The sequence below is a fragment of the Macrotis lagotis genome, chromosome 7 (genome assembly GCF_037893015.1).
Source record: "Macrotis lagotis isolate mMagLag1 chromosome 7, bilby.v1.9.chrom.fasta, whole genome shotgun sequence".
NCBI classification, from domain to species: Eukaryota; Metazoa; Chordata; class Mammalia; order Peramelemorphia; family Peramelidae; genus Macrotis; species Macrotis lagotis.
The window spans coordinates 197,410,644-197,482,732 of record NC_133664.1 but is presented as its reverse complement, the minus strand read 5'-3'; the positions used below and the strand labels follow the sequence as shown (position 1 = coordinate 197,482,732).

The 72,089-nt window shown below is 37.4% G+C and overlaps 3 protein-coding genes across 8 annotated transcripts in view; 2 read left to right on the top strand and 1 right to left on the bottom strand.

Moving 5' to 3' along the window:
* The window catches only part of FOXJ2 (forkhead box J2), a 287,675-nt gene extending 275,860 nt beyond the window's left edge, over positions 1-11,815 (top strand). For 3 of the 6 annotated variants that reach the window (XM_074194384.1, XM_074194382.1, XM_074194383.1), the window contains 3 exons: positions 1,296-1,505; positions 2,946-3,044; positions 3,922-11,814. In XM_074194384.1, the coding sequence (XP_074050485.1) occupies positions 1,296-1,505; positions 2,946-3,044; positions 3,922-4,010 (398 nt within the window). In that variant the 3' untranslated portion in view covers positions 4,011-11,814. Of the gene's footprint in view, positions 1-1,295; positions 1,506-2,945; positions 3,045-3,921 lie in introns of all 6 variants that reach the window. The other 3 variants (XM_074194385.1, XM_074194386.1, XM_074194387.1) reach the window with 2 other exon arrangements.
* C3AR1 (complement C3a receptor 1) lies at positions 8,307-28,350 on the bottom strand. Its single transcript, XM_074194392.1, has 2 exons — positions 28,266-28,350; positions 8,307-14,045 (listed from the first exon to the last, which is right to left on the bottom strand). Exon 2 carries the CDS (start codon positions 14,033-14,035, stop codon positions 12,536-12,538), a length of 1,500 nt encoding a protein of 499 aa, XP_074050493.1. The 5' UTR covers positions 14,036-14,045; positions 28,266-28,350; the 3' UTR covers positions 8,307-12,535.
* Positions 28,351-54,619: 26,269 nt separating this feature from the next.
* Positions 54,620-68,861, top strand: NECAP1 (NECAP endocytosis associated 1). The gene is made up of 8 exons (XM_074194381.1): positions 54,620-54,764; positions 61,377-61,477; positions 61,801-61,905; positions 62,994-63,075; positions 63,420-63,528; positions 63,613-63,796; positions 64,726-64,843; positions 65,248-68,861. Exons 1-8 carry the CDS (start codon positions 54,670-54,672, stop codon positions 65,294-65,296), a joined length of 843 nt encoding a protein of 280 aa, XP_074050482.1. The 5' UTR covers positions 54,620-54,669; the 3' UTR covers positions 65,297-68,861.
* The last annotated feature ends 3,228 nt before the right edge of the window (positions 68,862-72,089 follow it).

The window sequence follows — 72,089 nt, the reverse complement described above, 5'->3', positions numbered from 1 at the left end:
CATTTTGCTATTTTCTCTTTCCTCTGCTTGCTAATTCTTTCCCCTCCCGCCCTCCAAAAAACAAAATCCCAAAATCCTTGTATCATTTTATCAATTCTGTGGACATTCAAGCTACTGCAGTTTCAGTGGTCTTCTAATCCAATCTTCTCATTTTACTGTTAAGCTAAGTAAAGCCCAGAGAAGCAAGAGTCCCAGATCTAGATAGTAGAATGTGTAATCATCCTGGAAAGAGAGGCTGGCACTAGTTTATGAAAGGTTTTAAAAAGGTAAACAAACCTGCAATGGAGAATGCCATCTGTATACAAAGAAAGAATTGTGTAGTTTAAACAAAGACGAAAGACTATTATCTTTAACTTTAAAAAATATCTTATGTATTATGTAATTTTACTATCTCTTATATTTTATTTTTTCCTTAAGGATAGGATTTTTCTCTCAACACATTTAATTTTGATCAATATATAGCATGGAAACAATATAAAGACTGCCTTCGGCAAGGGAGGGTGGGGGAAGGAAGGGAGATTGGGAAAAATTGTAAAATTCAAAAAAATTTAAGAAAAACTGAAAAAAAAAATAAACAAAGGAGTTGTTATTTTATCCTAGGAATAGGGAGCCACTAGAGCTTTTGAAGCCAAGGGAGTACCATAGTATAATTCACATAATAGACTCTTAATGTCTGCTGATTGATTGTAGTTATTATAACATTAAAGAAATTTATCATTATCCCTGGTATTTGGTATAACAGAAATGGTCAGACTCTTTCTGACCAGAAATCAGAGGATCTGGGTCCTAGTTTTGGATTCATCTTTGACTAAATGGATTGTCGATCATGGACAAGTATCTTAACTATTTCAGGTTTATGTTTTCTGATCTATAAAAGGTGAGAGTTGGACAAAGTAACTTCCAGGGTCTCCTCTAGTTCTGGAGTTATGATTCTCTGTTCTTTTGACTCTCTGGACCTCATTTTCTTACCCTGGTAATTACAATAATAGTAGGTATCTTGTCTCACCTCACAGTATTGTTGTGAGGCTTGAGTGAGATCATGAATATGAATGCAATGCAATATGTCATTATTACTGTTTACTTTGTAGTGATGATGAGCATTAATATTGTACATTCATTTAGTGTTTTACCTGTGGTGTAAAGAGAAAAAACAATGAGAGGAAATCATTATAGAAATGTACCTGGGGTTGAAGAAAGGCTATGTCAGGTACTAGGGGGTCTGTAAAACAGAAATCATAGGTAGGGCAGGGGTTATCTTTGAGAGTCAGAGATCATACTCTTGCCTTGTTTTGCAGAACTAATGGAGAGCCTCCGGCAGGCAGAAAGAAAAAACTGGAGCTTGGACCAGCACCACATTGCCAATCTCTGTGACTCTCTCAACCAATTCCTTACCCAGACTGGTCAGCTGCCCCACCCAGGAGGCCCCCACCAGCCACCTCCCCCCACTAGAATTGCTGACACCTGTGCCCTGACCAGTGGCAAGCAGGAGTCCACAATAAACCAAGGTAATGGGCAGAACCAGAACCCCAGGGACAGGTGGAGGCTGGGTAGCTGAGCAAGGTGGGGATTGGGGAGGTAGACATCTGGGTCGGAGTAGTGAAAAAGGAGAGAAGGGCTCCTTGACCTCTTGGTGCCCAGACACTTGAGCCTGGAGATGCCTTTGGGGAAGATAAACAGAGAATTCCCACTTGTCTGGTAGAAAGGCTGGATTTGGAATCACCACCTTTGTACTTAGAGTCTGGAACTGTTTCTTTCTACTTGTGTAACCTTGGAAAATCATTTCTTCTCCCCAGGCTTCATTTCCTTTGTATGATGAGGGTACTGAATCCATGACCTCTGAGATCCCTTCCATCTATAAATCTATAAACCTCTGCTCTAAAAGGCCTCCTAATTTGCAGAACAAAAATATTGGGAACAGAAAAGGAGATGGCTCAAGGCTCACTCCCATTTTTTTTTCACTTTTCAGTCTTCACAACCTGGTTTTTTGTTTCCTTTTCCTCAAAGGGATTCAAATGGCTTGGCAGCCCCAAGTAATTCATGATTCTTAACTGAAGGAAACAAGGCAATGAATCTTCATAGTATTCTTATGTGTAGCTTTCTCTTAATGTCTTCAATGCTTCATAATCCTGTTTTAAGTCTCCTTTTAGGGCTGCCAGCTTTTGCAGAAACTGCCTGCGCCAGTCTCTGCAGAGGCTTGTGTACTTCACCCAGGTTGTTTATCTGCCTTGCTGCTGTATGGTCATGTCCCACCCCCTTTACCCCCTTTTTTCCTTTTTTATCATTTTTTTTTATCATTGTTTCTGCAAAGAATCTTTCATTTGGTTCCTCCACAGCTCTGTTGTTCACCCAGAAACTCCTTGGTCAAAACACCTTTTCCCTAGTCTTAATTTCCTTTAGAATTATTTTTTTTATTATGTTATGTTATGCTAGTTATCAGTATTCTCTTTTTTGTAAGTTTTTGAGAATCACATTTTTCTATCACCTTTATCTTCCCCCTCCCCATGGCAGTGAGTAATCTGATATAGATTGTATGTGTTCAGTTTTATTTAACATATTTCTACATTAGTTATGAAAGAAGAATTAGAACTAAAGTGGGGAGGGGCAGCTAGGTGGCGCAGTGGATAAAGCATTGGCCCTGGAGTCAGGAGTACCTGGGTTCAAATCTGGTCTCAAACACTTAATGTGTGTGGCCTTGGGCAAGCTACTTTAACCCCAGTTGCCTTGCAAAAACCTAAAAAAGAAAGAAAAAAAAAGAATGTAAGCTCCTTTAGGGTAGGGACTGGTCACTCTTTTGTACTTGTAGCTAGAGTCCAGTATACAGTAAGTGCTTAATAAGTGTTTTTTTTTTCATTTATTCAAAAAAGAGAATTATTTTGGGAGGTTATCATGGCAGCATCTGAGCTGTGGGGTCAGGTCTCAATATGATGTTATTTTTTCTCTTTCAGTGAACTCTTATGGACACCCTCAAGCACCCCACCTCTACTCTGGCCCATCACCCATGTACCCAATCCCCACCCAGGACTCTCCAGGATATAGCCGTCCAGGTAAGTTGCTGTTAGCCCAAGGGGAATCTCATTCTTTGGCTGGTGTCTTCCTTTACTTCTCTATGCTCCCCCCCCTCCCCCCCCGTGACTTTTTCTAATAGTCTTCAGAGGGTCTTTCAGCACTACCTGCTATGGGATAGGAGAGGTTTGTAATATTGTTGTAGAGAAACAAGAATGCTATCCAGGCATTTTTAGGAGGAGATACCACTGCCTATCAAAGAAAGAAATGTATGCTGGGGATGGGTTTTTTTGTTTGTTTTTGTTTTTTTAAAGGACAGATTTCATTTAGAGTTGGTTCTCTTTTTAACAAATGAATAGGGAACAAAGAATGAATAATATGGAAGTCATGGGGAATCTAAAACAATTTATGTTAGGCTTTAGAATGTGTTCAGAGAATGGTCAGAAACAAACTCTGGTCTCCATTGACAGAGCCTTTTTGCCCAGTCTGGTCTCTTCTCCCCGTTCCTTGTTTTCTTTCCCTCCTGCTCAAGTCAGCAATGTTTTTAGCAACTTCAAAACCAGTTAATTAGTAGAGGAGAGAAGGCCCCATGTTACAATAATATATACAGCAATTAATCCACATGTGGATAACCAAGTTGACTGACATAATAATATTATAATTTAATATTATTCAATTATGATATGCTTAATAATCACTGAGAATCATGATCATAGTAATTAGTCCTCTTGAAGTTATATGCTGTCCCACATCTGACATAATAATAATAATAATAATAATAATAATGAATAATGACTAGAATGTGCAATAGTGTGTACTAGTTACAAGGCCTTCTCTGCAGTGGTGTTTATTATACTAGCTAGAAGGGAGTAATGATTTTGTAGTCCCTTTAACACCTCTCCCTTTCCTTCCTGACAGCACATCATCTGGTCCCCCGGCCACCTGTCCCACCTCCTGGTTCCAATGATGAGATCCCTGATGATTTCGACTGGGATTTGATCACTTAATGTATCACAGACTGAAGAAACCCAGGACCGGTGGTGGTGAACCCTGGGAGAGGATCTAGAAATAGCCCCAGTTCAGTGCCCCTGCCCCCAACTGTACATAGATATATAGATATATAGATATATATCTATTTCCTCTTTTTCTTTTTTTTCTCTTTGCCAGAGAAGCCACTGCAAGATGCTGCCGAAGATAACCCTGCCTTCCCTGTCTTTTTCCCTGTACTTTTATTATTATTGTTATTATTGTATTATTGTTATTACTAATAATATTATTGATTACTTTGCTGGCCCCTAACCTCTGGCCCCGGATGCCATGGACCATTGCCATCCCCAGGTTGGGCGGCAGGGCTGTAACAACCAGGGAGCAGCAGGGACTCAAATTTTCACATCTTGGAGATTAGTGCTAATCCTATCTAGTAGCCCTGAATTGATTACTATCCTATCAAACCTCAGTTCAAGGCTAGAGAGTTCAGTGGTTGGGCCTAAAGGGCTATGCTGGCATCATTGATCTCAAAGGAGTCTATGAGGTGGTGCTATTTGCTTCTCCATCCTGAAATAGTTCTTGTCCCGAACCAAAGCTCAGTAAGGTCAGGACTTAAAATCCCAGTGAATAATCAACAGGGCAAGTAAAAGGGGAGGCAGGGTGGTATTGGTGACTGAAATAAGGAAGGAGGGAAGGGATCTCAAGAGAGAAGCATATCATTGATTGGGTAAGGAAAATCCGGAGTGTTGTGAGACTCTTATAGATTGGTGGTGATTGATGAATATATCAGAATTGAACTGCACTGCCATTGAAGTCAACCACTGTTGTGGCCTCTAGCCCATGACACCAAGAATTGGGATTGGTCTTAACTAATGAACTCAACACTTGCTCTTGTGGGGAATGAATATAATCAACCCTATTTCAATTTCATTTTTTTTTTAGATTTTTTTTTTCAAGGCTATGGGTTTAAGTGGCTTGCCCAAGGCCACACAGCTAGGTAATTATTAACTTTCTGAGGTTGGATTTGAACCCAGGTACTCCTGACTCCAAGGCCGGTGCTCTATTCACTGTGCCACCTAGCCGCCCCTCACTCCGCCACCTAGCTGCCCCAACCCTTTTTCAATTTCTAAGAGGATTTCAGTTTTACATTTTTTTCCATTTTAAATCATTATCTCATTTATATGTACAGATTGTCATCTTTCTATGTCCACCTCCCACCTTATATGTCCACCTCCCACCTGACAAATTTCATATTTTTGTCCAATGGTCAGTTTTTTCATACTGATCTTCCCTTTGGTCTGGTCATCCGTTTGACCTTCCCAGAAGGAGGTATCAGGATTTGTGTTGAGTTGAGAAATCATTGGAAGTACAAGTGGGTACATTTTAGTTGTAGAGGCCAATGTTCATCTTGAAGAGCAAGGAGTCTTAAGAGAGGAATACAACAAAGACGGCAAAAGAGAACAGGGTTTGGTGATAACTTGTCTCCCTTAGTTATCAGAAGTCACCATATTCTGACTATCGCAATGCTTTTTACACTCAATGAACAGTCTGAATATTTAATTCTGGGCTTTAGAGGGAGGAACAAATTTACTTATACCTCCACCCCATATATTTTTACTTTTAAGAAGTAGGAAATAGGGTAGGGCCCTTTTCTATTTCCTGAAACTCCCATGTGGGGCCTTCCATTCCCAGTCCCTGTTCTTGGGATTTCTAAGACATCTGTTTCTTCTCTCTGCTTTTCCCCTCCTTCCTTAGAAAGGACTGGTTGGGTGTACATTGTAGCCCAATAGAAATAAAATGTGATTGTATAGGGACACTTTGGGAAGAAGCATTTGTCAGCTGGAAATGGGGTGGTGGTATGGCAGTAACATTAAGGTGCAACTGGCATAATGTTTTTCATTCTGGAGGGAGAAGCTCTCCTACAAGTGGGGCATAGTGTCTGTCTTTTAACTCCATTTTAAGGATCCCAGGAAGGGGGGAACCTCCTCTTTTTTGTACTCAGTATCTCCTCCACAGATGTCAGCAAGGTATCCCTAGTGCTGACCACAGCCTCTCTTCCTGTAAATCCCATTCCCTTTTAGATAAATGCAGCATTTTTATGAGTGGATTTATTTGCACAAGCAAATGTACAACCTGATAGTAGATCATCTTCAAGAACTAGACATACTTCAGGACTCTGAGCAATCAGAGGGAGTGGGACCTAGTGATCACGACAGGAATTTGGGGTCAAGTCTCCCGGGTTCCCAGCTCCCCCTCTGCCCATTTCAGCCCTATTCTGTTGCATAGGACAAGTCTCTTTCTGTACCTCAGCCTCCCCCCACCACCTTCCCCAGTGAAATGGAGAAAATACAACTCCTTTGTTGGTTCAAAACTCCAGTGTGTGCTGAAGAGGACTGTTTGCTGAATGTGAAATGTAGTTGTCATTGTATTGAGTGATGTGTGATAGCAGGAGCTCACAGGTGGCAGAAAAATATATGGAAGAGGGGACTGGAAAGTGGTGAGGAGGGAGCGGGGGAGCAAGTAATTGGTGTAGATCCACCCTTCCTTGCCTATCTCCCTTTAACCCCTACCTATCTGGTTAGTTGATTCCCTCATGATACTCAAGATGCTTTGCATCAATGTGAGTTGGAAAGGGGTGGGGGAGGAGTTTGGCTTCACAATTTTTTTTTGCATGCTTTCTTAATAAAACAAAAAAACAAAGAAGAATGTTGACCCTTCTTGTGCTGGTGTCAAACTTTTGTTTGGTGAAATGTATTTGAGTTCATCTTTAATACTTAGGGAGAGTATTAGGGAAGATAAGAGGAAGGGATGGAGATCAATTGAAGCTGAAGTTTCATGCAGGCTTGATGGTCTACCAAAGTGTCAGAACTAAAAACTGCACCCCCTCTATTTTTCATTGTTTCATTAGCCACAATGAAATTTTGCTTAGGTAATCAGTCATCTCTTGGTGTGTGGAATGGGGAATACCTGACTTGTATTCTGGGTTACCTAGAAGCTTGAAACAGGACTGCAGCAGTTGGATTCTGGAATAATAGAGAATTTCAAAGGTACTTTTGACAGAGTACTCCCTCAGAGGTTTCTTTCAAAAGAATTTCTTCCTAAGACAATCAGATTTTAAAAGGACCTCGCCAAATTCCCTTCTGCATCATCTTCTGGGCCCCTGAGTCTTATATTCTACAAAAGTCTCCCTAAATCTATCCCAAAGAATTGCTGAAGTTGGGGGCTGAGGTTTTTCTGAACATCACCCACTTGCAGCAATCTGTGAGTCATTTTCAGACTTACAAGAAACAAAATTGTTTATTCAAACCAATGTTCATATAAGACACCAAAAATAGCATTGCAGATGTTTGTCATCTAAGAAACTCCCAACTGAGAGCTGCTATTGAAATTCTACAGCTTCTCTATACTAAAGTCAAACATGAGCCATTGACAGAATTGTCCATGTCCCTTCACCTTCACTATCCAAATGATAGTGTGTCATGGGGCTTCATAACATAATATTCTGTATTTTTCTTTCAGAAGAATGTAAACTCTTAGAAGGCAAGGACTTTTTTTTTTGTCTTTATTCCCTATTCCTGGCAAATAATAGGCATTCACTTAATGCTTGTTGAATTCAAATGAATTCTTAATATCATTTCTCATTCATCTTTGCACTGTGGATATCTTCTGTATGGTAGGTACTCAAACAGTTTTTTCCAGTTATGAAATAATTGACTTAGAAACATGAAATAGTTATGAAAAAATGACTAGAAGGAAATAGAAAGTTGAAGGGTTCAATCATGGTGGAATGTAATTGGTAGAAAGGGAGTATAGATTTTTGGATAGGAAAGTTTTGTACTTGGTTTGAAATGGATTTCCTGAGTGACGTAGAATGTTGCTATTGTTATTGAACTGTTTTAATTTTGTCTGACTGACTTCATTTGGGGTTTTTTTTTTGGGGGGGGGAAGGAAGAGTAGTTTGCATTTCCTTCTTCAACTTATTTTACAGATGAACTAAAGCAAACAGGCTTAAGAGACTTGCCTAGGGTCACAGCTAATATGTGTTTTGAGTCTGGATTTGAACTCAGGTCTTCCTGACTCCAGAACTGGTTCTTTATACCCTGAACCACCCAGCTACCACACATAGCCTACTGGGACTTAATTCACTAATAATTTCTTATTAACAAAATTGATTTGTTAGGCTCTGTATAAAACTTAAAAATTATGGTCATTTATATTAATTTTGACTATAAATATATATACACATGCATATATGTATATGTGTGTATATATATAATGCAAATTTTCAGAATCCAAACACTTAAAACATGCACATTATTAAATTTTTTTTAAGGTTATCAATTGTATATCATTTTAAAAAAGTTTAATAGTATGCCTAAGTGTATTGATGATTTAATTTTGAAATGAATGACAATTTTTGCTATTTCTCCCATTTTCTCTATTTTGGATGAGTTATTTTGGGAAAATTGAGTATGGGTAGGTATGCCATGGGAAAATGTGAAATTTAAAGCAATTTTAGACATATGACTCAATATGAAAGTTTAGATGTAGGGGACAAAGGATCTGGAGGATATCAACAGGAATATACTCATTTGTAAACAAGTAGTAAGATAAACAGAAGGTGGATTATCCAAACCACGATTTATTTTTACCATTCATCTGATCCTGTTCATCAATAAGGTTTGGCACAGGGGAGGTCTACACTTCTGGAGGTTTTGGACATGACCATTGGGTTCAAGCACCCTTCTATCCCTTAGTGCAGCTTCTCTGGGTTACTTAATATATTGTTGAGTTGAGTCTGACTCTTTGTGACCCTGTGGACAGGACCCTACTGTCTCCCAAAGTGTCTAAGCTCATCTTTAGACATTTTGATACCTGAGGGTGTAATTTTCCAATGTTATATCTTTTAGCATTTTGATCCTGTCTATGGTTTTCTTTTTTCTCTTTTTTTCTAGGTTTTTGCAAGGCAAATGGGGTTAAGTGGCTTGCCCAAGGCCACACAGCTAAGTAATTACTAAGTGTCTGAGGCCTGATTTGAACTCAGGTACTCTTGACTCCAGGACTGGTGCTCTATCCACTGCCCCACCTAGCCGTCCCTTATGGTTGTTTTCTTGACAAAGATACTGAAATGGTTTGCCATTTCCTTCTCCACTTAGGTCATGCTTTGTCAGAAATACCCCCCTCTGACCAGTCCATTTTGGGTAACCCTACATAGATCATAATTTTAAGCCCATTTTTTTATGACCAGTTTGATCTGGGGAGTAGGTAAATTAGTATTTTATCCAATCAGAAGTAAGCTTTCCTCCTTACATATAGAATGATAGCTATTTCCTAGAATTACATGTATTTCAGGGAGTCTTGGTCATATGACTTTAGCATAAAGGAATCGACTCCTCACAGACTCACACACATGCTCAACTGCATAAAGTACTTTTACTCTAGAGAATTGACAAATGAATTATACAAAAAAACAATAAAACATTTTCCCAGTGCTTTCACATCTACAATTTTTTTCTCAGCCATACCCAGGGAGGACCCAGAATAAATGCAACTCTAAGAAATTCACTATTTGAATTTGTTCAGTTTCATCGCTGCAAAGGAGTTTTCATAAGAATTGCAAAAACATGCTTAAGATCACTAATAATAGTCTATCAGAGGGACTATGAGAAGAAAGGCATCAATATGGAACTATGCTAGACAAGTAAAAACAAGCACACACCAAAATAAAAAAACAAAAACCCTGGAAACTACCTAAGCTAAATTGGAGGATTGGAAAAAAACTAATATTTGAATCTGATGGGCAAAATCTATTTCCTTTGTGTCTTTGTACCCAGGACTGTACTAGTACACCATGGACACAATAAATTCTTGTTGATTAAGTGATTAAAAAAATAGATATGTACCAGGTTCCCCTAAAGTCCTAGTATAGTTTTGGTTTTAGTAGCTTAATAGTCTATATAGTTTGTAAAAGTTTATAAAACTGTAACAGTTTATATAGGATATCCTCCAAGTCATTTTAGTATAGTTAAGAAACTGTAATGGCCACACATAGGTAAAACTGTCTTGGCAGGTGGAAAATAATTGACAGGTCTCAAATCCATCAAGACGTTAGGGGAATACTTCTCTCAAGCATGTGAAGACTTCCCTGGAAGAATGGGCAACTGAGAACAGTTGTTCTAGTGGCCACAACAGTGACTGAAGCAGGTCCTGTGGAACACTTACAGCTTGATCAAACATCAAAGACAATAAGATCACTGACTGCATCCTTGGTCATCCTGTTATCTGGACTTTTGTCCTGTCATTGGATTTTTTTGTTTTTGTTTTTTTTAGATTTTTGCAAGGCAAATGGGGTTAAGTGGCTTGCCCAAGGCCACACAGCTCGGTAATTATTAAGTGTCTGAGACCGGATTTGAACCCAGGTACTCCTGACTCCAAGGCCGGTGCTTTATCCACTACACCACCTAGCCACCCCCTGTCATTGGATTTTAATGACTCTGCAAAGAGAGAGACTGATGACTGCCTCACTTCAATCCAATTCACTCACAAGTCAATCACCCCATGATGTCGTTGGTTCTCAAAAAAAAAAGGTTAAATAACAAAAATACTTGAGCTTTAGTAGCTTAAAACTACACTAAGACTTTTTTTTAAAGGACATCCTGTTTAAATTAATGTCGATCAAAATAAGCAGAACCAATAAAAGGAAGCTGAATTTCAAGCAGTTGAAAACTCAGTGAAAGTTCCGGAGAGCTGATAAACATAACCCCTCTACCTGACCCTTTGAAATAGAAAGGCAGGGACTATGGAACTGAATGTTGTCAGATAAACTCACTTTCTCAATTGTTTTTCTTTGACATAAAGCAATATTCAGTTATGGGTTTGGGAAACTGAAATGACTTAAGCATAAAGGCAAAAAAATCCAATAAAAGATTTTTAATTTAATAAAATAATTTTTAAAGAATACTATTTAGAGATTGGCTAAACTCTGGACAGTCCCTGATAGTATGTACGTACACACACACACACACACACACTATTCTCTGTCCAGCTGTATTCTATAACATTGCTCTTTATCTTTAAGGACTTTGAAAATTTCTCTTCACATTCTTTTTATATAAGACATGAATACATCAACTGTTCATTTTTTACTAGAACAGAATAAATAGCATTAAAATTTAGCGGGGAAATGATTTAGTTTAGAATGATAGACTAGTGTGGCAAGAGATTGTAGTCTCTAGGAATCTAGGAATTTTCACTTAGGCCAGGACCTGCAGCCCCACCACCCTGCCAGCATCAAAGTCTGGAGGAGCAAGGAATGACCAACTTTTTTTTTTTCTTAGGGTTTTTGTAAGGGTTAAGTGACTTTCCCAAGGCCACACAGTTAGGTAATTATTAAGTGTCTGAAGCCGAATTTGAACTCAAGTACTCCTGACTCCAGGGCCAGTGCTCTATCTACTACTTCACAGTGCGATGATTCTGGCACCATAGTGGTTGGAGCACTGCAACACACCGGTCGAGACTGATGGCTGTAAGTAGGAAGACACTGGCAAACATATTGAGGATGATGATGGAAGGGATGAGCTTGCATAAGAACCTAGCCATCCATGTGACCAACTTTTGAACCTTTTAGAGTGATATTTTGGACCTAACCTAGGAGTATCTGGGCTCACCTGGCAGTCACACCTTCTTTGAATATGAACTTGATGGGATTAATGTTATATAGAAACTACTAAGAAAAATAATCTGTGCTAAATTTATGCCTTCAAAACGAAGTGGTGTGGTGAGGGCATCCTTAAAATGTTGGAAGGAAGGATGTACTTTTATTGATGCTATGTCTCTGAAAGATAAAAATAGCTTCAGTAAAAAAGCTAAAAAAAAGGCAAGATTTTGTTAAAACATTTTTAAAAATCAAATTCTCATCTCTTTAAATTAACCATCTCTTGCCAATAAACCCTTCTAATCTTTATGCATTAAATAAACTTAAGCTTCAGAAATAGCAGAATTTTAGCATGGAAGTGAAATCTCAGTTTCTCTTTTATAGATGAGGAAATTAAGAGCTTAAATGACTTGTCCAATATCATACAATCCTGTTTCAACATAAGGGTTATTATAGATTGTGTCTGACCAGGTTCAGATATCTCAGGTTCAGAATTGGAAGGGTTCAAGACACTTGAGGGTGATGTTCATTCAGGATGTAACTGACTCATATGAGCACAGTTCTGTGCTGCTGGTGTTAGTAAGACTATTGGTCAGTGGGCAGAAAACTGAAAGAGCGATTGAGCCCTTATGTTCTGAATGCTTTTGTACACAGGAAGTTCTTGAGGAACTCCCTCATGAACTAAAACCTAAGTTCCCTAAACCAATAAAATTGCAAACTAAATTAACTTCCTTGGGTTGGATCTTCAGGTTGTTGCTCTTAGAACCTGGACAACTATACATGGTTCTCTCACATCCCAAATCTTCTAGAACCCTATGCTATCTTCCACCTTGAACCATGCCCTAGGGCACGCTCTTTTAGGGACTCTGTGGTATCACTACTCCCATCTTCTCACACAACTGTGCTGACTATATCTTGAGTCAATGAAGTTTTGTTTTGGGGACAACTGGAAGATTGAGCAAGATCTTCAATGAAGGCAGCTTCCAGAATTCCCTGGATGGATTGTTTTGCTTTTTGTCTAAAATCTTTTCCCATGAAAGCATAGAGCAGGGGATTGAGGCAGCTATTGGCTGATGCCAATGCAATGGAGAGGTTGTCCAATGCCATTACTGCCTTCCCAAGTGAAGTGTGTGGAGGTGCAAACAATGACAGGACCCCAATAATGTGATATGGAGTCCAACAGACAAAAAAAGTGACTATTATCACTATAGCCACTCTTAGAGTTTTGTTCCTAGACTTGGAAAAGTGACCTCTTTTTAAACGAAAAATGATGAGAATGTAACAGATCACCATAATGATGAAGGGCAGAAGGAAGCCTATCACCAATCTTGTGACTGTGATTGCCACCAAGGTTGTTGGTTTTTCAATGAAATCAGAATCATAAATAAAGTCCCAGAAATCATCTGTCATTTCAAGTATATCTAAAGGATTGTTAGAAGCCCTGGATAAAGTTTCATTGTCATAGGACAGCACATCAGAGTTTCTCAGTGTATCAGGATTGGAATCATAATTGGTAAACTCAGGTAAAACAATTGGAATCTTAGATGATTCAGCATAAGGAAGTTTCTTTGGCAGTTCTGATAAATCAGAAAAGGGGTGATGACTATAAAATTTAACTGAATCCACAGTGAGTGCATCTCTAGAATGACCTCCAGTGACCTTTGTATAAAAGATAACATTAGAAGTATCAGTGGTGGTAGAAGGCCGGGGATAAGTATCCCTCCAGGAAGATGAAGGATATAAGATACTTTCCATCTTCCCAGTTAACTCCGTTGGAGAGAGGTTCTCAAGTGAGCCTTCTTTATCAAAACTAGGGCTAAAGTAAAAATTATCTGGTGACTTGTATTCCTCAAAGTTGTAGATACACACAGTACAGTTGTTCTCAGTAAAGGTTTCCCGGTACAAAAACACAGGCATACACATTGCAAAAGCCAGGACCCAGATGCCTGCAGAGAAGATGAAGGCCATCTTCACAGTGCGATGATTCTGGCACCATAGTGGTTGGAGCACTGCAACACACCGGTCGAGACTGATGGCTGTAAGTAGGAAGACACTGGCAAACATATTGAGGATGATGATGGAAGGGATGAGCTTGCATAAGAACCAACCATAGGGCCAATGCCCTTGAAGGACCATGTGAATAAGGGAGAAGGGCACAGAGAGGCAGCAGAGGAGGTCAGCCACGGTGAGATGGAGGAACCATACTGTATTCACTGTATGCTTCATCTTCAATCCAGTGACCCACAATACCAACCCATTACCTGGTAGGCCCAACAAGAAAGTGAGGCTGAAGATGATTATTGAAATCATCACCTGGGGTTCCTTCAAGGGCTGGGGAATCAAATCAGATGAACTGGTATTGGTTAGAGGCATTGGAGGTATTGGAGGCATTCTGCAGAATCTGCAAAAGAAGCATAGGAAATGTGAATTCTAGTCATATCTTCTCACAAAATTTTTGCTCTTATATATAATTTTTGTCCTTTACAAATCAGTGATATGCCTCAAGTCTATCTATATTAGACTCATCTTTTCTCTATACTTTTTCTTTTGGTGACCTCATCTGCTCGTAATGGTCTAGTTGTTACTCTCAAATCTATATATTCAGCCCATCTTTCAGAAGAAAGACAATCTTCCTCTTCAATCCCTGTTGCCTAGTGCAAATCTCCTAAAGTTTCATGAAAAATCATTTCTTGACATCAATAAGTTGATGACAGCTCCTTATCCTCAATTTTTTTCTATTTTTTAATCAAGAACTCTGAAAATTTTCTGATCACATCCTTCTATCCTTCCATCACTGTCTGTTCACTACTTCTCCTTAACCTCTTCAATCTCACCAGCCTTCTCTGTTCTTCCATCCAATCCAATTATCTATTTTATGATTTCTTTTCCTTGCTTTTAAAACAAGGGAACCATTTTTCTGCCAAGGACCATTTAGACACTTATAACATCATTCTTGGATTATATTTGGTCAAACATTAAATTGATTCATTCCTAAAAAAGCTATTAGATTTATTGAATTTTGAGTCCTGCCTGCAGTTGCCTTGGCAACACCAGATGAGGTTCCCCACCCCTGCTTTCTAGCATTGAACCTCATTTTGGTTACTTCAACAAAATCAACCAGAACTGAATTCCTTCCTTCTGTCCTATTGCCACTTTTCCAAACTCCTACAATTTATCATCGACCTTCATTCTTATACACAAACTACTGAGTCTTCCTGGAAAATAAATGGGATCCACTATAAATTTATGTCATCTAATTAAAATTGGGTCCTTACTGCTACTTAATACCCTTTTACACTTTCCTAATTGGTTATCATATTCCCCACCCGAATTATTGTTAAACTTCTCTCTTTTCATAACTCCTAAACCACATTCTCTTGATTTCCTCTTTGCAGAAGACTTCACTTCCTACTTTACTGAAAACCACAAGTCAAAATGCTTCTTCATCATTCTCCAGTCTTCTCTTTTGCTCAAGGCTCTAAAGAAACCTATTCTTTGCTAAGGTTATTCCTTTCACTTATGACCTGGATTTCACCCCTCCCTTTTTTCTGTTGGAAATTTGCCTCTTTGGTTATTTTATATTTTTCTTATCTTCAATCTGTATTGGACCACTGGCTTTCATCTTTAATAAATTTCATCCTTAAAAATAATCTTCAGTTGACCCTGCTAACCCCTCAAACTGTCATCCTAGTTCTTTTCTTTTTCAAACCCTAACTTCTAAGGAAGCATCATCTACACTCTTTGATACCCTTTTCTTAATTCTCACTTCTCAGTTCACCACAATTTATCCAGCACATATTTTTCCAACTTTAACTTCTACAACAGTTTTTTTGCTTCTTATCCTTTCTCTAATAGTTCTTTAGTTTTCTTTGCTGTATTATCATCATTTTTCCACTTCCTAAGTGGAGGTCCTTCTTACTTACTAAGTGTTGAGATCCTTTAAGCCTCTATTTTGGATCTCTTTCCCTTTTTTCTCTAGATGCATGATCTCCTTTGGTCATTTTATCAGCTCTCATGGGTTCTATGCTCACTTTTATGGAGTTGATTCTGAAATCTATATGTCCAACCCCAATCTTGCTCCTGAATTTCATTCAATAGCATTTCAATTCAATATTGAATTTCATTTAATAGCATTGTTCCTATATTGTCAATTGCTTGCCAGACATTTCCAGGTGGATGTCCCATAGGCATTTCAAATTCAACATGTTCAACATGGAATTCATTATAGTTCCCATTTCCTGTAGATTTTTGTTGATAGCACTATCTTTCTTCTAGTTAAATTTGAAGTTGTCCTTGACTCTTCACTTTTTCATCTCATCAGTTGCCTAGGTTTATATATTCTTTATATTTTTAATATTTCTCTCATTCATCCTATTTTCTCTGCTTGTACCACAACCATCTTAGTCTAGAATTGCATTACCTTTTCCTTCAATCAGTTGCAGAACTAATGTTTTTTAAAACACAGATTTGACCTTGTTATCCATTTATACAAAATTTCTCAATGATTCTTCAAAACCTTAGTGAAAATGCAAATTCCCCAAGCTTGACCTTTTATCTCTTTACTTTGTGTCTTTGCACAAGTCTTGGAAGGCCATTCTTTTTCACTTCTGCCTTTTGGAATCCCTTCAAAGAACAATTCAGCTATTATCTCCTAATGAGTGGTCCTTGATTCTCCAATTACTAACTTCTTTCCCTCCTCAAATTATGTTGAATAATAGAATGCAAATTACTTGTGATAAACAATTTGGGGAGGGGAAAGAAGGACAATTTTTATTTTAGGAATAGAAAGCATATCACACACCTTAGAATCTTACATCTTAAAATCATTTATTTTTCATAATACATGGGATGATCTTAAAATCTCATTATAAATAAAGATTTCAACAATGATCAAATAGCTTTTCTTTTACCACAGAAAATGTACCTTAGCAGAAAAATGGAATGTGCAATTTTGTGAAGCAGTAGTCTTGTGTACATGTTTCTTTTCTTTCTTTTTCTTTTTTTGTTTTTAAGGCAATGGGGTTAAGTCCACTTAATTGAAGCTCAATGGACAGGGCTGAAAATGAAAAGCTGAAAAAAATCTTGATAAATCATTGCTGAAAAAATATCCTAATTAATCTTCAGAAAACAAAGACCTTCAGAGAGATTTGGTAGTCAGAGGGACTGTTACTGATTCTTCTATAGAGTAACATAGGTTTATTGAATTTGTAAGTGTAAAAGCAGTTTTTTTAAGCTTCTAATAATTGCTGTGAAGGGGGAAAAATCTTGTTTCAGAGAAGATAATACAAATACTGGATTTTTTGACTATTGGATAAAGGTAATTTTTTCTAATGAAATTCATTTTTTTATTCAAAACTATGCCAAAGCCATTGACATAATTAGTCTAGTTGAGTCTGTAATATCTGGGTATTTTCTCAGGTTCTAAAATATTTTCCCAAAAAGTTTTGGAGATTTAAAAATTTTCATTGGGTCTAGATGTTTTATCTCCATGGAAGGAATGATGAACTCTGACAAATATATTGCTATCCTGAGAAGCAGAATTCTGAATAGAATACTGTATTAAATCATGAAAAGTTAAGAAATTTATCTAAGAGATGGAGCTAATTGTGCGTCAGTTGCCTGAGAATTCATTATATAAGCTCCATTGAAAATCTGAGTTACTGCAGTTTCCAGAGAAATGATGATTCAAGTTACTCTGTCTTGTGACAGAAAGATGAATTCAAGATATAGAATGGAACACACATTTTTTTAAAAAAAAATGTGATCAATATATAAATTTGTTTTGCTTGACTCTGCTATTTGTTTTTTGTTTTTTTGTTTTGCTTTTTTTTGCAAGGCAATAGGGTTAAGTGACTTGTTCAAGGTCATTCAGCTAAGTAAGTATTAAGTGTCTGAGGCTGGATTTGAAGGGCAGGTGCTCTATCTACTATGGCACCTTAGGTGCCCTTGACTATATGATTTGTTGCAAGAACTTGTTTTTCTTTCTTTCACTTGGGGATGGGGACTGGTAGTGGGAGGAAGGAGGCTAATGATAATATTGCCAAAAGTAAAGAAAATGCATAGAAGAATACAGAAAGATGTTCAGAAGGAAAAAGGCAAGTAGGACAGCTTTGAAAGTAAAGTGTTGATTTTTTTGGTCATTGATTAGAATGGTTAAATAAATTGTGATACATGAATGCAATTTAACATAATTGGAGCATTAAAAATATGAACATAAGTAAGCAGAGTCAGAAAACAATAGACATAATAATTGCAACAATATAAATGACAACATAAAAGAACAAAACCTTCCATAAAAAATCAAAAACAATAAAAGATGAATGCTGTAAAATTATAAAAAATAAATTTGACCCGAAAAGACAATATATAAGAAGATACTCTCTGTTCCTTTCCAGGAGTGGGAGTATAGTAGAAAATATTTCAATATATTAAAATTTTTGGGTTTTTTCCTCTTCCATTTTTCCTTTTCATTTTAGAAATTCTTTATTACAAGAGACAGTTCTTTAGGAGGAGAAATGGATAGGTAAACAGGGGAAATAGTAAAACTAAGTAATGTAAACAAATCTATTGAGATATCAATAAAATCTATTGAGAAAGTAATGTGTTGAATTTGAATGCTTAACAAAAACTATGCAATAAATATTCAGTTTCCTATATAATTCTTTTTTCTTTTCTATTTTGTTTATGAAATATTTCTTTTTTGTGTTTGTTTGTTAAGTGAAGAATAAAACAAGAAAAAACATCTAATGGGTTGTAATCAAGGTTAGAGTTGCAAAAGTTGATGTTAACTAAAGTTATACTTAATCTATAATTTGATGTTTTGTTTTATGATAAAGATTCAATAAAAATGTGTCAAAATCTTGTGTCAATGTAAAATTTTACAAAACAAGAAACTGTAGCAAAAGGTCATATTACATAATAAGTTTTAAAGATATAAAACTTTATAAGTTTTATTGTAAAAGTCAATATATAATTGTTTTACTTTGTCCAAGTTAATTTCAATACTACAATATGTGCTTCATCTTTATTTATTTGTGTGCATGAGCAGAAAGTAAATTTCCTGGGAACAGTCCCTTAGTAGGGACAAATATTTCTTGGATTGTATGAAACTGGTGGATTGAATCTCCTGACTATAGTCATACATTTCCAAATGTTTGCTGGACATTCAAGTCACTTCAATCCACCAAAGCATTTAAGTGCTTCTTACAGGCTAGGCTTTATCCTAGGAGCTGGGAATACAAAAAGAAAAAGAAGCTTACATTTTCTTGGAGAGAAACAATGGGGGTTCAAAGACATAAAGACAGGAGGTAGAATGTCCTGTAAGGGCAATAGGTGCCTCAGAACTATATGAACTCATTTTGCTGTTTTGCCTTTTAAAAAATCCTTTATATACCAATTGATTCTACTTATATATCTGTTGATTCTACCTTCATGACATCTCTCACACATATTCTTTCTTTTCACTCACAATGCCATCACTATAGATGAGAATTTCATCACCTCTTGTTTTAATTCAATTCAGTCAGCCTATATTAAACACTTAGAGAGGTGGCAGCTAGATGACTCAGTGACCAGAGTGCCACCTAGAGTTAGGAAGCCCTGAATTCAAATCCAGCCTTGGACACTTACTAGCTGTGTGACCTTGGGCAAGTCATTTAACCTCTGTCTTAATCCACAGGAAAAGGAAATGGCAAACCACTCTAGTATCTTTGCCAAGAAAATCTCGCATACAGTATGATCCACAGGGTCACAAAGAGTCAACAGCAAAACAACAAAACACTATGTACAATGGCAATGGGGTCACATGTAGATTATTGCAGTAGCACCAATCAATTTCTCTGTGTCTAGCCTCCTGTCTTTCTAGTCCTTCACACTTATTGCCAAAATAATCTAATCACAGATCTGACCATGTTACTTTCTACTTGGAAAATCTTCACTGCCTCCCTATTATCTCTGGAATAAAATAAAAACTCCTTTGGTCTAACACTTAATTAAGATGCTCTCCAGCATGATTTCAACCTGCTTTTCCAGATTTGTTTCATGTTATTTTTTTCATTCATTTGACAATACAACCACATTAGGCTACTAGTTATTTTCTGAACTCAAAATGCTACTTCCCATACCCATGTATTCCAACTCCCATACCTGGAACAGACCCCACGTTAAGGGGCTTTCTCATTCCTATGAACCTTAAAGGGTCAGTTCAAATGTTATTGCCTTTGTATGGCCTTCTCTGATAGCTGAAAGTGTTCTCTCACTTTTCACTTTGGACCTCATTTTGTTTCTCCGTAGAATAGCATTTAAATAATCCCTTCAATATTTTAAATTACTTTTAATTTTTTTTGCAAGACAATGGGGTTAAGTGGCTTGCCTGAGGCCACACAGCTAGGCAATTATTAAGTGTCTGAGGTCGGATTTGAACTCAGGTACTCCTGACTCAAGGGCTGGTGCTCTATTCACTGCGCCACCAAACTGCCCCTTAAATTATTTTTTTTAAAAAAATCTCCATCAATTGAAATTGGAATTAAAATTTTCTTTGGAAGACTCCCTCTCTCCAGCAACTTCAAATTTTTCTCATTAAATTCTTTCTCTACTCTCTATAAGCATTCCCTGAGTCCTAATATATATGAACATTTCTCTTCATGTTGTTTCACTCTCATCCTATTTCTTCCTTTACAGCATCAGATTTCTTTTCTTTTTCTTTTTCTTTTTTTAGGTTTTTGCAAGGCAATGGGGTTAAATGGCTTGCCCAAGGCCACACAGCTAGGTAATTTTAAGTGTCTGGGTAGGATTTGAACTCAGGTACTCCTGACTCCAGGACCGGTGCTCTGTCCACTGCCACCCCACACCCCAGATTTCTTAAGTATATTCTATCCTCCTGTCATCTGCTTCTTCACAGTCATTCATGCTTTAACCCCTTGAAGTTTAGTTTCTTCTCCACTTCTTTACTAAAATTTCTCTCTCCCAGGTCACTAAAAAAATCTCCTAGTCAACAAATCCAACAAATCCAACAAGTCCCCTCAAACCTTGTCCTTTTAGCATTTAACATTGCTGCCCTTCCTGTCCTTTAAACACCCCAATTTGACTTTGCTCACCTAAGAATGTCTTGGTTCTTCCCTCACCCCATTGTTGGATCATTCTCCAGGGTTTACCTTCAGCCTTTTCTCTTCTCTTTGTTTACGCTATCCCTCCATGATCTTATGTGATCTCACATATTGAACATCATTATGCTTGATTATTGAAGAGATATCTTCAGCAGGTTCAGTTTTGCTTTTACAACTACTTCCCAGATATTGTCACCTCTCTATTTTTCTGGCACCTCAAACTCAATATATTTAAAACAAATTCATATTCCATCACAAATTGGCTCGTACTTTTGGTCTTTTTTTTTCTCTTAACCTTACTACCATTTTTTAAATGTCAGACCTTAGATTCTGAAATAACTTGGATGACTTTTTCCCCCTTCTTCTTTAAGAGTTCATATCCAATTTACTCTCCAAATCCTGTCAATTTTCATTTACCTCATTTCTTTCCATTTCTAAGAGTACCACCCTAGATCAAGCCATGGCCATTACTTAATATCTGAATCATCTCAATAACTTTCCAACTATTCTTGGCGAATTGTCTCCCTACTCTGCAAACAGTAGGTAAATGTTTAACACTCAGCTATCTGAAAAAAGTACAAACAAGATGAGTTTAATCAGTAATAGTAACATTTACTCCATCACTTTCTAAAGTCTAGGCAATCAGCAAAATAATAAATTGAGTCTAGATTTGTAATATTTGCCTGTTTCTGAGGTATAACTACTCATCCAAAAAATTTAACTATCAGCTCTAACAATATAATTGGAATTAACTTCAGCATCCCCTTGTCTATCAACTACCCTTAAAACTAATGCCAGATTGGTCTTCCCATAGTGCTTTTGATCATATCATTCTCTCTCTCAATTAAAAATTTTGGTAACTCCCCACTGTCTGCCAGTTAAAGTTCAAATTACTTTGATAATTAAGACACACCACAATCTGACTACAACTTGCCTTTCCAGACTTTCTCTACTATCTGGACACATAATTATTCATAGTCTATATCTATATCTATATCTATATCTATATCTATATCTATATCTATATCTATATCTATATCTATATCTATATCTATATCTATATCTATATCTATATCTATATCTATATCTATATCTATATCTATATCTATATCTATATCTATATCTATATCTATCTATCTGAATATCTTTCTATCTATATCTATACATATATAAACATCTATATATGTCTACATATATATCTATTGATCTATAACCATATTTTTCTATATCTATAATTTTTAAATCTATTCTTGCATCCCTATTTGTAAATATCTATATCTGTCTATATACAATTTGGGTAGCTAGGTAGTGTAATGTATTAATCACTAGCCCTGGAGTCAGGAGAACTTGAGTCCAAATCCAGACTCGGAAGCTAGCTGGTGAAATTGGGCAAGTCTCTTAACCCTGATTGTCTCATATTTTGGGCCATCTTCATTCATCCTGATAACTGGCTGCTGCACCCAGATGACCCCAGAGGAGAAAGTGTGACTGTTGATTAAACACAGCTAAATGAAGGAAAACATCATCATACCTATATTTATATCTATATCTCTTTTTTGTCTATATCTGTACTTGTATCTTACTCATACTTGCTAGTCTTTCCTTTATTCTTATTTGAAGGAGGTATTGTGGTTTAGTGGAAAGAGTCAGTGAATGTTTAATCACACTGGGTTTAAGTTCTGCCTTTTCTACTTAATAGCTTTGGGCAAGTCACTCAATCTCTCTGAGTCTCAGTTATTCCATCTGTAGAATAAGGAAAATAATATTCAAATTATCTATTCCATAGAATTATCATGAGGAACCAAAGAAATCTTATGCACAAAGTTTTTGAAAACCTTAAAGAAAAATCAGTTATTATAATTATTACTCATTTTTAAGACGTACTTCAAATGCCAACTGCTTCATGAAGCTATCTTTCACCTAGAAATGATTGTTCCCTACTTTAAACTCTTTTATTCCTTTATGTGTCACTCATAAGATCATAGATTTTAAGTGAAAGGAACCTTCATGAACAACATGATCCCATTTATTTTCCAGTTGAGAAATGTTTGTCCTTCATTCTCAAAGAAGACACAACACCAGGAAGGTGATGCCATGATAAACATGTAAATTGGATTTGAGTGAGGGGTGCTAGCTAAGTTACCAGCCTCATTTTCTCCTCCGGAGCCAGCTGGGACCAGTGGCAGATATTAATCAGGATGACTAGAGATGGATCTGGATGCAAGGCAATCAAGGTTTAATAACTTGCCCAAGGTTACACAGCTAGTTAGTGTTATGTCTGAGGATGGATTCCAGCTCCTGTCCTTCTGATTCTAAGGCTAGTCCTCTATCCACTGTGCCACCTAGCCTAGCTGCCCCTTCAGTTGAGAAAACTGAGAACCTGAAGGATGGATTAAATGACTTTCTCAAGTTACACAGGCAATAAAGAATAGGGTTGGGATTTGGTTCCAAATCCCTGGATCCCCAAACTGGCATTCTTTCCTCTATATTCTACTGCCTCTCCAGTGACAATTACATATCACTTTGTATTATAATTGTGTAGCTTCCTCCTCATTCCCTTCTTAATTTTAAGTCCTGTTGGAGTACAAAGTTCATCTTTGTATTTACATAATTTTGGCAAGGTGCTAGACATGTGGTAGTTCTCAGTAAGTATTTGTTAAATAAATGCTTCCAAATTTTTTTGAGTTAAAAACATAATAACATAAACCCATAAACCCATAGTTTCAAGATGCTGCTGCCTCATCAAGTTTCCCTTTACTCCTTTCTTCTCTTTTTAAAGGTTCCTTATTTTAATCTAGTATGTCAACATTTCTTTCTTTTTCAGATGTCCCCAAGATATTTTTGTAAATTGAAACCATTTTCTGCTGCATTGGCAAATATTGACATGCATTTGGTCATTAATAAACTGCATGGTCTATTGAATCAAAAAATTCATGGACAAAGAAATAGGAATGGTCCCTTTCACTTAAAATCTATGATCCTCTAAGATAAACACATAAATCATCAGCATTTCTTGTATGACCAACATAGCCCAGCAGCAAGAAGTTGAAAGATAAATTCCATTTAAAATAACTGTAAAAAGTATAAAATACTTGGGAGTCTACCTGCCAAGTCAACCCAGGAATTAAATATATATGAACACAATTACAAAACATTTTTCACACAAATAAAGTCAAATTTAAACAATTGTAAAATGATCCATTTTTCATAGGTAGGCTGATTCTGCATAATAAAAATGACAATTCTGCCCACATTAATATGTTTATTCAGTACCACACCAATCAAATTACCAAAAAAATTATTTGATGGACCTAAAAAAATGACAACAAAATTCATCTAGAAGAACAAAAGGTCAAGAATATCAAGGAAATTAAAGGAAAAAATGCAATGGAAAGTGGCCTAGCAATACCAGATCTCAAACTATATTATAAAAATCACCAAAACTATCTAGTACTGGATTAGATATAGAGGGGTGGACCAGTAGATCAGATTAGGTACATAAGACATAGTAGGAAATGAACATAGTAATCTAGAGTTTAATAAATCTAAAGATCCCAGCTTTTTGGATAAGATCTCACTATTTGACAAAATCTAATGAAAAAAACTGGAAAGTAATAGAACACAAACTAGATATAGATCAACCTCAGGCTAAAATAGGTCAAATGGATGCATGAGTTAGATAAGCAAGGAATTAGAAGAGCAAGGAATGTTTTGAGAGGGGAAGAATTCATGATCAAACAAGAGACAGAAAGCATCATGAAATATAGAAAAGATAATTTTGATTATACTAAATTAAAAAGCTTTTGTACAAACAAAACCAATGCAATCAAGTTTAGAAGGAAAGCAGAAAGCTGGGAAACAATCTTTATAGTAAGTGTCTCTGATAAAGGCTTAATTTCTCAAATATATAGGAACTGAGTTAAATTTATAGGAATACAAACCATCCCCCAACTGATAAATGGTCAAGAGATATGAACAGGTAGTTTTCAGTTGAATAAACCAAAACTGTCTATAGGCATATGAAGAAGTACTCCAAATCACTTTTGATTAGATAACACATCACATTTATCAGATTGACTAATGACAAATGACAAAAGGAAAATGATAAATGTTGAAGAGGATGTAGAAAAATTGAGGCACTAATACACTGTGGGTAGAATTGTGAAGTGATCTAATCAATCTGGAAAGTAATTTGGAACTATACCCAAACTGCATATTCTTTGATCCAGTACTAGGTCTATATTCCAAAGAGATCAGAAAAAGGGGGAAGGTAACTACACGTACAAAAATATAGCAACCCTTTTTCTGATGGCAAAATATTGGAAACTGAGGTCATTCCATCAGTTGGGGAGAAGCTGAACATGCTGTGGTATATAAATGAATGGAATACTATTGTGGAATAAAAATGATGATCAAGCATATTTTAGAAAACTCTGGAAAGACTCATACAAAAGGATGCAAAATGAAATGAGCAGAACCAGGAGAACATGTTTTTTTTTTTAAGTGAAAATAGTATACTTTGTTTTGCATTCAGACTCCACAGATCTTTCTCTGGATATAGATGGCATTTTATATCGCAAATTTTTAAAAAATATTTTATTTGTTTTCCAATCATATACAATAGTACTTTCTACCTATCTTTTTTTTTTTAGATTTTGCAAGGCAATGGGGTTAAGTGGCTTGCCCAAGGCCACACAGCTAGGTAATTTTTATGTGTCTGAGGCTGGATTTGAACTCAGGGACTCCTGACTCCAGGGCTGGTGCTCTATCCACTGAGCCACCTAGCCGACCCTCTACCTATCATTTTTGTAAGGTTTTGAATTTTACAATTTTTCCTCCCCCTCCCTTCCCTCCCCCCCTCACAGAAGGCAGTCTGATAATCTTTACATTGTTTCCATGTAATACATTGATTGAAATTGAATGTGTTGTGAGAGAAATCATATCCTTGAGGAGAAAATAAAATATTAAAGATAGCAAAAGTATGTAGTACATAAGACTTTTTTTTTTATTAAATTGAAGGTAATAGACTTTGATCTTTGTTTAAACTCTACAATTCTTTCTCTGCATACAGATGGTACTCTAAAATTGTCCCTAATTGTTGCATTGATGAAATGAGCAAGTCCAGCAAGGTTGATCATCACCCTTATTTTGCTGTTAGGGTATGCAATGTTCTTCTGGTTCTGCTCATGTTGCTCAGCATCAGTTCATACAGATCCTTCCAGGCTTCTCTGAATTCCCATCCCTCTTGGTTTCTAATAGAACAGTAATTTTCCATAGCATACATATACCATAATTTGTTCAGCCATTCCTCAAATGATGGCTAGATTTCCACTTCTTTGCCACCACAGACAGAACTGCTATGAATATTTTTGTACAAGTGATATTTTATCCTTTTTCATTATCTCCTCAGGGTATAGTTCAAGTAGTGAGATTGTTGGATCAAAGGGTATGGACATTTTTATTGCCCTTTGGGCATAATTCCAGATTGCTCTCCAAAAGGTTGGATGAGTGCTCAGCTCCACCAACAATGTATTAGTGTCCAAGATTCCCCATATCCCTTCCAACATTGAACGTTTTCCTTTCTGGTCATATTGGCCAGTCTGAGAAGTGTGAGGTGGTACCTCAGAGCTGCTTTAATTTGCTTTTTTCTAATCAGTAATGATTTAGAGCAATTTTTCATATGACTATAGATAGCTTTAATTTCCTCATCTGTAAATTGCCCTTGCATAACCAGGAGAACATTGTACACAGTGACATTGTATGATGATCTGTTATGAATAACCCAGCTCTTCTAAGCAGTACAGTGATCTAAGACAAGTACAAAAGATTCACAAAGAAAAATGCTAACTATATCCTCATAAAGGACTGATAGACTCTTTTCTTTTTAGGTTTTTGCAAGGCAAATGGAGTTAAGTGGCTTGCCCAAGGCCACACAGCTAGGTAATTATTAAGTGTCTGAGATAGGATTTGAACCCAGGTACTCCTGACTCCAAGGCTGGTGCTTTATCCACTACGCCACCTAGCTGCCCCTCTGATAGACTCTTAATGTAGGTTGAAGCATTTTTTTTCCCAATTACTTTATTCTTTCTCATGGTTATTTTTTCCTTTTGATCTGTTTTTTCTTTCTGAGTTTAATATGAGCCTAATATGGAAATATGTTTTACATGATAACATATGTATAAAGGATAAAATTGCCTACCATTTTCAGAAGATGGGAGGGGATGCAGGGAGGAAGAAAAATTTGGAGTTCAAAATCTTGTAAAAATGAATTGCTAAAATTTTGACATGTAATTTAAGGAAAATAAAATATTACTTTAAAAAACCCTCTATAATCCTGAAAGTGGCATAGAAAAAAGGTCCTTTCTAGCTCTGAAGTTCAGTGATTCTCTAATTCTGTCTCATTGGATATGATTCTCACCAATATTTCTTTCATCCTAAAATACATATACTTATGGTCCAGGAAAGAACTAAGGAAAGAGAAGATTAGAATCATAGGAGCAAAAATGTTTGTTACGATTTAGAAACTGAAAGGGATCTAGGCAGAACTTCAGTTTGATTTCTTCTTCCTTTATAGGTGAGGGGCCAGAGTCTTAGCTTTGAAAGTAACATTTTATTATATATTTATTATATATTTTTAAAGAAAAGCAAGGACTTCAATTGAGATTTGTAGGTTTATGTATCACCTTCTTTTTCTGTTCTACTGTGTATATGGTGGTGTACATTTTAACTGATGTCTGTTAAGTTCAAAAATTTTGTAAATCGTAGAGGTGTAGAGGAAAAAAAGGGAAAGCAACTAACTGACTAGTCAAAGTGGGACAAGAAGAACTGAAGAAGTGAGATAGAAACTCAGAAGATGCTGAGTGATGTGGAAAACAAACTGTCTTAAATAATATATATCTTCCTTCTACAAAATAAAACTTTTGATGAGCCAGGATTAAAATGATGTCTTTAAACATCAGACCCAATTATTTGCACATATCTTTGTTTTATTTTAGTGGGTAGAGAGAAGGGATTAGAAAGTGCCCTAATGGTAAAGTTCCTTTGAAGAATTTAATAATTTTGAACATGCATATTTTATTTTTTAACCCGATAATTATAATGAATAAAATCCTAAAACCCAAATTCTCTATTACCTGAAATGAAGAAGCAGTGATGAGAGAAAAATAGCATAAGGTAAGCATTGCTTGAATGAAAGAGGAAATAGGCAATGGGGAAAAGAACAGAAGATTAAAAAGAGAGAGTGGGGCAATGTTTAAAGGAAGATTATAGGAGTTGAGAGAGATGAAAGCAGCAATAAAAACTTGAACATGAGAGAGCAAAAGTCTTGCTGGAGAAAGGTAAGAAGAGATAAAGAAGAGTTCCCCAAGATAAATTGATTAAGGAAAAAAAGATATCTCAGGAGTTCATGGAAGATGATTGATAGTGATGGGAATCAAGGAGACAAAGAGAAGAGACAGAGACTGAAAAAAAGACATGAAGAAATAAGAAGACCTAAACAGGTGAGTCAGTTTGCTTACCAAAGGACAGTACGTGGTTGGGTGCAGGATTCAGTCTAAATCTAGAAGTCCTTGCGACATCCCTCTCCAGCTCTCAGCACCAGAGTATATATTCGGTATATTTAGGAACTTAGGCTTTTTTTTTCCCCTTCTGGGGAACTTTTTTTTTTTAAAGGAGTCATCTCTGACTCTTCAGTTGTTTCGTTGTGGTATAATCTAACAGGAAGCGTCAAAATGAGTAATTTCCAAATTTTGCAATTTTGCTCACACTAGAGTTGAAGATTCTAGAGTTGTTAAAGGAAAGTTTATATGTGATTCTCCAGAAAAATAAAGAAATGTGCTATCAGTTATGAATTTTGCAAATGTATGTGCCTATATTCCAGGGGTTTATATACTGAAGCACACATACACATAATTTGTATACAAACCCATGGAATCATTTTTGATTAGACTGAAGGGAATTAAATATTATTAATTCTAGATTATTTTCCTGGACACGTTGCATAAGTTCGTTGATGAATCTAAATAGTATTGTTGTTGTTTTTTTGCTTGTTTAGACCCAATGGAATATCAGAAAATTGGTAAAATTCCTAGTCTTTTTCATTTGATTGCTTTGGGAGGAATATAGCACTCCAACACAAACAAACCCCTTTAGACAAGCTACCGCGGGTTCAAAGTATTTTTCTGGCTGTTCCAGGAACAAGACACTCCATCTCTTGTCTCCTGGCAGTTTCTCTGGCTGTCCCAATATTAGAACACTCCTCCTCCACTCTGACTAGGGGCTTCCCTGGATTCTTTATAATCCCCAGACTTCTACAGGAAGTTTTTTCTAATCCATCATAATTCTAATGCCTTCTCTCTGCTAAAACTTTCCTATTTATTTTGTATATAACTTGCTTTGTATATATTTTCTTAGATAGTAAGGGATTACTTTTTGCCTTTTTTGTATTCTCAGGGTTTAGCATACAAAAATACTTAATAAATGTTTATTGATTGATTGAGAAGGAAAGGGGAGGAATTAGAGGGAAGGTAGGTATAAGGGATTTATTCTAAGCAAATACACTCTAAGATTATACAAAAATATTTATAGCAGTTCTTTTTTGGTGGCCACAGATAATTGAAAGTGAGGGAGTGTCTCTCTCAATTGGTAATTACTGACCAAGTTATAATTTATGTATACACACACACACACAGACACACACAGACACACACAGACACACACAGACACACACACACACACACACACACACACACACACACACACACACACCCCTACATACTAAATAGATAAACTGTATTTCCTCTTTCTAGGGAAAGTCAGACTCAGTTGAAGGAATCTGACCTCTGAATTGTTTGGGGCTGGCCAGATGCTCACTCCTGGCCTCTCCTTATTTTGTAAAAGTCCCAAACTTTCTCCTCCAGAAATCTCAAACTTTCTTTACGGACTTTCATATAAAACAGCTTATCTCTTGAAAAAGTGATACCTTTAACCTACCTGCTGCTTCATCATTCCTTCTCCTTAGTACTCTATATGAACCCTGTTCTCTTTTTTTTTTAGGGTTTTTTTTTTTTGCAAGGCAAATGGGGTTAAGTGGCTTGCCCAAGGCCACACAGCTAGGTAATTATTATGTGTCTGAGACCGGATTTGAACCCAGGTACTCCTGACTCCAGGGCCAGTGCTTTATCCACTATGCCACCTTAGCCACCCAAACCCTATTCTCTTGACCTCCCCTTGGGTATCCCAGTACTTGCTACGTGGTGCTCAGAACTGCATTTCACTTGCCCCAATTAGTGACCTCAGTTTTATTGTACTGGCTGCCTTCTCTTGATTTCTATGGATTTGACAAGGACATGATGCTTTCAAACAACATGCTTAGCATATGAATGTTTTCACCTCTCTCATAAAATTTCCTTTTAACTGATATTTTATTTTTCAAAATACATTCTAAGGTAGTTTTTCAACATTCATCCATTTGCAAATTTATAAGTTACACATTTTTCTACCACCCTTCCTTTTCTCCCTTCTCCCCTTGGCCGAAAACGTTCCAGTAAAAGTTGACATATACTTTGTATATAGCATATTTACATATTAGTCATTTTGTGTAAGAGGATTTAGGAATAAGGGGAAAGAAAGTCATGAGGCAGGAAGGAAAAAAAACCAGAGAAGCTTAAAAAAAAGAAGATAAGATACATTCAGATTCAATGGTTTCTTTTTTTTTCTCTGAAAATGGTCTCCCAGGGTTATCTTGATCTCTGAACTGCTGAGATATTTGAGGCCTAACTACCAAAACATACACAGAAAGTTACGAATATACAAAGTATTCTTTATAGAAATAAAAAAAATAGGCCTGAACAATTGGAGAAATACTCACTACGCATAATTTTAGGCTGCCAGCATATTGAAAATAACAATATTATCAAAATCAATTCATTTATTGACTACCATGCAAAACAAAATTCCAAAGGCTTACTTTTGGAGTTAGGTTTTTTGGGGGTTTGTTTATTTTATATTATTAACAATAATCTTGTTGTGAGAGTAAACATAAACCCTCTTCCCCCCCCAAAAAAGATGAGAAACCTCGAGAATAGTGAGTGAGAGAGAGAAAAAAAATGTAAACCTTGAGAATAGTGAGAGAAAAAAATGTACTTCAGTCTTTGTTCAGATTCCAATGGCTCTGTCTCTGGGATGTATTGCCTTCTTTAGTTTTTTTTTTTTTTTAAATGGCTTGCCCAAGGCCATACAGCCAGGTAATTATTAAGTGTCTGAGACCAGATTTGAACTCAGGTACTCCTGACTCCAGGGCTGGTGCTCTATTCACTGCACCATCTAGCCGCCCTTGAATTGCCTTCTTTATCATGGGTTCACCAAAGAAGTTGCTTCATGGTTTTTCCCACAGTTGCTATAGATATTTTTTTAAAGCATGTAAAAAAAGGGCCAAGAATCTTAAGGGAAATAATGAAAAAAAGAAATGGAAAGAAAGGAGGTTTGATGGTATCAGATGCAAAGCAGCAATCATTTAAACTATTTATCCCTTAAAGGGATAAAAGTCCCTCAGGCAGGGGTTTCTGGTACCCTGGGTATACCTGTTTACAAGAAGGACACCCCCAAAGGCACTAAAAGCCCCTTAGTCAGGGATCTCTGGTAACCCTGTCCAGTACTGGATTTATGAGAAAACACACCCAAGAAAAAGGATCCTACCAAGATCTTTTTAGAATTTGTACTAGGAGACAATTAGTATAGGTCATTCTAATTGCCTGTCTTAGGAAGAGAAGGGTGAGTTTAAATAAGAGATACAAACCCCTCCAACCCCGCAGTCCCAGATATCTAGGTGTTGGGATCTTTGATCTGCTAAGTTCCTTAGGGAAAGGGATGAGGGAATGAGCTAAAGGAGTCTTCTAAGACCAGAGGGAGGAAACTATACCCAGGAGAAATGGCTATTCATGGGGCTCTGGAGATAAGGAGGTGTCTTCTCATGCTAGTTTCCAGGCAAGCAAGGTTAAAGGACTAGAGAGGGATTCTCTCATGACTACATTTCTATGTCCAAAAGCCTTTTTTCAGGCTTAGCTCAAATTCAGTTTTATTTAACCCAATAGCACCACTACTCAGAGGTGAAGCAGCAGGAGTATGCTGCAGTGGAAAAAACTAAAAAAGTCTTAGCCATGTCAAAGTTGACCAGGAAATATGGACCTTGTAAATTGCTCACACAATTCAGGTATGAGATGAAGTACATGTTTATTTCAGCATTACCACAAAGTTGCCTTTATTTTTGAGGGAAAGTATAATGTGTGTGATGAGTTATGAGTTTATGTTTTAGTATCATTAATGGAGACTTAGAAAATTTAGCTTTTTAAGCATTGTCTGTGGTGGAGATATAAAACCATTATCTTTTTTAATTTGAGGGGATTTTATTTTTTTCCATTTACATGGAAAGAGAGTTTTCAACATTAGTTTTTTATAAAATTTTGAATTCCACATTTTTCTCCCTCCCTCCATTCCTTCTTCCTCCCCAAGACAGCAAGTAATCTGCTATAGTTTATACAAGTACAATCATGTTAAACACATTTTCTTATTAATCATGTTGTGAAAGAAGAATCAGAACTAAAGGGGAAAAAACCATGAGAAATAAAAATGAAAAAAAACTTTTAAAAAGTCAAAATAGTATGCTTTGATCAGCATTCAGACTCCAGCGTTCTTTCTCTGGATGAGGATGGCATTCCCTATCACAGCCTTTTGAAATTTAAACCATTGTCTTTTATTTTTTTACACATATACAATTTTTGGTTTTTTTGCAAGGCAGTGGGGTTAAGTGACTTGCCCAAGGTCACACAGCTAGGTAAATCACTGTCTTTTTAAAAAATTTTATTTATTTATTTTTGAATTTTATAAATTTTACCTTAATCTTGCTTCCCTCCCCCCACCCCCACATAGAAGGCAGTCTGGTAGTCTTTATATTGTTTCCATGCTATACATTGAATGTGTTGAGAGAGAAAGAATATCCTTAAAGAAAAAAAATGAGATAACAAAATTACATAATAAGATAATAGTTAATCACTATCTTTTTTTTTTTAGGCTTTTGCAAGGCAAATGGGGTTAAGTGGCTTGCCCAAGGCCACACAGCTAGGTAATTTATTAAGTGTCTGAGACTGGATTTGAACCCAGGTACTCCTGACTCCAGGGCCAGTGCTTTATCCACTGTGCCACCTAGCCACCCCCAAATCACTATCTTTTAAAAATATTTTATTAATTTATTTTTCCAATTACCTGCAACATAATTTTCAACAATCTTTTTTTCTTTTTGCAAGGTTTTGAGTTTTACATTTTTCTCCCTTCCTCTCTTCTTCCCTTTCTCTCCCTGACAAAGCAAACTAATATAGATTCTACATGTATAACCATAGATCCATATTAATCATATTATAAAAAAGAATCAATTCAAAATGGAAAGAACATTAGAGAGGAAAAAATATGATACATAAGACAATTTTTAAAAATTGAAGATAATAAACTTTGGCATTTAAACTCCTCAGTTCCTTCTCTGGATGGGGATAGTATTTTCCATCACAACCCTTTTAGAACTGTCTTTGATTATTACACTGCTGTACTGAACAAATCCATCATAGTTGATCATCATCCAATGTTGCTGTTGATGTATAACAATGTTCTTCTGGTTCCTGCTTACTTTACTCAGCATCAGTTCATACAAGTCTTTTCAGGCTACACTGAAATCCTCTCCTGCATGATTTCTTGCAGAACAATAGTGCTCCATCACATTCATTTGTCTTAAATTGATGGGCATCCCCTCAATTTCCAATTCTTTGCCACTATGAAAAGAGCTGCTATAAATATTTTTGTACATGTGGGTTTTTTAAATCCCTATTTTTGTGATTTCTTTGAAATACAGACTTAATAGTTAAACCATTTTTAAAAGTTTCCTCTGGTTAAGATTCAGTTCTCTTGTGAAGGTATCTAAAAACCACTAAGCAATATAGAACAGATCAGCCTGAGAATATAAAGCTGTAGCCTCTAAATCTGATTAGAGTTCTTAAAGAACTTTTGGAAAGGATCTCTCATTATATATTACATTCTATATTGGAAGAACTTCACCAATGAAAGGAGAAAGATGCATTTTCTCACTTCTTCCAAGCTGTTTGGTCATTATAATTACACAACATTCAGTTTCATTTGATTGCTAGTTAGTTAGATGATGGAGTGATAAAAAATTAAGCACTTATATGCTACTGATCACATAGTGATATAAATTAAAGTATGCATGATTCTTTTTTGAGTTTTTTAAAAAACTATGTTAATATTTATTTTATTAAATATTTCTTAATTACATTTTAATCTAGTACAGGAACATTAGGGATGTTTAACACATCTTTGCTAAAGAGGGAGAGAAGACAATGAAAGTTTTTTAAAAAATGAATTGATTTTAAAATCAGAAAACAAATTTTAAGAAAATTTAAAGAAGTTGCCCATTTCTACTACCTAATGTTCACTGTTCCTCACTATCTTTTTTTTAAAAGCTATAATACTTAAAGATTTTATTTATTTTGAGTTTTACAATTTTTCCCCTAATCTTACTTCCCTCCCCCCACCCCCTACAGAAGACAATTTGGGAGTCTTTAATATTGTTTCCATGGTATACATTGATCTAAATTGAATGTGATGAGTATTTTATGGTTTTCAAAGTGTTTTATACAATCCATGGAGAAACATATGCATTTAAAAATATATTATATGGATTCTCCAAAAATCTTTCTTTAATGCCTCATCTTGGCATGCAGGTTACCCCAGTGTTTTCAATAGCTCTTCTACTAGAACCTTTCCCAGTAAATACAGGAATAAAACTGAGATGGCACCCATTCTCCCCACTATTATTTGATATAATTTTAGATAGTCTAACAGTAGCAATAGAAAAGAGAAAGAAATCAAAGGCATAAATATACACTAAAAATAGATAAAACTAACTCTTTTTGATGATAACATGATGGCTTACTTAGAAAATCACAGGGAATTAGCAAAGATACAAATTGGGATCATCTTCAAGAAAATTTAAGATTAGAAAATAAATTTATGAAAATAAGAAACATTTCTTTATAATAACAAGATCCAAGGGATGATAATAGAAAGTAAAATCTCATTCAAAATAGCTACAAAATTGGGGTGGCTAGGTGGCGCAGTGGATAGAGCACAGGCCCTGGAGTCAGGAATACCTGAATTCAAATCCAGCCTCAGACACTTAATAATTACTTAGCTGTGTGGCCTTGGGCAAGCCACAACCCCATTACCTTGCAAAATCCCCTTTAAAAATATCTACAAAATTATAAAATATCCAAGGATCAATCTACTGGAGCACACAAAATACTTTAGTAGTTTTATTTACAAATTAAGAGGCTAGAGGAATATTTTAGTGTTCATGGTTGGTCCATATCAATAAAATAACAATTATGATTATAAAAGCTAATGTATGGTTTTAATGCTATATCAATCAATAGGATACTTACAGAACTTAATAGAATAGAAACAAAAATCATTTGGAGAAACAAAATGTCTAGAATATCAAAGGAATTTATGAAATATGTAGTAAGGAAGGGTGAATAGCCCTTTCAAACCTCAAACTATATCATAAAATAACAATCATCAAAATCATTTGGCATTGATTAAAAATTAGAGAAGCAAATCAGTGGAACAGATTAGGAATAGGAGGAATTAGGAATGATGAAAGTCAACAATTTTCACAGACCTAACAGAGGCTTTTTATTGGAAAAGGGGAGGGCAAAAATCCAGATATTTACTTTTGTCTTTATTTCTGGTTCAAAAGATATAATGGTTTAATCAACATAATATAAAGTATTATATGCGATAATTGGTAAACAGGAGAGCACCTTAGAATAGGACAACGAAGATGTTGGAGGAACTCAATTTTATATAGGGTTTGGTTGAACTAACAAGGAATGTCTTAGAGTAGAGGTGTCTTGTGAGAATCCGGGTGGGTGAAGGACGACAGAACACACAATAGTTACCTTCAAGTTTTTGAAAGGCTGTCATGTGGAAAAAGAAACAAATCTGTTCTATTTAAGTCCTTGAAGATGGAACTAGAGTACTGGATAGGATTTTCAAGGAGAACTTTATTCTTGAGGTAAGGAAATACCTCCTAATAATGAAAGCTTTGCAAAGGTGGAATGGGCTTTTTCCTTCTTTAATGTAAAGTCTAAATCTCTCAGTGAGTTGGGAAACCTCAGTCCTAGAAGAATGAATCAGCCGTGGTACTCACACCTCACTACTAGCCTCAATTGAGGTAGAGGCATGACTTCTAAAATGTCCATTTAATAAGGTGGTTCAGGACAGACATCTCATTTTCCACCTGGTTGCACTACTTTGGTACTTCTCCAATTTCTCCTTCATATACCTGCACCAGGTACCAGCCCCAACCTCACCTTTTATGCTTTCTTTTGTTTGTTGCCTTCCCCCATTAGATTGTAAGGTCCTTGAAGGGAGGACTCTTTTTTTTTTTTTTTAACTATAGCACTTACCACAGTGGCACATGGAAGGTGCTTAATATATGCTTTTACTGACTCCTGACTATTCACTGGAGATCTTTAAGCACCTACTGGGAAATAATTTAATAGGTGAAAAAGAGATTATCTTGTTCAGCTATGGGTCAATCTCTCTGAGTCTTTCTAAAACTGAGATTTTATTATTCTAATCACTTTCTCTATATTTTTAATCGCTTTTTATTCCAAAATATTTTCCAGAAAATTTGACTGTTTCTTAGGTCCATCAGCAGTCTTACTACAAATTCTCCAACTCTGATTTTTTTCCATCTCGTAACAGTATAAAGTGACATGCTAGTTTTTGCTATCACTTATATTTCTTTGATTATTCATGATTTTTCAGATAATTATTGAGAATTTGATTTTTTAATTAAAGATTTTATTTATTTTGGAGAATTTGATTTTTTTCTTTTGAAAACTGTTAATTTATATCCTATGATTACTTAACATTGATGTCAGAAGATCAAATCTGGTGTCTCCAATACTTAACACCTGGGTGCATTGGGGTCTTGCATAAACTCTCTTGTATTGATTGTTCTCAAATGTAAAATAAGGAGATTAGTCTAGATAACCTCTGATACATCTTTGAGTTTTAAATCTGGGACCCTGTATTTTAGGCTTGAATTTTTCCTCTCAATCTGTATGATTCTCAGAGAAAGAGAATCTTCTAATTCTTAGATGTTTTCTAGGATAAAGTATGACTTTTATCCAGTCAAATTCCAAATCTCTATCCTACATCAAAACTCCACCCCTCCTTTAATTTAGCTACATTTCACCAAGTCCTAGATATATGACCTCAGGATAAATGAGTTCTTTTTCTACAGGAATAAAAAAAGAATACTGAGCATTAAGTGCCAATCATGGGCCAGATTTTGCTAAATTCTTGGCATTTTAAATAAAAAAGAAAGATAATCCCTACACTCAAGGAGTTTATAATCTAAAGGGGTAAATGACACTCAAAAGGAAACTGAAAAGGAGGGGTTAAGGGAGGGAATGGAGAAGGTATTTGGGAGGGGGCTGCAATGTGGGGCTCTTCAATCTACTTTCTTTTTTTGTTTGCTTTTTGAATTTTACAATTCCCCCCCAATTTTACTTCCCTCTCCCCACCCCCCACAGAAGGCAGTCTGATAGTCTTTACATTGTTTCCATGTTACACAATGGTCAAAACTTAGTGTGTTGAGAGAGAAATCATATCTTTAAGGAAAAAATAAAATACAAGAGATAGCAAAATTATATAATAAGATACCTTTTTTTTTTACAGTCTTTTTTTGAAGGCAAATGGGGTTAAGTGGCTTGCCCAAGGCCACACAGCTAGGTAATTATTAAGTGTCTGAGACCAGATTTGAACCCAGGTACTCCTGACTCCAAGGCCGGTGCTTTATCCACTACGCCACCATTTTTTTTAAAAAAAAATTAAAGATAATAGTCTTTGGTCTTTGTTTAAACTCCACAATTCTTTCTTTGATACAGATAGTATTCTCCATCTCATATACCCCCAAATTGTGCCTGATTGTTACACTGATGAAATGAGCAAGTCCATTTAGGTTGATCATCACCCCCATGTTGCTGTTAGGGTGTACAATGTTCTTCTGGTTCTGTTCATCTCACTCAACATCAATTCATGCAAGTCTTTCCAGACTTCTCTGAATTCCCATCCCTCCTGGTTTCTAATAGAACAATAGTGTTCTATAACATACATATACCACAATTTGTTCAGTCATTCCCCAATTGATGGATATTCACTTGATTTCCAATTTGTTGCCACTACAAACAGAGCTGCTTATGAATATTTTTGTACAAGTGATGTTTTACCATTTTTCATGATCTCTTCATGGTATAGACCCAATAGTGGTATTGCTGGATCAAAGGGTATGCACAGTTTTATTGCCCTTTGGGTGAAATTCTAAATTGCTCTCCAGAAAGGTTTGCATGAGTTCATAACTCTACCTATAATGCATTAGTGTCCCAAATTTCCCACATCCCTTCCAGCATTGATCATTGTCTTTCCTGGGCATATTGGCCAGTCTGAGAGGTGTGAGGTATTAAACTCAGAGATGTTTTAATTTGCATTTCTCTAATCAGTAATGATTTAGAGCAATTTTTCATATTACTATGGATAGCTTTGATTTCCTCATCTTATAAATTATCTTTGCATATCCTTTGACCATTTGTCAATTGGAGAATGGCTTGGTTTTTTTTTAGAAATTTAACTCAGTTCTCTATATATTTTAGAAATGAATCCTTTGTCAGAAATTCTAGTCATAAAAATTGTTTCCCAATTTAGTACATTTCTTTTGATCTTGGTTACAGTGGTTTTGTTTGTGCAAAAACTTTTTAATTTAATGTAATCAAAATTATCTAGTTTGTTTTTAATGATATTCTCTATCTCTTCCTTGGTCATAAATTGCTTCCCTTTCCATAGATCTGACAGGTAAACTATTCCTTGATCTCCTAGTTTGCTTATAATATTGTCTTTTATGTATAAGTCCTGTCCCCATTTTCATCTTATCTTGGTATAGGGGGTGAGATGTTGTTCTAATCCATATTTCTATCAAACTAACTTCCAATTTTCCCAACAGTTTTTATCTAAGAGAGAGTTTTTATCCCAATTGCTGGACTCTTTCGATTTATCAAACAGCAGATAACTAATCATTTCCTGTTATCTCTTCTGCACCTAGTCTATTCCACTGATCCACCACTCTGTTTCTTAGCCAATATGAGACAGTTTTGATGACTGATGCTTTATAATATAATTTTAGATCTGGTAGGGCTAAGTCACCTTCTTTTGCACTTTTTTTTTCATTAAATCTTGGAAATTCTTGACTTTTTATTTCTCCATATGAATTTACTTACAACTTTTTCTAACTCATTAATTTTTTGGAATTTTGATTGGTAGGGTACTAAATAGTTTAAGTAGACTTGCCATTTTTATTATATTAGCTTGGCCTATCCATGAGCAGTTGCTATTTTCCTAGTTGTTTAAATCTGATTTTATTTGTGTGAGAAGTGTTTTGTAGTTGTTTTAATAGAGTTTCTGAGTCTGCCTTGGCAGGTAGAGTCCTAAGTATTTTATATAGTCTGAAGTTACTTTGAATGGGATTTCTCTTTCTGGCTCTTACTACTGTATCTTGTTAGTAATATATAGAAATGCTAAGGATTTATGTGGGTTTATTTTATATCCTGAAACTTTGCTAAAGTTGCTAATTGTTTTGAGTAGTTTTTTAGATGATTTTTTCTTAGGATTCTCTAGGTATACCATCATACCATCTGCCAAAAGTGAGAGTTTTGTATCTTCCTTCCCAATTCTAATTCCTTCAATTTCTTTTTCTTCTCTTATTGCTGAAGATAACATTTCTAACACAATATTGAATAGTAGTGGTGATAGTGGTCATCCTTGTTTCACCCCTGATCTTATTGGGAATGCTTCTAGCCTATCCCCAGTGGATATAATGTTTGTTGATGGTTTCAGATAGATACTGCTTATTATTCTAAGGAACAATCCATTTATTCCTATGCTCTCTAGTGTTTTTAGTAGGAATTGATGCTGTATTTTGTCAGTTTTTTCAGCATCTATTGATATAATCATATGATTTCTGATAGGTTTGTTGTTGATATAATTAATTAAACTAACAGTTTTTCTAATAATGAACCAACCCTGCATTCCTGGGATAAATCCTGCTTGGTCATATTGTATTATTCTAGTGATAACTTGCTGTAATTGCTTTGCTAAGATTTTATTTAAAATTTTTGCATCTATATTCATTTTAGGGAGATAGATCTATACTTTTCTTTCTCTGTTTTGATTCTTCCTGGTTTAGGTATCAGCACCATATTGGTGTCTTAGAAAGAGTTAGGCAGAGTTCCATCTTCACCTATTTTTCCAGAGTATATATAGAATTGGAACCAATGGTTCCTTAAATTTTTGATAGAATTCACTTGTGAATCCATCTGGCCCTGGAGATTTTTTCCTTAGGGAGTCCAATAATGGCTTGTTGAATTTCTTTTTTTTGAGACTGGGTTATTTAGGTGTTCAATTTCCTCTTCATTTTTTCTGGGCAACTTATATTTTTGTAAATATTCATCCATTTCACTTAGATTGTCAACTTCATTGGCATAGAGTTGGGCAAAATAATTCTGAATTGTTAATTTAATTTCCTCCTCATTGGTGGTGAGTTCACCTTTTTCATTTATGATACTAGCAATTTGATTTTCTATTTTCTTTTCTTTAATCAGATTAACCAGAGGTTTATTGATTTTATTGCTTTTTGTCATAAAACCAACTCTTGGTTTTATTTATTAGTACAATAGTTTTCTTGCTTTTAATTTCTAGAATTTCTAATTTGATATATAGTTGGGTTATTTTTAATTTGTTCTTTCTCTAATTTTTTAGCTGCATATTAGTTCATTGATTTCCTCTTTCTCCAATTTATTCATATAAACATTTAAAGATACAATATATCCCCTGACAATTGCATTGACTGTATCCCATCAGTTTTGGTAAGTTGTTTCATTGTTGCCATTATCTAGGATGAAATCATTAATTGTTTCTATAATTTGTTGTTTGATCCACTCATTCTTTAAAATGAGGTTATTTAGTTTCCAGTTAGCTTTAGGTCTATCTCTCCCTGGAACCATTATTGCATTTGATTTTTATTGCATTATGATCTGAGAAGGATGTATTCACTATTTCTGCCTTTCTGCATTTGATTATTAGGTTTTTATGTCCTAGTACATGGTCAGTTTTTGTGTAAGTGCCATATACTACAGGAAAAAAGTATATTTCGTTCTATTCCCATTCAACTTTCTCCAAAGGTCTATCATGTCTAGGTTTTCTAACATTCTATTTACCTCCTTAACTTCCTTTTTTACTTTTTTCATTTACCTTTTGCAACTCCTTTTCAAATTGGTCAATTTTATTTTTGAAGGAGTTTTCCATTTGTCCAATTGAGGTTTTGAGAGAATTATTTTCTTTTTGCATTTGTCCAATTGTATTTTCCAAGGATTTTTTTTTTCTTGTGAGTTGTTAATTTTCTATTGAGTTTCTTTTCCCAGTTTTTCGGATTGATTTTTAAACTCCTTCCTGATTTCTTCTAGGAAGTCTTTTTGGCCTACAGATCAATTCATATTCTCCTCAGAAGTTCTAGATCTCTCTGGGTTAGAACTTGTGCTTTCAAGATAGTTTTCCTTTCTTTTTCTTTTTTATTAAACATTTTATTTGAGTTTTACAATTTTTCTCCCAATCTTACTTCCCTCCCCCCACCCCACCCCCACGGAAAGCAATCTGTAAGTCTTTATTTTGTTTCCGTGTTGTACATTGATCCAAATTGGGTGTGATGAGAGAGAAATCACATCCTTAAGGAAGAAACAAAAAGTATAAGAGATAACAAGATCAGACAATAAGATATCTGTTTTTTTTTTCTAAATTAAAGGAACTAGTTCTTACACTTTGTTCAAACTCCATGGCTCTTTATCTGGGTACAGATGGTATTCTCCATCTCAGACAGCCCAAAAATGTCCCTGGTTGTTGCACTGATGGAACGAGCAAGTCCATCAAGGTTGATCATCACCCCCATGTTGCTGTTAGGGTGTATACGGTGTTTTTCTGGCTGCTCATTTCATTCAGCATCAGTTCATGCAAATCCCTCCAGGCTTCCCTGAATTCCCATCCCTCCTGGTTTCTAATAGAACAATAGTGTTCCATGACATACATATACCACAGTTTGCTAAGCCATTCCCCAATTGAAGGACATTTACTTGATTTCCAATTCTTTGCCACCACAAACAGGGCTGCTATAAATATTTTTGTACAAGTGATGTTTTTTACCCTTTTTCATCATCTCTTCAGGGTATAGACCCAGTAGTGGTATTGCTGGATCAAAGGGTATGCTCATTTTTGCTGTCCTTTGGGCGTAGTTCTCAATTTCTCTCCAGAAAGGTTGGATGAGTTTACAGCTCCACCAATACTGTAATAGTGTCCCAGGTTTCCCACAACCCTTCCAACAATGATCATTATCCTTTTTGGTCATATTGGCCAGTCTGAGAGGTGTGAGGTGGTACCTCAGAGAAGCTTTAGTTTGCATTTCTCTAATAATTAATGATTTAGAGCAATTTTTCATATGGCTATTGATTGTTTTGATCTCCTCATCTGTAAATTGCCTTTGTATATCCTTTGAGCATTTGTCAATTGGGGAATGGCTTTTTTGTTATATTTTTAAAAATTTTTTTATTATTTTTTTTAGATTTTGCAAGGCAAATAGGGTTAAGTGGCTTGCCCAAGGTCACACAGCTAGGTAATTATTAAGTGTCTGAAACCAGATTTGAACCCAGGTACTCCTGACTCCAAGACCGGTGCTTTATCCACTAAGCCACCTAGCCACCCGGCTTTTTGTTTTAAATATGACTCAGTTCTCTGTATATTTTAGAAATGAGTCCTTTGTCAGAATCATTAGTTGTAAAGATTGTTTCCCAATTTACTACATTTCTTTTGATCTTGGTTACAGTGCTTTTATCTGTGCAAAAGCTTTTTAATTTAATGTAATAGAAATCATCTAGTTTGTTTTTGGCGATGTTCTCCATCTCTTCCTTGGTCATAAACTGCTCCCCTTTCCACAGATCTGACAGGTAAACTAGTCCTTGATCTTCTAATTTGCTTATAGTATTGTTTTTTAATGTCTAAATCCTATAACTATTTGGATCTTATCTTGGTAAAGGGTGTGAGGTGTTGGTCTAATCTAAGTTTCTTCCATATTAACTTCCAATTTTCTCAGCAGTTTTTATTGAAGAGAGAGTTTTTATCCCAATAGCTGGGACTTTTGGGGTTTATCAAACAGCAGATTACTATAATCATTTCCTGCTGTTGCTCCTAGTCTATTCCACTGGTCCACTACTCCATTTCTTAGCCAATACCAAACAGTTTTGATGACTAATGCTTTATAATTTTAGATCAGGTAGGGCTTTTTCACTTTTTTTTCACATTTACTTTTTTTCTTAGGTTTTTGCAAGGTAAATGGGGTTAAGTGGCTTGCCCAAGGCCACACAGCTAGGTAATTATTAAGTGTCTGAGGCTGGATTTGAACTCAGGTACTCCTGACTCCAGGGCCGGTGCTTTATCCACTGTGCCACCTAGCCGCCCCCTTTTCACTTTTTTTTTTATTAAACTCCTAGAAATTCTTTTCAAGATAGTTTTCAATGGGTCCCCCTTTCTGCTAGCCTTTCTTCATTTCCCTAAGATCTTGTGTTGGGGGTGGTGTGGGGCTGGCTCACAGAGGTTTGGTGTTGAATATCCTTGAGGTTTTGCTCATTGGGCTTAGTAACTCCAAGTGGGCTGGCCAGTAGGAGTACTGCTTTCTTTGGAGTGCTTGTGACCTTCATTTGAAGCCCTCTCCCCAGACCTGGATGGGTTGGGGAGCATAGCTTGATACAGCTTTCCTTGAACAATGTGGGCTGTGCCCTGGGGTGAGGTAGTTAATCCCTCTTTTTAGCTGAGGCAGCTCTGCTGCCCACACCTGGGCCTGGGAGGAGTCAGGGCACTGTTGCTGTGTTAGTTCTAGGAACAGTGCTCCACTGAAAGAATGGAGCTCATGCCCTGAGCAACTCTCTGTGTTGGAATTCGCCCTGCAGTCTCTCTAGGGCTCCCCAGACCAACGCCAAAGCCTCTGAGACTTAGGTTGGTCCTCTGGTTTCACACTGCTACCCCTGGACTGGCTCTCCATTCTCTTTCCCCGGCTCACCTACACTCCCCTGAGCCAGACCTTGTTGGTAGATGTTCTTCTCCTAGCTTCTTTTTCTGGGTTTTGTTGATCAAATTTCTGTTAAGAGGTTTGTTTTATATTATTTCTGAGGGAAAGCCAGGAGGCCTTAGCACAGTGCCCGGCTTCTCTCTGTCTTCTTGGCTGGAAGTCCCTCTTCAGGCTACTTTCAATCAGAGTGTTCCTAAGGCAGAAGTTACTGATGAGATGTCAATACCAAGGTCAATACCTATTTTGTAGGATGATGAGGTTCCTGGGGATATGATGAAGAAGTACAAAGGAGTACAGTCAGGTAGTAAATATTTAGCAACTGTTTAGTATTTTATTTTTGGCATAGAATCAATAACAGTAATAACATGATACATAATAAACACTTTCTGTTGAACTGTGATTCTGCAGACTTCTGAAGACTCAGATAATACAAAACTTGGAAAGTATTACTAACAGTTTTAGAAAATACTTAATTTGCTTTGCCTCTATGGCAATACTTCTTTCAAACAGGCAAAAGAATGTAAGTAATACAGCATATTTGTAACTGACTTTTTTTATCCAGGAAGACAAATCATTAGATGAATACTAAGAACCTTGGACCTTGCCTCTTACTCCTCAGCACATGAGAATAACATTTGATCAGGAAGCACTAAAATTGTTACACTCTCCCTTTGGTATCCTATAAGTGAGAGGGACTTCACTTGTAGAGGTAGATGTAATAATTTTTTGAAGAGGTAGATGTAAATTGTAATTTGAGAGAACAAACACTTAAACCTAAAAAATTCTAGAAAGAAATTTATTAGGTCATTTAGAATAGAGAGAGAGTCAGAAAGGATATATGACTTCCTCCCCCAGGTTCTAAACAGTTTTCATCATATAGGATTTTGACAAAAGTTTTGAAATGCATACGTTTCACATGAATCACAAGATGGGAACTCAGAACACAAGCTTAGGTGGACCCTAAACAAGTCCTGGTGGTGGTAACTCAAAAGAAAAATGCTTTGGGTAGATCCAGGATTTGGGAAAATCCAAATCCCTTGTAATCATTTCCAGCATTCCTGGAAATTTCCTGGGATTAGGAAATTTTCTGGGTTGCAGACAACTTTTTATCACATGAAAGATGGATTTGAACAGCATAATAATTTTTCTAAAGAATATGATAAATCATTGCTTCCCAGAAGATTTAGCAAGGATTCTTAGAAAGGGAAACCTGTCACCATTCCACCTTTCATTTCTCTGACCATCAGACCTTTAGTCTAGTTATATTACTACATGATATTTCCCTTACAGCAGAAGTCAGTGAGAGAGGGGCCTCTATGGATATAGTGGTGCAAGAGTAGAGAGTTAGCTGAGCAAATTTGAGCAAGCTACTTCACCCAACTTAAAGTAAATATAAGATGCCCTGAATTCTCTGTCATCTTTCCAGTACTCTTCTTCATCACTTCCTCTTTCATCCTCCCCCATCTCCCAGTAGTCTTTGATACAGTGACACTTCATCACTAACCTTTGGGAATTTTTTTTACTATTTGCTGTGACTGAAATATTCTCCCTCCTCATCTCTGTTCCTGGTCTCCCTGGCTTCCTCTGAGTCCCAGCTTAGATCCTACCTCCTACAAAAAACCTTTCCTTATCCCTTTTAATACTAGTGTCTTCCTTTTGCTGATTATCTCCAATTAATACTGCTTTGCTTATACATAGTTGTTTTTCATCCTAATTCTAACCATAGTAGTCTTACTTATTAGATTGTGAGCTCCTTGAGGTCAAGGACTGTCTTTTGTCTTTATTAGTATTATCTTTTAATATCCTTAGCACATAATAAGTGCTTTTAAAAATGTTTGTTAGGCAGAGGGCAAAGGCCAAGATGGCGGGAGGAGAAGAGCCTCTCTTAGGTGCTCTCTCCAAAACCTTAAAATTATGACTCTAACTAAATTTTTGAGAGACAGAACCTATAAAAAGATCCAGTGAGGCAATTCTTCAGTCCAAGGTAACTTGGAACATAGTGGGAAAACTCTGCTCCACAGGGTTGGAGGGCAGGGCTGTGACTGAGCTAAGGAACTTAAGCCTCCTGGAAACAGCCCCAGGGTGCCTGGGAGCACTGGCTCCAGGCAGCAGAAGCAGTTTTCTGACCTGATCCATGGAGAACCAAGCCCAACTTGGAAGATAAGCAGGGAGACCTCTGCCAGAGCAAGCACAAAGCCCAGGACCTCAGAGTGACCATGGCACTCAGAACAGCCCAGGTACTCAGTGTAGCCCAGATCCCAGGAAATGGAAGCAGGCCCATGGAGCTGCCCAGCAGGAACCTCCAGGCATTTGTTCCCTGAGTGCTTAGCCCAGCGAAGGCAAGGGAGTGAAGGGAGATTACTGAGGTCTGTCCTCTGTCCCTGGAACAGGACCTTGGGGGCTTTGACCACATTCAGACCCTGGTCACAGTCTAAGTACCCCTATACATCAGGAACCCTCCTCACAGCCCCTAGGGCAGAGGGGTGCACTTGTGGTCATTCACAGACCAGGAGAGCAGTCAGAGCCTCACACAATGAGGTCCTTGCAGGATGTCCCAATAACACTCAAAAGCTCAGGAAGCACCCCCAAACCAGGTACCGACTGAAGAAATGAGTAAACTCAAAAAATAAAGAACCTGACCATAGACAATTACTTTGGTCCCATGGAAGACCAAACCACACAATCAGAAGATGAGGAAGTCCAAGCTTCTGTATTTAAAGACTCCAAGAAATATAGAAGTTGGGATCAGGCTATGACAGAGCTCAAAAAAAGATTTTGAAAATCAGGCAAGGGAGATAGAAGAAAAATTGGGAAAAGAAATGAGAGAGATGCAGGAAAAACATGAAAAAAAGTCAGCAGCTTAGTCAAAGAGATCCAAAAAAATACTGAAGAAAATAACATGTTAAAAACCAGCTTAGGTCAAATGGGTAAAACAGTTCAAAAAGTTATTGGGGGGTGTCTAGGTGGCGCAGAGGATAGAGCACCAACCTTGGAGTTAGGAGTACCTAAGTTGAAATCTGACCTCAGACACTTAATAATTACCTAGCTGTGTGGTCTTGGGCAAGCCACTTAACACCATTGCCTTGAAAAATCTAAAAAAAAAAGTTATTGAGGAGAAGAATGCTTTAAGAAGCAGAATTGGCCAGATGGAAAAGGAGATAAGAAAATCCTCTGAGGAAAACAAATCCTTCAGATATAGAATGGAGCTAAAGGAAGCTGATGACTTTGTGAGAAATCAAGATATAATAGTTCAACACCAAAAGAATGAAAAATTAGAAGAAAATATGAAATATCTCAATGAAAAAACAACTGATTTGGAAAAGCAGATGCAGGAAAGATAATTAAAAAATTTTGGGGTTGCCTGAAAGTCATGACCAGGAAGAGCCTTGACCTCATTTTTAAAGAATTTCTACAGGAAAACTGCCCTGATATCCTGAAGCAGAGGGCAAAATAGAAATTGAGAGAATCCATCAATCTCCCCTGGAAAGAGTTTCAAAAAAAAATCCCCAGGAATATTATAGCCAAGTTCCAGAACTCCCAAGTCAAAGAGAAATTTTTTTTTAGGTTTTTGCAAGGGGTTAAGTGGCTTGCCCAAGGCCACACAGCTAGGTAATTATTAAATGTCTGAGACTGGATTTGAACCCAGGTGCTCCTGACTCCAGGGCCAGCGCTTTATCTACTGTGCCACCTAGCCACCCCTTCAAAGAGAAAATTTTACAAGCAGTCAGAAGGACACAATTCAAATATTGTGGAGCTGCAGTCAGGATCACACAGAACTTAACAACTTAGCAATTAAGGGCTCATAGGGCTTGGAATATGATATTCTGGAAGGCAAAAGAGCTTGGAATGCAACAAAGAACCAACTACCTAGCAAAATTGAACATCTTCTTACAGGGGAAAAGATGGACTTTCATTGAAACAGGGGAATTTCAAATGTTCCTGTTTGAAAGGACCAGAGCTGAACAGAAAGTCTGACCTTCAAGTACAGGACTCAAATGAAGCATAGAGAGTGGACAAGAAGGGCAAATTATGATGGACTTAATGATGATGAACTGTGTGTATTCGTGCATGGAAAGATGATACTGATAATACTCAAATGAACCTTCTAATGTAATAGAGCAAGTAGAAGGAGATTTTATAGAGGAGGCACAGAAGAGAGTTGAATTTGAAGATATACCATATTAAAGAAATGGAGTCAAAAGGGAAATGTACTGGGAGTAAGAGAAAGGAGAGGTAGAATAGGCTAAGATATTTCATGTAGCTTTTGTAATGGGATGAGAGGAGGGAAGGCGAGGGGGGAATGAGGGAGCCTTCATTCTCAGAAAGGAAACAGCATGCACACTTAATAGGGTATAGACATCTAGAAGAAAAAGGAGAGAAGGGGGACAGGGGGAGAGGAGGGGGGCATGTGGGTGATAGAGGAGAGGGTAGATCATAGGAGAGGGTAGTCAGATATAAAGCATTTTCTTTTTTACTTTTTGCAAGGTGCTGAGATTGGGTGGTCTGTCCAGGTCCATGGGGTCAGGTGGTTGCTGGGTCTCTGGGTGGGGGGTGATGTGGGCTTGGGGCCTCTTGGCCCCAGGGCCAGTGCTTTGTCTGCTGTGCCACTTAGCTGCCCTACAGCACATTTTAGAAGAGGGACAGAGTGAAAAGAGAGAAAATATATAATAGACGGTAGTGGGGAGGAATGGATGGAGGGAATTACAACCAGCAACAGTAACTGTAGAAAAATATGGAAGTAACTACTATGATAGACTTATGATAAAGGAAGTGATCCACCTGAGACAGAGCTAATGGTATCAGAACACAGGCTGAAGCACATTTTTTTCTTTTCCTTTTACTTTATTTCTCATGAGGTTTTATATTTTAGTGAGGGAGGAGGTATTATGCCTGTTCTTAAACAAGAATATTTTAGTAATGTATAAATAAATTAAAAGAAAAATAAAAAAAATTTAAAAAAAGAATCTTTCCTTGCATGTCTTTAAAATGGTATAACCTCTAGCTTCTGTATGCATTTTATCTACTCTAGCTTCTCTTTCTAGTTCATAATATATCATTCAAGTTCATAATGTATCATTGCTATTTTTTCACATAGCACATAAAAACTAGAGATGGTGGAATTCAAAAATGAAAAATGTTTGTTGAACAAATAAACAATTGATCCTTTAAAACAGGTGAGGAAATATCTTGATCAATAATCAGTCTTAATTATAGTCTTTAAGTGTTAATTTAGACTGTGTCCTTGGAACTGGTGAGGAGGTTATATAAGAATCATGACTGAGAAAACTTTGTCATGCCCTGGAGGACATCTTCAAAATTTAAGTAAGTTTAGAACTGAGATTATTCAAGGGATTTAAGTAAGTGTTACATTCCAGGACAATCTTGGAGGAAGAACATCTTGGGTAAGAGGAGAGAAGGAGTGGTCTCAAGAGTAGAACCTTTCAAGTTTCCAAGAGTAGAGAGGATTTTGGACTTCTAATATTTATAAGCATCTTAGTGGTGCCTCCTGCTGGTTTGCCTAGATAGAGCATCCATGACTGGCTTGGGGGCCAGACTTGCCTAGATGTAGTACCAGCTCTGTGATCTTATCCCTTGATGGTAAAGGAAGGGCTGTTGAGAATTTTGAGTGTGATGTTCCAGCTTTGAGTCTTGGTTTCCCTGTCACTCAAGAGAACCCAACTTGGGAAATTCCCCAAATAAAGGGTAGACTAGCAAAATCCTAAAACAGTCTCATTAACATTCATTTACTTGGGCAAGGTACACTTATATCATCCATATATACAATCATGTATGCATGTATGTATTTTTTTTAGTTTTTGCAAGGCAATGGGGTTAAGTGGTTTGCCCAAGGCTACACAGCTAGGTAATTATTAAGTGTCTGAGGCCAGATTTGAACTCAGGTACTCCTGACTCCAGGGCCAGTGCTCTATCCACTGTGCCACCTAGCTGCCCCATGTATATATTTTCAATGGGGGGTTTGAAAAAGGGAGAGGTATATTCTCTGCCTGGTTTTAGTTATTAGAGCAGACAGATACTCTCTGCCTGCTTCTAATTTAACCATATATGGAGTCTTGGGGTGACTATTTCAGCTATGAGTAACTGATAGGCTGTTATTTTTTGGTCATGAAGAGACTTACTTAGCTAAGGAGATAAAGGACAGATAATTAATGATTTGCTTAGCTGGAATAGGGTGCACATATAGAGTGTGTCTCTGTTGGCTCTCTTTGTTCTTTTCTTTCCTGAAGTTGAGTGAGGCAAGAATTGCTGTGTCTGATGGATGGAAGAAAAGCAGGAAGACTGAATTCCCCCTCTTGGTAACCACATGTTAATGAGTACATAGTGCCTCTCTTTCTTTTGTATTCATTCTTCCCTGATCTTAAGTCAATGAGCATCAGGAGATAGAATTGTCCAGGTTGTGATTCTGGGAACGTTGAAAGATTGGGAGAGATATCAAAGGTGCCAAAGAGTATTGGTAGAAGAGTCCACCAGAAGGTATATAACAATGGGTGATAACAGAGAATGCTTCGGGTAAATGGAAATGGATGGAAGGCTGGTCATCTGAAGATAATGTTGGCTTCATGAAGTTTGACCTTTGAAGGAAGAGCCAGATACAAAATGAACCAATACTTCAAATTTGACAAAAAGCACTACTTAAGGGGAAATTCCTCCGGATTTCACAAAGGACTAAAAAGACCCTCAAGACCAGTAGAACTGTTTTGAGTATTCTTCAAGTCAACGTGTTCTCTACACACATGCCTTACTTAAGCTCACTCTCCATAGGGACCTTGTTAGTTTAAGACCAAGACAAAAAGAAGAAAGTAAACCTTTGGAGTTTGAAGGGGGATTTTTTTAAAAAACATTTTCCTTATATCATTTTAGCAAATATCCTTTTTCTAAAAGCTAATAAGTTCTAATGGTTGTTTGATAATGAAGAATACACAAGATAGGGCCTCTAGAACTAAACTAATAGAAAAGACAGTGGTGTTAATGGTTACCCCCTAAACTTATTCAAACTTCAAACTTTCCAATTTCTGTTGAGGGTCACTCAGGTTCATAACTTCAGTTTCCACTTCAGTTCTTTACTCTCTTGAAGACCTTATGTTAAACAAAAGCCTGTAGCACTTGTACTCATCTCTTCATTCATTTGGCAACCATCCTCATTCACAACCTCAGAATTTCTCACTTGAAGTCTTTCAGTAGTTTTCTAACTGATCTTGCTAATTCTAGTCTCTTCTCTAATCTGTGCACCATACAATAGGAGAAAACAATGTTCTTAAAGTACAAGTTTAATAATGTCATTCCTCCACTTAAGAATATGCAATGCCTCCCTATGGCCTCTAAGTTATAATACAGATTTCTTAGTTTGGTATTTAGTCTTGCAAGGTCAAGCAGGGCCTTTTTTATTTCATATTATTTCATAATATTTCTATTTATGCTTCTACATTCCACTAAAACTAGCCTGTTTATACTCTGAACTCTGAACTTTCTGTTCCACCTCCTACTTCTTTCACTTTCTTTGCCCAGGTTATTTGACAACTTGTACTTCCTCTTTACTTCTGTATCTTTTCCTTCTTAAAAGTCTCAGTCTTACCTCTTATATGATTTTCTCCCCATACCTGAATAGGGAAGTCAAGAAGTCAGCATGCATTTATCAATCACCTATTATGTATCTGGTGCTATGCTAAGCCCTGGGATTTCAAAGAAAGGCTAAAAACTCAAAAGAGCTCACAATATAAATGGAAGAGACTGTGTAAATGACTATCAACAACAGGGTAGCTAGGTTTCACAGTGGATAGAGCACTGGGTTTGGAATCAGGAAGATTCATTTTCATCAGTTCAAATCTGACTTCAGACATTTCCTAGCTGGGCAATGTCACGTAATCCTGTTTACCTCAGTGTCCTCATTAAGAGCTGGAGAAGGAAATGACAAACCACTTCAGTAACCTTGCCAAGAAAACCCCAAATGGGGTCACAATTCAGAAGGTGCTGATGTTAAGAGAGATTTGGAGAGACCTTGTAGAAAGTGGGATTTTTAGCAGAGACTTGAATGAAGCCAGGGAAGACAGGAGGCAGAAAGCCAGGAGAGAATCCTAGGCAAAGCACATCGCCAGTGAAAATTAACCCTGGAAGAGAGTATGCAAAAGACAGCAAGTAGACCATTGTCATTGTAGAAGGGGGTAAGAAGAGCTAAGAAATTAGTGCTTCTTTAGTGCTTTCTCTTTCTTCAAATCAACCTGTACAGATGATGATGATGATTGATGATGATGATGATGTTTGTCCTTCATTCTGGAAGACCATGACATCAGGGGAGGTGATACCATGACCAGCACATGAACTGGATTTGAATGAGGGGATACTGTGTTAAGTCACCAACCTCATTTTCCCCTCCACAGCCATCTGAGTCCAATGGCCAGATAAGAATCATGAACACTGGAGATGGCCCTGGATGTGAGGCAAGCAGGGTTAAGTGACTTGTCCTGTTGTACCCAAAGAGCTAGATGGAGACCAGAATTTGTTAAGTTTGGAGATCTTTAATATTCCTGGGGACTGTCTGGGGATGATGAGTACTCAAATCAGACAGTCCCTGAGTGTTCAGGGGATAGGGTTTTTATAGTATTTTGAGGGGGAGGTACTGAGAGTAAGCAAGATACAGAAGCAAAGATGCAGTTAGATATATTGTCTTGCTATACTAATACAAACATATGTAAACATATGGCTCAGTATAGATAGGAGGCTAGACAGAGTGGGAAAGGGTCAGGGCCTCTATGTTATGTCTGAACATGTTTCCTGAGATGGAGGGATTCAAAGATTCACAGCTTCCCACAAGTTTGAGGGAGTCAACTTTACTATCTTATGGTTCCAGTTGCATCTGGGGAAGGGGAGGCAGTCCTGGGAGGAAGCAGGAATCTGACAGATAAAGCAAGATAATCAGGCTAACAAGGGTGCTTTGTAAATCTTTAGACGATTTTATGGTATATCCATGATCCCTTGGGTCCAATCAGACTATTTTCAGACCCAAAGGCACCCAAAGTTATATTTCAGACCCAAAGTTATATTTCTAAGGAATTTCTCGGGGCCGAGAAGGATGTCAGGGACCCCTTTCTATACAGGAATTTCACAAACATTGATATTGTACTTCAGTCCAAGGTCACACAATAAGTTCCAAGTGTCTGAGGTTGGATTCCAGCTCCAGTCCTCCTGAATCCAAGGTCAGCGCTCTATCCACTGTGCACTTGTGAATACATTGTACCACCTCTCAGAACAGTTCCTTTCAGGTAGAGACTTTTTAAAAATTTTTTTTTCTTTATTCCCCAAAACCCTAGTAATAGATACACAGCTGGATTTGAAACCACCAAGTCTTGTCTAGGGACATTAACTCGATCCTGAGTAAATCTTTTAATCTCTAGGAAACTCTCAAACTGCACAATAAATTCCAGAAAAGAAGAACTTGCTGTTCTGCATTGGTAGTTTCTTTGAAACCAAAGAACTCTCAGGTGCAATCCCTATCCCTCTGCAGTCTTCTTACATCTTACTCCCCTAGTCTCCTCCTCCATCAGCAACAGGGTCCTCCTGGCTTTCCCACAAACAAGTCGCCTCATTATGCTTGGACATTATGCTTGGAATGAGCTCCCTGGCTTTTGCTGGAAGCCTTCCCCAGCCCATCTCTGTTGATTATTTCCTATCCATCCCTATATAACTTAATTTGTACGCATTGGTTTTGGTGTGTATGTTTTGGTGTATCTCTCCCGGGAGACTGTAAACACCTTGAGGGGGGGGGGGCTGCCACACTCAATTAATCTTAAGTGTTTTTGGATTACTCAGTAGGTGGTTCAAGATTGTGGAATCGAATTGAGGACCCGAGTTCCAATCTCCATCTCAGACCTTAGCTGTGTGTGATCGTGGGCAAACCAAAAATCTAGAGAGAATTTTGCCATTTGAAAGATGTGGAAAAGACCCGGGAAAGGCTTGTTTTCCGAAAAGGCAGCGATGGGGATGGATGAGGATGAGGATGGGGCTCGGAGGCGGGAAGATCTCCATTCCAAGCGGACCTCCGCAGGCCCCGGTTGTGTGACGTCACTTATCCCTGCCTCCGCTTCCTCAAAAGTAAAAGGGGCATACTGAGGGCACCTACTGCCAGTGGCACGGGAGAGAAGTACTTATTTCCTTCCCACCTTCTTTAAGGCAAGAGACTGAATTTGGAAGGGCGCCGGTCCGTATTTACACATCCGCCTAACTTGGCGACGTTCCACAAAGGGCTCTTCCTTCGCGCCCCGCGGCGGGCACACGGGTCAAAGTTCAAAGTTCAGAGCCGGGGCGCCGCCCTCCCTCAACCCTTTGCCAAAACGCAATACGACCCCTCCAAGCTAACGCCGTTTCCGAATCGGAAAGGCGGATTTGCCCGTGTCCGCATGGCCGCTCCCCGCCCCGCTCCGGGCTTCAATATGGCGACCGCGCCTTGCGACACCGAAAGGTCTGTTGGGGGCTCCCGGGAGTTCCAGCGTCGCCGGGCGGAAGTGACGCACAGGACGTCGCGGGTGACGTCACTGCCCTCGCTCCCTCCCCCCGCCCCCGCGCCGGTCTCCGGCCTCCCCGTACTCCCTCCGGCCCGAGACTGGGAGAGCGGATCCAAGATGGCGGCTGAGGCGGAGTACGAGTCCATCCTGTGCGTGAAGCCCGAGATCAGCGTCTACCGCATCCCGCCGCGGACCTCCAACCGCGGCTACAGGTAGGGCGGCGCCCCCTCACCGCAGGCCCGCCTGCCATCCTGCTGCCCCCTGCGCCGCCCCCCATCCTGCTGCCACCTCCTGCCCGCCTCGGCGCAGCCGGTCCCCCCCCCCCCCCGACACTTCCCCTCCATCTAGATCCCTGCCCTCCTCCGGGCCCCTTCCACCCCTCCCCCGGGGGGATCCTCATTCTACCTCCAGTTAGACCCCCAAAAGAACCCCCGCCCCACCCCCCAGAACACCTGTCAGCCGGCCCTCATTCAGACCTTGCTCCTGCCTTATCTCAGGTAAAAACACTTTGCAAACTTAAAAAAGCACTATATAAACGTTCTTATAGCTAATATTGCTTCTTCCTGTCAGCCCACCGGTTCAGATAGTTCTTGCTGGGAACACTGTTCTCCCCTTCATCCGTTTCCATTTCTCATCCTACCCCTGGGACCCCCCCCCCTCCCATTTTTGAATTTACCTTTCCATCCCCGGGATTGTTGTTAGAAACTCCCCCCCTCCCCATTTCCCATCCCATCTCTGGAGCTTCATCACCATCTCGCATTGCTTTTCTGTCCCCTCACCCCAACAAGGAATATCACTGTCTCTCATCCTCCCATGCCACCTCTGGATTCCCCCTCCTATCATTGCCATCGCCAACTTCATACCCTTCTTTACATCCATTCGGCTTGTTCCTTGGTCAATCAATAAGCATTTATCAAGCTTTAAGAGCCAGAACCTCAGTGATGAGCTCCCAGGTTAAAAACAGCCCCCACCCCTGAAATACTGGTTTCCTCTCCCAGCTTTTTTGTTTTTTCCTTTTTTTTTCTATTCCTTTTCAAACTTTTTTCTCCTTCCTCCCTCCTCTCCAATTAACTCTATTGTTTTTTTTTGTTTTTTCCTTTTTTTTTAGTTTTTTGCAAGGCAAATGGGGTTAAGTGGCTTGCCCAAGGCCACACAACTAGGTAATAATTGTCTGAGGCTGGATTTGAACGCAGGTACTCCTGACTCCTCTTTGCCACCTAGACACCCCAACTCTAGTGTTTTCAATAAATCAACAAGTATTTGTTCAGCACCTACCTAGGCTTGACGATATTAAGTATAAAAATAAAAGCCTCCTAACCCCCCTGACATTATCTTCATAGTCTGGTTTACTCTTTTTCCTTTTTCTTCCCATTTTCCTGTGTTGTCACCCATTTCCTTATCTGATCCCATACTTTGCCATTAGTTTTCTGAATTCAGCAATAATTATACTGTACCTCCTGAATTTTGTTTTCTAATAATAAAAAAATTGTTATTGTTTCAACTGATCATAAAAAAGTGTTATTTTTTTTCTTCTGACAGCCCTGATTTCTTCTTCATTCAGTTTCAGTTTCCTCTTTTTATGAGGTGACTTACCCTGAATGTTCTTTCTTTCTGACCAAAAATATAACTGGGTCTTTTCTCCCATGGCATTTCCTAGTTTAACTTTTTCTGTTCCTTATTGTCAGTGTTCCTTTTCTCCCTTTCCCCCCCCCCTCCCCTCATCATTACATTAATCATCACCATTATAACTCACCTTTATACAGTATTTTAAGATTTACAAGTCTTCCCCTCCCTCACCAACCCTGTGAAGTAGGTTGTATGAGTGTTATTATCCACATTTTACATGAGAAAAATAAGGGTCAGAAAAGTTGCCTATGGTAACACAGCTAATAAGAATCAAAGCCTATCAATCAAATCAAACCCAGGTTTTGTTTCATTTCATTTTCATTTTACCATGATACCTCTTTTTTAAAAATTTAAGGCAATGAGGTTAGGTGACTTGCCCAAGGTCACACAGCCAGGCAATTATTAAGCATTCGAGGTAAAATTTGAACTCAGGTCCTCCTGACTCCAGGGCTGGTGCTCTATCCACTGCACCACCTAGCTGCCCCATAATACTTTTTTGTTTAGGTTTTTTTGCAAGGCAAATGGGGTTAAGCGGCTTGCCCAAGGCCACACGGCTAGGTAATTATTAAGTATCTGAGACCAGATTTGAACCCAGGTACTTCAGACTCCAAGGCCGGTGCTTTATCCACTACCCCACCTAGCTGCCCCTCCATAATACTTTTCTTAATTGATGATTCCTAACCCAGAATGAGACCTAGAAGATTCATATAGTGTCAGCAAAAAGTAACTCTTCCCTCCTTAAATTGTTTATAGACATAGGCACCCAACATGAACATGAATAAGCATTTAAATGATTTTTATTGACAGAATAATAAATGTATATGAGGATAGTTTGGCTACTTTGGCATGGTTTAGGACTTTCTAGAGAAGATGAGGTATTAAGTTCTTATCTTCTATCTGATGACTTGAAAGTCATCTTGACCCATTGTATTCCTTATCTTATATCCCTATGTTAACCATACTGCCTTCCCCTGCACCACTCTTAAAAGTATTCTTTAATTTTTTTCCTCCTGTCATTACCTGTCATTGTCTTTTTGCACCTTTCAGCTTATTAGAATCACTTCATTATACAAAAGGGATTTTGTTATCAGTCACTCTTCTCTTTATTTAACTTCTCTGTATTTTATTTTTTATTTAATCTTTTCCCAAGCATAAGGCATGTGATAAAGTCTTTTCTGATATTCTTCAAGAAAACATCAAGAGGCAGGGATCGATCATGTGGGTTTGGAACTGATGGTCCATCTAAATCCAAAGAGTGAATTACATTTATTTTGAGCTTTTGATATCAAAGGGAAAGATAGACTTTTGAAAGTATATATGTATTTACTATTTATAATCTACATAGAAAGAAACTGAATAATCTTCCTACTTGTTTTAATAAATACGAAAAGTTTTTCACCTGAATGACTGATAATAATTTGTCTTTAATAATTGTTACTGTTCAGGCCAGCCCTGAATGGGCTTGATGGGCTTTCTTACCCTTGAAGAGGATGAAAAGAGGGAAAAACTTAGAATTAATAAGCTGATATATGTGGGCATTCTAGACATTTTTCTGTCCTATTAATCTTTCCAGGTGCCATTTGGAGAAATTAAGATTTCCTAGTGCCTAGTGCTTAATAGATACTTGCTGATTGATTTTTTTTGTACCCCAAACTCTGCCATTATTTTTAGAATTTCACTATTCACACTGATTTTTCATCAAACACCTGGCTGCCTAGTTCATCAACCTTTTGAATGCACATCACCAAAATCCCCTCCCCCACATAAACTGTAAAATTACTTTTTCCTGATCACCATCTCCTTTACTTCCATATCTCCTCTACCCTAATTCCTTTTAAAACTATGCTTTGTTTTCATCATGATTTCTGTTCCTTCATGTTCTATTCCATTATTCATATTCTAGCTTTTCTTCACTTCATAGCATTGGATCCTATGGAGAACCAGATCATCGATGGACTCCAACCTTGACACTTATGCCTCCTTGTTTTTTCCACTACTCATATCTTGTCAAGGCTCCAAATCTCTGTCATCCTACCATCTGTCCACCTTCTCTGTTCTTCTGCTGACATTCACTGCTGAAGGAAGGCAACTATGTCAGATGGGTCCACAACAAATAAATGTTATCCAAACTGAATTGGTCCCTTTCTGTCGTGCAGCAGTGTTAGTATTAGAGTCCCCACTTTGACTATTCCACAACTTTTACTTTCTCTTTAAATTATTTAATGCCATCCCACTCCCCTCTTAGCTTATGATCTTGTCTCCTTAACTGGAAGAAGATAAAGACTGGACCTTGTAAGTTTGTTTCTCCCTTATCATTATCCATCCTTTGTTCCTTTGGTCCAGTTTAAGAGGATGAGGGAGCTGTTCTTTTTGCTGAGATTAACCCCTTGTTTACTGTTTCTTATGCCCTCTAAAGGTTTCCCTAGGAATCATTTCTTCACTTTCTTTTGACTTAGTTGATTGATACTTTCCCTGCTGTCATCAGACCTGCTCAGCTTTAACCCACTGTAAATCATTCCTTAAGACATTTTTCTATATGTCTCCTCCCTTTCATTGATTATTTGTGTTCACTTTGCCAGATTGCTTACCACCTGCAATTTGGCTTTTGACTTCAGTGAATGTTCTGAAATGAGCTGAAAATCTTTTCTCTTAAGATTACCAATGATCTATTAACTGCTAAATTTCATGGCCTTTCCTTTTCCCTCACTCTCTGTGATCTCTCTGCAGCTGTTGACACTATTGACCTCCCCATTTTCCTACATAGTTCTCAAGAAGCCCTTCTTTCATCATCTTTTTTTTCTCTTGAAGGAGATCAGTGGAGAAGTTAAGGATGAGATAAATCAATGGATCAGCTGTTTATTTACTTGGATAGTTGAAAGGATGGAGTGGGGGACAGAGGTGGTGATGGTCAGGGAGGCGAGGAGGAGGAGGAGGAGGAGGAGGAGGAGGAGGAAAGAATAAGGCCTAAATGAAAGCTCTGGGGAGAAAGCTAGAGGAAAAGTTACAAACCTGCTCTGGGGTGGGTGCTTTTATCTTCCTTGCCAGAGGAGGAAAGAATAAGGCCTAAATGAAAGCTCTGGGGAGAAAGCTAGAGGAAAAGTTACAAACCTGCTCTGGGGTGGGTGCTTTTATCTTCCTTGCCAGAAGTAGCAGTCTTCACCCTTCCATAATGAATGATATACCAGCTTTAGCATCTCCCATACTAGTCATTCCAATGCTGATACTTCTGGAGAGCACAGAGGCCTAATGATAATCACTTCAATATCTTTGCCAGGAAAACTCCCAATGGAGTCATGGAGAGTTGGATAAGACTGAATGTCAATAACATCTTCCCCTTATTCACCTTTTATTTTAACCTTTCCCCAAATCTGACCTACTTTGTCTCATTTTCAGACAATTGAATAAGCTGAAATACCTGAAATTCAACTTCCCCCTCCCCCAAATTCCATCTTTCAGCATTTCAGTTTTCAGTAAATGTTTATTAATGTTTAGGTTCAAGGCACTATGCTTGCTTTGTCCATAAAGTCTTCCTTCTCAGAACTATTAGTATCTTGTTTCTCAATCTTTCCTCAGATATTCCAAAACATTGTGAATTTTTATTTGACCCATTTATACTCTTCTGTGTATTTATTTAAAAAGTTTAAGCTTCATGGGGAAGAGCATAAAATCTTTGTGTCTCCAATAGCAGTATATTATCTTGTATATAGGAAATAATATTTGATGATTCATTGAATGAATAATTTATAAACTGGTACAAATAGCTAAGTTTTATATGATACTTATAGGTTAAAACTGTGTCTTAAAGAATTTGTTAAAATAAATTGCTTTATTAAACATTAAATTTTACTTAGATGAAAATTACAATGGATCAGAGTGGGATATTGTTTAAGGGTTGTAATATTTAGTAACTTTTTTGTTTTATTTGTTTTTTCCTCTAGCTTTTTAAGTTTATCTTATTTCTTTTCAGACATTCTGTCTTATTTGACTCCCACTGTTACCTTTCCATTCTCCAACTGTTGAGTATTTAAATTTCTAATAACCTTTGGTCCCTTTTTCCACCTTGGCTAAAAAATAAAATAAAACCTGAAAAGACAAATAGTAAAAAAAAAAAATTAAGTTGTATTAAATATTAAGAATAGCTTTTTCCAAAAAAAAAAGTTTTTTTGTGTAGAGTTGCAACATGACTCAAAATTATCTCACAACAACATCTTTATTCTAGAGATTAACTCTTAAGTGGATAGACACTTATGAAGGCTTTTTTATAGAGTATTTTAATTTAATAAAATATTGTAGTAAGAGAGGCAAAGCAGGATGAATAGAAACAGTGATAGACTTGGAGTCAGGAGACATGTTTAAATCATATTTCTGAGTCCTATTGCCTATATGTCCTTGGACAAACCAGTCTTTGATTTCCATGTGTATTAATGGAAATAATGATTATTACCCTCCAAGATTTGCAGTGTTGTTGTAGGAAAAGCGCTATATATAAATACATAAAGCACTTTCTATGAACTATTATCAAGATATTTGATAATGTTTTTAATCTAATGAAATTATTTTGTGGAGGTACTTAATGCAATGGAAATACTAATGGATTTAGCAGTCTAAGAATCTGAGTTCAAATGTTGCCTTTACTAACATTACTTCATTCAGTTATCTGATATGTAACATGAGGGGGTTAGAAGGGGCCTTTTCTAAGGGCCTTTTCAGATCTTAGTTGATGATGCTGTGCCTTATATACTTCCTCAGGTCCTAAGTAATTGTGGTTTCTAGGGAAGTTTCACTTTGGAGTAATAATAGTAGTAGTGGTAATAATACTAATTACTAATAATACTAACTACTAATAATAACAATACTACTACTAATAATAACTAATAATACTCATTTCAATATTACCTTCAGATTTTCAAAGGGCTCTATATACATTACCTAGTGACTCTCACAAGGTAAGAGCAGTTATTATCCCTATTTTATAGAGAGCCCAAGATCACAGAGCTAACAAGTGTCTCAGAATGTAATAGAATCCCAGCCTTTCTTACTGTGATTCCATGTTGCTTCACTCTGTTGACTGAATAGTGAGGTACCAGAATAGAGAGGGATACAGCTTTTTGAAATCTAGTACTAAGGAGCAATAATGGAATATTAGCTGTAAAAGAATTTTGCTAGGGGACCTGAAGCTCCCCTTTTTCCTATCCCAGGGCATCTGACTGGAAACTGGATCAGCCTGATTGGACTGGTCGTCTCCGAATCACTTCCAAAGGGAAGATTGCCTACATCAAGCTTGAAGACAAAGTATCAGGTAATGCAGTAAGTAGGTCCTTTAACAGAGTTGCATCTTTAGATTTGGGGCTTAGGGAAGCAACCTTTTTTTAAAAAATTTATTTTTAAGGCAATAGGGTTAAGTGACTTGCCCAAGGTCACACAACTAGGCAATTACTAAGCGTCTGAGGCTAGATTTGAACTCAGGTCCTCCTCTCTCCAGGACTGGTGCTCTACCCACCACTCCACCTTAGCTACCCCCAGGGAAGCAGTCTTGATTGTGAACTGTCTTAAGTATGAATGCTAGACTTCTCATCTGCTCAAAAGATAACTCTCATTTCTTCCTCCTTTTTAATCCCTTAGGGGAGCTATTTGCACAGGCACCAGTGGACCAGTATCCTGGCATTGCTGTGGAGACAGTGACAGATTCTAGCCGATACTTTGTGATCCGAATTCAAGATGGCACTGGTAGGGGAGCCAACAATGGAGTTTAGGTGGGATTAAGGGAGAAATAACTATCAATTTCAGTCTTGGCTCATGTGCCTTTGTGTCTGTCTCACCCAAACTTTCTTGTCTCCCTTACTAACTCATTAGAGATACTGAGAGATTATCCTTTGTTTCATTGTTTCTTCTGCTGGTGAGTAAGGGAATCTTGATAAATCACAGATATGAGCACAGTGACCAAGACAAGCCTCAAAAGCAGGCTTGAATCAATCAATCAGAAGGTCTAACAAAAATGAACAACTCTTGTAGCTCCTTTTCTCTGAGTATTTGTGGGAATCTCTGAATATACATGTACATGTTTTAATAGTTTGGAGGTAATATTAGATTGAAGGTACATATGGTGAAGAGATAGGAGAAGTGATAGTAGTAAATATAAGTTAGTCTTGTTTATAGTTTGTAAAGGATAGATGAGAAGCTTATTATCTTGGTTTTTTTTGCTTTATATATAAGAGAATTTTCTTCTTATGCTCAGGACTATGGGTAGATAAGATGGAAACTTAGTTTGCTTTCCTAGTTCAAGTGAGGAGATCTGTTATTTATTAAGAGAATATGGAGGTTTGATGTGACCTTATCCTGCTAGAATACTTTTGTAGCACAAGACTGCCTTCACTAGATAAATAATCAATAATTTAATTGATGTGACACCTTCACTGGTACTAATTGTAACTTTGCTGTGACTTAGGGATTTTTTTCAAGGGCTACTATAACTGAATAATTGATCAGCATGCTGCAAACCCAATAATGAGTCTTTAGATCTTAAGTAATTGGTCATTGGTGAGGAGAGATGCCATTAACCAGCAAGCTGGTACTCAAAAATTTTTTAGTCAGGTCATTTCTGTGTTGTGAGTAATTATTTGAATAGAACTTTAGTAGAGTAACTTCAAGTGCATATTAGAAATTTGAATCGGGGATTTGGTCATTGCAGTGATAGTTGATATGGGTATGTAGCAGGGGCTAGTGGAAAGATTCAGCAGTTGGCTAATTGCCTTCCATGTAGCAAGGTCTCTCTTAGAAGACACATTCTGCCCTGAGTGTTGCCCTCCTTCCTACAGGACGTAGTGCTTTCATTGGTATCGGCTTCACAGATCGGGGTGATGCCTTTGACTTCAACGTTTCTCTGCAAGATCACTTCAAGTGAGTGTGACCTGCCTCTTAAATCAGGGAGAATAGCCTTCTGTTTTCTTTTCATCTACTACCTTGAATGCTTTGTATTAATTACCCCATCTGTTGTGAATCTAGAATCTTCCGTTTTTCCTCACTGTCCACAACTTTATATCCATTCTAAATTTTGATCCCCTATTTCTGTAAATGTGGATTTGGAATGCTTGTTTAAAGTTTTGGGTTTGTGTTTTTATCCTTTGTAGGATTTGACTTTTAATTTTGATGAGAAAGAGAAAGCTCTATCAAGGTTATTTGTGAACTATGGGTGGGGAATTAACTACTATTATTCCTTTAGCTACCTTTTCCTTCTTTTGAAGATGGGTAAAGCAGGAATCTGAGATCACCAAAGAATCTCAGGAAATGGACACTCGTCCCAAGTTGGATCTAGGCTTTAAGGAAGGACAAACTATCAAACTGAGTATCGGGGTAAGTTTGTATATATTTTTTTGACCCAACCCTTGTTTTTCCTTCCTTTCTCTCCATCTGTTTGTGCAACTCTGTCTCTTTTAGAATATTACAACAAAGAAAGCAGGAACCCCTAAGCCTCGACCTACAGGAACTGGGGGCTTGAGCCTGCTGCCACCTCCACCCGGGGGCAAAGTGACTATTCCTCCCCCTTCTTCTTCAGTACCTATTGCTAATCATGTCACTCCACCTCCCATCCAGAAAGCCAACCACGGTGGCAGTGATGCAGGTAAATCCCTCTTTATCTTTCATATTGAAAATTAGCCTCTTCTGTTTTATCTGCGTCATATTCTTGTGTCTTGGGAGTTTGGTGTGTGGGTGTAGACTTTTCTGTCTGACCTAAAGGAACTTAAATGGCTCTGGAAATGGGCACTGCAAAGTAGATCTTGTCATCTTCAGGCTTCCAGGGTAGTTCCATTTTTGCTAAGGAATCAGCCTTTTTTGATGGGTTCAAGAACATGGTACCCAGAAGGTTCGTTGGCATTGAATAGTTCTTAGTAAAAGTTAGAAAAAGTTACATTTCAGGAGACTTTAGGGTTGGTTCCATGATCATTTCATGATTTAGGAAATTGGAGTAAATATAAAGATATTCTCATGACCCCTTTAGAAAGTGAATAGTGACAAGGATCTTTGCCTTTCTTTTCTTCACTACTCCATTTCTTTAAATTGAGGATCCTGCAATAAGGGGGGAAAAAAACTGGCCCTAAAATCTGAGAATTAGGAGTTAATAACCCAAGAAATCTAATAATCTTCTGGACCCTGCTTTTCTTTACATTGGTTACATGATAAGAGGATTGTCCAGAGACTCAAGTTCTTGTCCTCGATCTGCCACTTCATTACCTTTATATCCTCTCTGAACTTTAATTTCTTCATCTGGGATTATGATTCTTATCCTGTTTATCTCCCAGGGCTGTTGTGATATATATGCTTTAAAAAATGTTAATATACCAAATAAGATTGAGTTATTGTTATTAATGGAGTATATAGGATGATTCTTTTTTTTCCTCCATAGGAGGCCAGGGGAGGAAAAAAGGATGGATTGGGTATTTGGACTTTTTGAGAACTTTGAAATAGACTAGTTAATTTCTCCCATTTCTTTTCAACTTTAAAATTTTTGTCTTTTTCTTTATCTTCTTCCTTCCCTTGCTTTGGGCTCAGATATCCTGTTAGACTTTGATTCTCCTGTTCCTGTCTCAAATACACCAGCACCTGCTCCTGTTCCTGCTCCTACTTCTGCTGTTACTGATCTATGGGGAGACTTCAGTACTGCAACCAGGTAATAGTCAGGGAGAAGTTTACTCTTAGCAAGGACTAAGGGGTGGAAGGACAGGAGTAGAAATTCAGGAGTGAAATATATGTAGTTATATGAAAGCCCTAAGCAGAGAAACAGGATTAGCTTGATTGCTCTCAGGTTGGATGCCCTTGGCAAAGATGGGACTTGGCAAAATAAGAGAGGAGCATGAGGATGTTGTACATAGTAGACCAAGGAATCTGGGTGTAAGGTATGAGTATAGTTTTTAAATTTTTTTTTTTCACAGAAAGGATCATTGTATTAATTCATTAGATTTCCTTGGAACACTAAGTTGAAATTTTGGGGGAATTATTGGGAGTAAATAATTAGGTAGCTTTTTTCTGAATGTTATTTTCCTGGCTTTCTTTTTCTTGTCTCCTGGAATGCAGCTCTGTTCCAAACCAGACACCACAGCCATCCAACTGGGTCCAGTTCTGAGCAGCAGGGATAAACTTGAAGACCAAGAGAATTCAAGGGCACCAATTAGAGGAGGGAATTGAGAAAATCCACCTTCTCCAGAACGGAAACTCCTGGACAGTCTTTTAAAAAAGCTTTCCGATTGTGGTCAAGAGTTGGTTTATGTACCTCCCTACTGTTTATCACTGCTGTACAGCCCAGGGAGCATCTCCTGCTGCCTAACAAGGCTGAGAGGTGGGTGGGAGCCCACTTGGGACTGAGTATACAGTAGGGCCAGGGTCTTTATTTCAAGGGGAATTTACTTATACTCACAGTTGCTCAGCTCTCCCCTTTTTAATTCCTTACCCTTCTCCAAGGCTATCTGCTGGCCTATTGCCCTTTTTTGGTGGCATTGTGGCAGGGTAGGCTTGAATGGCCTTCCTCTCAAAGTAACACAGTAGATAGGTATAAAATTTTTTGCAGCTCCATTTGGTTTTTGCAATCAAAGGGACTTCTTTGGGAATAGATGTTAGGAGATAGCTGACTCCATCACTATCTTCTTTATCCCAGGGCTTCAAGTTGGGATAGAGTTGTCTGAGATTAATTTCAGACCTGTGTGTTTACAAAATGAGTGGTGAAAGGTGAGTGTGAATCTATGTAGATAGATGAGTGAAGGAAGCTCTTGCTCCCCACTTTCTGCTATATTCTCTTCTTACTAATCTCAGTTGGGAAATGACAGTACTGGGAGCAACTCCATTGCCCTCTTCTATGTTTACACGTCTCTCCCTTTGAGAAGAGGGTTGTGTTGGTGCCATTTGCTCTATCACCTTGTGTTTTTTCTCCAGGGCAATGTCTCTGACCAGGGTAAGACTTTTGTGTGACTGTTTTCCCAGTTTGCCCATTAGTAGGTGTTAAGTTCCTATAGCCCCATCTAGTTGCTTCATTTGAAGCAAGACTATTCTCCTTCTTTTGCCTTTTGTATGCCCTAGAATTGAGAGAGTCAGATCTGTGCATGGGGAAGTACAGAATGCTTAGTCCTCTTGCAGGTGATGGTATAATGTTCCCTTCCTTCCTTGGTACCTGTGTCTGACCTGCAGTGTTTTGTGGGACCACGTATGTTTTTTCTGCCCATTTCTCCTAAAGCCTGGCCCTTTGAACTGTAGAAATTCATCTCCTGTACTCAGCTCTTCAAGCAGGGATTATTGCTATGCCTGTACCTACCATTTATAAAGAAAGCTCAGTAGAACATAATTACAGCTGTTGGACAAGTTTTGAAAAGTGAAGGCTTTAATAGCATTTTCCCAGAGGACTAGCAGAACAAAGTTTGAGGGTTTGTTGTTGTTGGGTTTTTTTTTTAAATTTCTCTTTCCTCCTCACAATGCTGTGAAGAGAATTTCCTTTATTAAAGGAAAGGACATTCTCATTTGTTTCTGTTAAGGAGCTAATTATGATGGGGGAGGATTTATTATGATAAAGTATCATTCCTTTTTTTTTATTTACCATCGGGTCTCTCTTTTTAATCTGGATGAAAAACCTTTGAATTCAATCTGGAAATACCTATCATAGTCTCTATCTCTGAAATCTTATGTTTATTTTTGTCTTTTTCCCCCCCTTGTTCTATGTAACAAACAGTTGTGCACTTGTTGAACTATGGAAGGTCCTTTTTTCATTTCAAATGGAAAACACTAAAGGAAAATATGGAGAATCACTAGTGGTTAATCATTGGGAGCCTCTTTCTCATCTTTTCTGTTCTTTCTTTGTATTCCCCAAGATGATAATATATTATGTATTCAAATTGCTGCAAAACTGAAAAAAAAAGATATATGTGTATAAAACATTAAGGTGTATTGGTGCAATAATGGTAATTAAAATATAGAAAAGGGTGGTGTCTGTTTCAGCTTTGATTTGCCTTATTGACTCATTTATTAACTCTAAGCCTTCTTGACAATGTAGAAGCACTTCAGAATTGTGTTTATTTCTCAAGAAACTCATTAGACTTTTTCAGATATTGGGAATAGGTTTATATAAAGCAATAATGCTTTGGCCTAGTTCTTTGAAGCCTTCCTGTATTTGATTTTTATCATCTATGAGCGACTCTTTTTTTCTCTTAGTACAATCTGAGTTTTCTTGACCACATCTCAACTACTTCTTTGTTCCCTACAGGGTGCAAGTTTACATTTTAGAGCTATAGGATCTGTAGAGTTCACCTACTACTATAATCTCCTTCACTTTATAGATGAAAAATTTGAGACCTAGATAAATTTGTTGTGATTTGTTCTAGGGGTAAAACCCATGTTTCCTGATATCTAATTCTTTTTTAAAATTCACCACTATATCAATGATGAATTTTTTTAACAAATAAACCTGGGTTCAAATCCAGCCTCAGACACTTCATAATTACCTAGTTGTGTGGCCTTGGGCAAGCCACTTAACCCCATTGCCTTGAAAAATCTAAAAATAAAAAAAAATTCAAATCAAAACAAAACAAATAATAAAAATCCCAGTAAGTATTTTCCTCTTCAAACCTTGAGATGCTGTTACCAGTATGTAAAAGATCTTTTCAATTCTTGGAATTGTCTTTAGAAGCTGAGGCGTTTTTTGCGGGGAAGTAGTTGGGGTTAGGTGACTTTCCCAGGATCATACATATAGTAAAAGTCTAAGGTCTTTCTTTTTTTAAGAAAGGTTTTATTTGAGTTTTTCAGTTTTTCCCCTAATCTTCCCCCTACCCCCCATAGAAGGCAGTCTGTTACCCTTTACATTGTTTCCATGGTATACATTGATCTAAGTTAAATGTGATGAGAGAGAAATCATATCCTTAAGGAAGAAAAATAAAGTATAAGAGATAGCAATATTACATAATATAACAGTTTTTTTCCCCTAAATTAAAAGTAATAGTCTTTGGTTTTTGTTCAAACTCCACAATTCTTTCTCTGGATACAGATGGTATTCTCCATCGCAGATAGCCCCAAATTGTCCCTGATTGTTGCACTGATGGAATGAGCAAGCCCATCAAGGTTGATCATCACTTCCATGTTGCTGTTAGGGTGTATAGTGTTTTTCTGGTTCTGCTCATCTCGCTTAGCATCAGTTCATGCAAATTCTTCCAGGCTTCTCTCAATTCCCATCCCTCCTGGTTTCTAATAGAGCAATAGTGTTCCATGACACAGTTTGTTAAGCCAACCCCAATTGAAGGACATTCACTTAATTTCCAATTCTTTGCCATCTCAAACAGGGCTGCTATGAATATTTTTGTCCAAGTGATGTTTTTACCCTTTTTCATAGTCACTTCAGGATATAGACCTAGTAGTGGTATTGTTGGATCAAAAGGTATGCACGTTTTTGTTGCTCTTTGGGCATAATTCCAAATTGCTCTCCAGAGAGGTTGGATAAGTTCACAGCTCTACCAACAATGCATTAGTGTCCCAGATTTCCCACATCCTTTCCAACATTGATCATTGTCCTTTCTGGTCATATTGGCCAGTCTGAGAGGTATGAGGTGGTATCTCAGAGATACTTTAATTTACATTTCTATAATAAGTAGTGATTTAGAACAATTTTTCATGTGACTATGGATAGCTTTGATTTCCTCATCTGTAAATTGCCTTTGCATATCCTTTGATCATTTGAGGTCATATTTGAACTCTGGTCTACCTGACTCCAGGGCTAATGCTGTTTCTACTGCACTACCTAATTACCTGCTAAGTAGTCTTAATGTTGGCAAATCATTCTTTGTGCTTTCAGAGTGACTTTAAAAATTTTTTCTCTTATTCATCTATAATAAATGAATACTACTGTTATTTCCTTAGCATAAGTCTCCCTATTTCAGAGGCAGCATGGCATAGTGAATTGAAAATTGGCCTTAGAGCCAGGACAACCATTGGTTTTCTGATACATGCCAACTTTGTGCAAGTCACGTTGCCTGGTAATGCTCCAGGCAATTCTATAGGACCAAATTGTAGAACAATTATTGATCTGAATTGGGAGTGGGAGGATACGATGAAATCATAGGTCTGTTTAAAAGTAAATTCTCTCTTGTAGATGGGCAAAGGAAACAAAAATGATTTGACCTGAGTCAGGGATAAAAGTTCTGATGCTTTCTCTGTTAGCCCTATTCATTTGTTTTATTTGTGAATCATATGTAATATAGATATATGTATGTATGTATGTATTTAGCTATCACTAAAAAACCAAATGTACAATAGTATTAAAATTGGCACATAGAGCTAAATTTACAATTTGAAAAATGTAAGAGGCAGTATAGTGTGTCCAGAGCCAACCTTAGCATGAAGAGCATCTCATTCAAGATTAGCTTCTGACACATACTGGCAATGTGATCCCAGGCAAATTACTTAACAAACCTTATGTCAGCTCTGTAAGATATGTTTCATCTTCTCCTAAACAAATGAATGTTTAGGTGGCATAGAAGTGAAAGAAGATTGTCCCCCTCAATCATTTGGCTTTGCAGCCTAGTGGGAGGAGGTGGAAAGTGGATAAATTCACTAGATCCCAATGTGAGGCAGGTACATTCAGGCAAACAGAAGTTCAGTTCAGGAAGATCACTCTTTCATTTTAGAAAGAATTTATTTTGAATTTTACAACCACCCCCAGAAGGCAGTATGTTAGTCTTTACATTGTTTCCATGGTATGCATTGATCTAAGTTGAATGTGATGAGGGAGAAATATCCTTTAAGGAAGAAACATGAAGTATAAGAGCAAAATTACATAATAAAGGTTTTTTTTTTTAAATTAAAGGTAATAGTCTTTGGTCTTTGTTCAAATTCCACAATTCTTTCTCTGGATACAGATGGTATTCTCCATTGCAGATGCCCCCAAATTGTGCCTGATTCCACTGATGGAATGAGCAAGTCCATTATGGTTGACCATCACCCTCATGTTGCTGTTATAATGTTCTTCTGGTTCTGCTCATGAAGATCACTCTTAAAGTAGATCCACGAGTCATAAAAGGTTCCAACAGCCATGATTATGTTCACTTTGGGGTAGTAGAATCCTCAACTTGCAATCCCACCATTGTCTTGTGTCTAGCCCTTGGACTGGACCAGTTCAAAAGTTCTTGGCTTCTGTAGTTCTTCAGTCCAGCCTTCCTGCTGCAGGGAAAAACCTGCTGAAAACAGGTACCAATGTATGTATATGTTGTCTCCTCTATTAGGATGTAAATTTGTGGGCAGGGCCCTCTTAACTTCAACCTTTGTATCCCCCCCCCCCCCCCCCATTTCCATGCTTAGTGGATAGAACACTGAACCTGGGATCAGGAAGACCTGAATTCAAATCAACTTCATACACACTATGTGTGTGACCTTGGGGAAGTCACTTAACCTCTGTCTGCCTCAATTTTCTCATTTGTAAAATGAGGACCTGCTCTCAGGGTTGTTATGAGATAAATGAGCTATTTGTAAAGTGATCTGCAAACTAAAGATACTATAGAAATACCAGTTATTACCGTTTTCAGTATTTGTCTCTTACCTACTTCCTCTTTCTGGATATTGTTCTCTTGATTCTTATTTTATTTTTTTAAATTTTAAGGCAGTGGGGTTAAGTAACTTGCTGAAAGCCACACAGCAATTATTAAACGTCTGAGCACAGATTTGAACTCTGGTCCTCCTGACTCCAGGGCTGGTGCTATCCACTTTGCCACCTAACTGCCCCTGTTCTCTTGATTTTTATGATACTTCTCTCTCTCGGATTTCTTGTCTGTCTGACCAGTCCTTCTCACCTTCAGATTCTCATCTGTGACATACCCCTTTGTAGGCTACATCCGTGTTCTAGGCCCATTCCTTCATCAAGGAGCTCACACTCTAACAGGATAGACTTGTTATACATTGCTTCCCTTTACATTCTATGAGTGTTCTAGCCAAACTGCGCTGCTTGCAGTTCCTTCCTTTCCATGAGCTGCCCCTTAAACCTGGTATTTTCTTCCTTTTCAACTCTACCTCTTAGAATTCTGTTTGTTTTCCTTGGCATTCTTTGATGGCCCCATCTTATTTAGAACTTTAGCATTCCTGACACCTCTCTTACAGAACCCTATCATACTTTTGTATTTATCCTTTGCTACATATTCTTGCTTCTGTCCTCAGAATATAACAAATCTACATTGATTGGTGAGTTCTCTGCATCCATACTCTACTCTTTAAATCACTCCCATTTTAACAACTTTGGAAGACTTTGGGTCTCTGATCAACACCGTGAATAGCTATGATTCCAGAGTACAAATGAAAAATGACACATACCTTCTGTCAGAGAAGAGGACTCAAGACGCAGAATGAAATATACATTTTGGTTATATTCATTGTGGCTTATCTTCCTTGACTATGTATATTTGTTACAAGCTTATTTTCCCCCTAATTGGAAGGAAAATAAATGCTTCCTAAATGACTTCCATTTTTCATTAGGATTTTTTCCCTGTTTTCAGAATTTCATTGAGATTTTTGATCTTCCTGTTTATCCTTCCCCTGAAAGCTTTGAAGTTTGTTCTTATTAATTTTTTATGATTTTTTTTTTTTAGGTTTTTCAAGGCAATGGGGTTAAATGGCTTGCCCAAGTGCCACACAGCTAGGTAATTATTAAGTGTCTGAGGCCGGATTTGAACTCAGGTCCTCCTGACTCCAGGGCCAGTGCTCTATCCACTGTGCCACCTAGCCACCCCATTTTATTAATTTTTTAAAAATAAAATTAAAAAAATGCAAAGAAGGAAATTAAAAAAAACCCCAAACCTTTACTCTTCTAAATTCTAGAGTGGATTTGGCATTTCTTTCACAAAATCTCTTCCAATGTTCTCATTATTTTCACCCTATCAGGAATACAATTTTCTCTCAGTTCA

Bases quoted from the DNA above. Each gene is read 5' to 3' on its own strand.
- NECAP1 (XM_074194381.1), top strand. From the start codon at position 54,670: ATGGCGGCTGAGGCGGAGTACGAGTCCATCCTGTGCGTGAAGCCCGAG. The intron at 61,906-62,993 runs GTAGGGGAGCCA...TCCTTCCTACAG, and splicing joins CCGAATTCAAGATGGCACTG to GACGTAGTGCTTTCATTGGT. The intron at 63,529-63,612 runs GTAAGTTTGTAT...TGTCTCTTTTAG, and splicing joins CTATCAAACTGAGTATCGGG to AATATTACAACAAAGAAAGC.
- C3AR1 (XM_074194392.1), bottom strand. From the start codon at position 14,035: ATGCCTCCAATACCTCCAATGCCTCTAACCAATACCAGTTCATCTGAT.